Source organism: Vipera ursinii (genome assembly GCF_947247035.1).
Source record: "Vipera ursinii genome assembly, chromosome: 4".
NCBI classification, from domain to species: Eukaryota; Metazoa; Chordata; class Lepidosauria; order Squamata; family Viperidae; genus Vipera; species Vipera ursinii.
Window position 1 is genome coordinate 29,785,779 of NC_139514.1, and position 60,948 is coordinate 29,846,726.

General features: G+C 41.2%; 2 protein-coding genes across 2 annotated transcripts; one reads left to right on the top strand and one right to left on the bottom strand.

Annotated features, from left to right (window-relative positions):
• Positions 1-5,408: 5,408 nt before the first annotated feature.
• LOC310640399 (uncharacterized protein) lies at positions 5,409-23,001 on the top strand (the record flags this gene model as incomplete). The annotated part of the gene is made up of 4 exons (XM_083362608.1): positions 5,409-6,370; positions 18,445-18,538; positions 18,910-19,882; positions 22,745-23,001. 4 exons carry the CDS (start codon positions 5,409-5,411, stop codon positions 22,999-23,001), a joined length of 2,286 nt encoding a protein of 761 aa, XP_083218734.1.
• A 12,642-nt stretch (positions 23,002-35,643) lies between these two features.
• On the bottom strand, positions 35,644-44,289 carry LOC310640400 (olfactory receptor 51G2-like; the record flags this gene model as incomplete). The annotated part of the gene is made up of 2 exons (XM_083362609.1): positions 35,644-36,647; positions 44,214-44,289. The coding sequence occupies 2 exons, from the start codon at positions 44,287-44,289 to the stop codon at positions 35,644-35,646; spliced, it is 1,080 nt and encodes a 359-aa protein (XP_083218735.1).
• Between the last annotated feature and the right edge of the window lie 16,659 nt (positions 44,290-60,948).

Here is a 60,948-nt window from a genome sequence, read left to right on the forward strand (position 1 = left end):
GTAAGAGGCCCCTGATTATGTTTTTATCAAAATTTTTTATGGGGTTGGGGAGGGGGGTGGGAGATAGAGGTTGTCTGGCTTTGGGGGGCAGCCAATCAACCATAGTTCAGGCTAGACTTGGGTCCGACCGCGCGGGGGGAGAACGAGGGGTCGTTGTCTCCGGAGCTCATGAGCGGGTCGTGGGGTTACCAATTCCCACGACGGGGAATGGCAGCAGGCGGATAGACAGGGGGCCATATCGTTACCGGGAGCGCCGTCTCCGCTATTTGCAAGCGGTGGGGCGCTCCGACCCTCTGCTTCTTCCCCGAGGTTCCGGGAGCGATGATGTGCAGCCTCCTGAGCTCCGGCTGGTGTACCTGAATGCCAGGTCCGTGGTTAACAAAGCTCCCCTTGTTAGGGATTTGGTTGAGGGTGAGCATGCGGACCTGGCTTGCATCACGGAGACTTGGTTGGGCCCAGAGGGTGGGGTCCCTTTGGTTGACCTTTGCCCACCAGGCTTCCGGGTGCTGCACCAGCCTCGAGCTCAGGGTAGGGGTGGGGGTGTGGCGGTGATTGTTAGGGAGACCTTATGTCCGCGGGAGACCACCGTTCCTCAGATAGTCGGGTGTGAGTCTCTCTTTATGAGATTTGGCTCTGGGGCGCAGTTGGGCTTGCTGCTCGTGTACATTTCGCCTAGTCGCGTAGCGGCAGCCCTGCCCGAGCTGCTCGATATCCTCTCGGGGTTGGTGGTTGAGTTCCCCAAACTTATAGTTTTGGGAGACGTCAACCTACCATCCCTGGGAGGTTTATCTGAGCTTGCTCGGGAGTTCATGGCTTCCATGACGGCCATGGACCTGACGCAGGTAATTTCTGAGCCAACTCATGAGGGAGGCCACACCCTTGACCTGATTTTTTTATCTGGACGGTGGTTGGATGATCTTGGTGGGGGCTTTCCATTTATTATGCCCCTGTCATGGACCGATCATCACCTCCTGCGGCTGGTCTTCCATTTTGCCACCCCTCGCCGTGGGGGTACGGAGCCAACTAGATGGTACCGCCCCAGACGCCTAATGGATCCTGATAGATTCCAAGCGGCGCTGGGGCCCCCACCTGCCTCCATTGCTCACAGCTCGGCGGATGCCTTAGTGGAAGCCTGGGAAAGGGCAGCCACTGAGGCACTCGACCGGGTTGTACCCTTGCGGCCCCTGACCCGGCGCAGATCCCAGCGAGCTCCATGGTTCTCCGCGGAGCTCCGGGAGATGAAGCGTCGGAAACGGGGTCTAGAGAGCTGCTGGAGGTCCAGCCGATCTGAACCCGACCGATTGCGGTTAAGAACCTATATTAGGTCTTATCTCGCTGCGATGAGGGAGGCGAGGTGTAATTACTTCTCCACCCTCATCGCGCCCGCAGATAATCGCCCGGCCGCCTTGTTTAGGGTGACTCGCTCCCTTCTTAATCAGGAGGTGAGGGAGGATCCCTTGCAGGGTCGTGCCGAGGAGTTTAGTCAACATCTGTCGGATAAAATCGCTCGGATTCGGACCGGTTTGGACTCCAGCTGGGCAGAGTCTTGCGATCAGGACACGGGCGGTCTTGTCAATGTTATCTGGGAGGAGTTTGATTCTGTGACCCCTGATGAAGTGGACAGGATTATGGGGAAGCTGAGTTCCACCACATGTTTATTGGATCCGTGCCCTTCTTGGCTGGTTTATGCAGCTAGGGAGAGGACACGAGGCTGGCTCCAGGCGGTTATATCTGCTTCTTTGAGTGAGGGTTATTTCCCCACCGTCTTGAAGGAGGCGGTGGTGAGACCTCTCCTCAAGAAGCCTGCCTTGGACCCAGCTGTATTGAACAACTTTCGTCCAGTCTCCAACCTTCGCTTTCTTGCGAAGGTTGTTGAGAGTGTGGTGGCGCATCAGCTCCCTCTGGTCCTGGATGAAGCGGATTATCTGGACCCTTACCAATCGGGCTTCAGGCCCGGGCACAGCACGGAGACGGCATTGGTCGCACTGGTGAATGATCTCTGGAGGGCTCGGGATAGGGGATATTCCTCTGTCCTAGTCCTATTAGACCTCTCGGCGGCTTTCGATACCATCGACCATGGTATCCTGCTGCAGCGTCTCAGGGGATTGGGAGTGGGAGGCACGGTTTTTCAGTGGTTCTCCTCCTATCTCCTGGGACGCTCGCAGTCGGTGTTGGCAGGGGGGCAGAGGTCGACCCCTAGGACTCTCGCTTGTGGAGTTCCTCAGGGGTCGGTCCTCTCGCCTCTCCTGTTCAACATCTATATGAAACCGCTGGGTGAGATCATTCGTGGTTTTGGAGTTGGGTATCATCAATACGCTGATGATACCCAACTTTTTATTTCGACCCCAAACCACCCCAGTGATGCCCTCGCTGTGATGTCCCGTTGCCTGGAGGCGGTTCGGGTCTGGATGGGGAGGAACAGACTTCAACTCAACCCTGACAAGACTGAGTGGCTGTGCATTCCGTCTCCCCGGGACACTTGGGATGTTCCATCTCTTTCTATGGGGGGTGAGCTTTTACCCCCTGTGGATAGGGCTCGCAACTTGGGAGTCCTCCTAGATTCACGACTCACTTTGGAGGATCACATAGTGGCCGTGACTAGGGGGGCTTTTGCCCAGGTTCGCCTGGTGCGCCAGTTGCGGCCCTATCTGGACCGGGAGGCCTTATGTACGGTTACTCATGCGCTCGTGACCTCTCGCCTAGACTACTGTAATGCTCTCTACATGGGACTTCCCTTGAAGACTACTCGGAGGCTCCAACTGGTACAGAATGCGGCCGCGAGAGTTGTCTTGGGAGTTTCCCGGTACTCCCATGTTACACCTTTGCTCCGTGAGCTACATTGGTTACCGGTTGTCTTCCGGGTAAGGTTCAAGGTTTTGGTTATGATCTTTAAGTCCCTACATGGCATGGGTCCGCGATACCTCGAGGACCACCTGCTGCCGGCGTCGACTCCCCTCCGCCCTGTGCGCGCCCACAGAGAGGGCCTCCTCAGGGTGCCTCCTGTCAGGGAGTGTCGACTGGTGGCACCCAGGGGGAGGGCCTTCTCTGTGGGTGCCCCGGCTTTGTGGAACCAACTGCCGGTGGAGCTCCGGACGACATCAGACCTCCGATCCTTCCGTCGCGGGTTGAAGACCCATTTATTTGAACTAGCGGGTCTAGCCTGATGGGGGTACATGGGTTTTTATTGGCTTGTTTTATTCTTGTTTTAACTTGGGCACTGATTTAATTGTTTTTTAATGTTTGTAATGTTTATATTGTCATTTATATTTATGCCCTGTAAACCGCCCTGAGTCCCTTTGGGAGAAGGGCGGTATATAAATCTCAATAAATTAAATTAAATTAATTGATGCTTTGAAGTTTTCAAGCCAAACCACCACTTAATTGCCACTGGCCCCTGCTGGCTTGTAAAATCCCTGAAGGTGTGGGAAATAGCAGCATAAGTATTTCGCCTAGAAGTGCCAGCCAACATCTCTGCAGAAGTGACCAACCTGACTTGCCAGTTTAGTAAGTTAAATGTATGATCATCTTTATGAGATGGAATTTTAGCAAACAGAATTCAGATCTCCACAGACTGGAGGGAGGGCTTGGAGGGATGAGTCCCCTTGCAAAAGTGTAGAGATCCTGGCTGGCTTCTGTTTACACAAAGGAGTGCCCCAGCTGGGTCTTGCTGCTATGACGCATTGCCCAGGTTGACAGCCTTGCTTTGTATTCCTTGATCAGAAGCTGATTCCTTCATGTTGCTGGGGAAGGGAAACTGCAAAATGGCTGGGTCTCAAAGGAAGAAGATGGTCTGGGAACCAAACAGCTGGTGCAGCACTTGAGATGCCCATGGACCAAACTCAGCTTGCTTTTCAGAGGGTTGTTCTTTACCTTATTGGGATGGAGCTTGGAACATGCTGGGCAGTTTGTTTTAGCATCATGTGCCTTCTGTTCGTTTCTTCCACTCCTCATGTCCAGATGTCTATCTGGCAGTCCAGAAAATGTATAGAAAGACTTTTTGCGGAGTGTTTGATGAATGACTGAGGGCACAATGGCTGTTAAGAACATGCTGCAGTGCCGATGTGATGATCTAAATACAGAGGTCATGGGCAACTCAGTTGAGAATCAGAACAGGCAGCTTGTAAGAAGATTACCACAGTTGTAGGTGAGACTGGAAAGCCATCTTTATCCACTTTTCCTTTCCTCAAGCAAGATGAATCTAACAGGATTGAGTAGATGGACAGCCCCATTATTGGAAGCATATGGACATACAAGGAACACTATGAAGACCTGGATTTGACCCTAGACAAAATTGGGGTTAATGGAGTTCAGGTATGGTTATGTGTGATAGGTATGCAGCATACGGAGTTTAGTGATCTGACCTAGTTGCTCTTTTGCTGGCATGAATTAGCAAATGGAGAGAGAAAAGTGGAGAAGAAGCTCAGCTGAAGGACAGCTCTGCTGCCACAGGGTTTCATAAGCTAGCTAGAGCTGTTGTGGGGAAATGTTGAGGGAGCAAAACCATTGTTGTGGTATATAGATGTTGGAGCCTGGAGGACGTTCAGCTCTTTAGCTGCTGGGGGATATGGTGCTGATCTGATCCAAAAATGGAGAGAGGGAGAAGGAGAGGAGAAAAAGAAAAGAAAAAAAGACAATACAGAACTGGCTGGAAAGAAAAGATGAAGTTACATGAGTGTGCAGAGCAGTCATCAGTTCTTGACTGGTGAGGAAGAACAAAGGTCCATAGGAGACTTACCTGGAAAAAGGGAAGCAAAGACTCAAAGAGATGAAAATCTTCACCCAGGATGGGAATGAAAGAAGGGTTCATTGGTCATTGTCAAAGTCCTGGTCTCCGGAGAAGGACTGGGCAGAAGACCCTGAAAGAGATTCTTCTCCCCAACAGAGAAGAAGTAGATGAGTGGTTCCAGGAGGAGCCAAGCCACACTGAGCACAAGATAGTAAAATCCCATCCCATTGTTTTATTTTCACTCTTTCTTAATAAGAAAGAAAGAGACAGAGGGAGTAGTCTCTGGGAGAAAGTTAGGATAAAGCCAGACACCAAACCACAGGTCTGTGTTATATATGCCTGTTGTAAATCCTTGTTGTAAATGGTTTTGCGGTAAATTTAAAAAGCATAAACCCCCCCTGTCTTGTTTTCTATGTTAATTGCCACCCTTGCAAAGCAACATATGTTCAAAAATAATCCCATCAAACTGAGACAAGGGGGTTATTTAGACTTGGTTTTCCCCTTTATTTTAACTTGTTTTAAAAATTGTATTATGTTTTTATTATAGTTTGCTGCCCGGAATTTCATTGGTTAGGTAGGTAGTGACATAATTTTTTTAATCAGGTAATCAAATAAATAAAACTTTACATATTCATGTTTCCAACTGCAGGAATGATGGTCTGCCCTGGGATGTGTTGATGATATGACCTCTGCTTTCTACAACGCCTGTCTCAGCCCCTCTAGCTTCTTACTTATGGGCGTTCCTCAACTGGAAGCAGTCCATGCATGGTTGTCCATCCCCTTTGGCTCCATGTACATTATGGCAGTGCTAGGGAACTGCACCATCCTCTTCATCATCAAGGCAGAGCCCAGCCTCCACCAACCTATGTATCTCTTCCTTTCCATGCTGGCTGTCACGGACTTAGTGCTCTCCTCCTCCGCTCTGCCCAAGCTGCTAGCCATCTTCTGGTTCAACAGCAAAGAGATTGGCTTCCACTCATGCCTCCTGCAGATGTTCACCATTCATTCTTTTGCTACTGTTGAATCAGGGATTTTTCTGGCTATGGCTTATGATCGTTATGTGGCAATATGTACCCCGTTGAGACATAAGGCCATTTTAACCCATTCGACTGTTGTTAAGATTGGGGTGGCAGCTGTCCTGAGAGGCTTCCTCTATATCTCACCTCTCCCTTTGCTTGTGAGGAGACTGACTCATTATCATACCAACATCATCGCACACTCTTATTGTGAGCACATGGCTGTGGTGATACTTTCCTGTGAAGACACCTCAATAAGCAACATCTATGGCATGGCGATTGGCTTTCTGGTCCTCATCATTGATTCCCTGGGCATTGGTCTGTCTTATGTCTTCATCCTCCGGGCAGTGATGAATTTAGACACAGCAGAGACCCGGCTCAAATCTTTTAGCACTTGTAGCTCCCACATTTGTGCCATCTTAGCTTTCTACATCCCCATAGCAGTCTCCTCCCTGACCCACAGGTTTGGTCATCAGGTGTCTCCTCCAACTCATATTCTTCTGGCCAACTTCTACCTCATCTTTCCCCCTGTCTTAAATCCCATTATTTATACTGTCCGGTCTCAAGTAATGCAGAGAAAGTTGGTCAAGATGCTATCCTGGGCCCACAGGCTAATCAGAGGCCTTTTGTGAGCTTTTTAGAAAGGATTTTTTTTAAAAAAAATCCAAATCACTTTGTCTATGAATTTGCTTGATCAAAAGTTAGCTAAAAACCTTCTCTGACACTTACCTTAAGAAGCTAAAGAGGCTGACCATAAACACTTCAGTTAAAGGAAGTGTTAGTCTAATTGGCCAACTGTGGACATTTAGCTTAAGCTATGACCAAGAGTATCCAGGCAAAGATCCAGAGGTAAAGAGCTCATCATTAGCATGCTAAAAAGCATATCTAGGGGTGGAGAGCTTATTAATTAAATGCACACACACACTCCTATGCATAGTATGAGATGTCAGCCTAAATTGCGCATGTCTTTAATAAATTAGGAAGTAATGAAGAAATATCAGAAAATTCTGATTTTAATGTGTAGCAATAGAGATTGGACAACCATTTGTCTGAAATGGTATAAGGTTTCCTGCCTAAGCAAGGGGTTGGACTAGATGACCTCCAAGGTCCCTTCCAACTCTGGTATCCTATCCTGTCCTATCCTATCCTATCCTATCCTATCCTATCCTATCCTATCCTATCCTATCCTATCCTATCCTATCCTATCCTATCCTATTCTATTCTATTCTATTCTATTCTATTCTATTCTATTCATAGCACTTAGATTTATATACTGCTTCACAGTGCTTTACACCCCTCTCTAAATGGTTTACAGAGTCAGCACATTGTCCCCAACAATCTGGGGCCTCATTTTATCAACCTCAGAATAATGGAAGGCTGAGTCAGCCTTGAGCCAGTGAGATTTGAACTGCCGAACTGCTGGCAGTCAGCACTCAATAGTATTAGCCTGCAATACTACATTCTAACCACTGTGTCACCATGGTGGTATTAATGCTATATGTGATTTTAATGCTATAAAACAGACTAATGAATACCAGCAGGCATGTTTGATTTGGACTTGAGTTCCAAGTGTACTTATCTTTAATTCTGTACAGAAATAAAGTGTTGAACCTCGATTTCCTCTCTCAGCATGATTATTGGCTCAAATTGTGCCAAATAAAAGGAACCCAGTTTTGGACTGGGCCAATACACACAAGATGATTTCCTTGATTGGTCAGTAAAGCAGGTGCCTGGAGTAGCTTTAAGCCTTTTGAAGAAGCAAGTTGCACAGAAAACCTGATGCTATTTTTAAAATGGGTTAGTTGAAAACCTAGCTCCTTTGAGTTTCTTATTTCCAAGGTCATAATGAACTTCATGTTGGTGCACTGTGGAATTGCAATGCTTAGCAATGCCAATACCATCATTCTGTTCAGGAAGGGCTTTATCTTAGTGTGCTGGGAATTGTAGTCCCATATGGTGCCAAACTGTCTTTGGATCATGAATGCAAAAGACAAAACTGGATTGATGTGAGGCTTCAGAAATAGGACTGTTTTGGATGCCCCATCAAATTCAAAACCACTTAAATCCTTTTGAGGTGGGGCTCAGGGTCAAGTGAGTGGGACTACCACACAGATAGGGAAAGTTGGTTATTTTAGGGTAAAATTTTGACATTTAGCTTTGGTAATTGAACTGGGGTATGCCGGGTTTAGATGTGCTTCTCAATTTTCATAGAGCTCCTCTCTCAGGGTGGCAGAAGATCTCGGTAATTCTGATCCCCCAGTCCCAAATGCAATGGGTTTTGCAAGCAATGGATCAAATTCCTACAGTGATTGATACCAACTGTGTAACAATGCTATCATGCAAAGGTCGGAGAATGATGCCAATGACATTAAATCACATCTGTCTGAGGAAATGGCATGGCTGAATAAATGGATTCTCCCTCCCCTCACTGCCCATCCCCAGAAATGAGCTCAGTGGAGATTTCATTGTTTAATTTTTAGCAATTGCAGAATTCTCCACAGATGGTCAAAAGAGTCAGAATGGTGGGTGCAACCATGCAGTGGAAATCCTGCCTCTTTTTAAATATCCATTGCATGTAAAACGGTCGGGACTTCAATTATGGGCACACTAGCAAAGGGCAGGCAAAGAAACTTCCTTTCCTGTTTTTGTTCCCACTGCACCTGCCTCTGAGCCTGGAGCCACTAACTGGTGTTTTCTCCAACCCCAGGATCTGTAGCCATGGGTTGTCTCTTTGACAACCATAATGTTCCTGCTTTCCCTCAGGATGGACACTGTGCTGCCCAACTGTTGGGCTTGCATTGGGTCCTCCTGCAGCAAGGGGGCACTCTCCTTTAGCTCTCTGTCATTGGGAGGCATAGAAAGAGAGGTGGCAGGAAGGAAGCCCAGTGGGAGAGAGATCTTTATTTTTGGATCACACAGTCTCGCAATGTTCCAAGTGATGAACACCAAACTTGTCCCAGCTGCTTCCAATCCTGGAGCCCCAAAGTGTTCATTAGAAACAAGAATGTTCAGAGTGCTTAGGAGCTGCTACCATCTTGTCTGTCCCTTATCTTTTGTGTCTTCCTGCAAGAAAGGGAATCCATAGTCAGCCTAACCAAGACTGGTCAAAGACAAGAGTGTATGGAACCAAATGGTAATAACCAGATCAATGCTTCAACAGAGCCTCTGCACTTGATTCAGTAATTGTCCTCACTTTCCCTTCCTCAGCTTGTAACAGGCACCCTTCAATTATATTGTAGCAGTAACACTGACATGGGCAAATTAACCAGATGGCACCACCTTGGGAAAGACTAACCCAGACAAGGTTATTAGCATTAACAGAGACTGAGGCAATACCAATTATTTTAGATTTTATTTTTTTATCCTGCCTTTATATATATATATTTACAACTCAAATGACGGACATACTTAATACACCGCCCTTTCCCTATGTTTCCAATAACAACCCTGAGAGTGGGTTGAACTGAAGGAGAGTTACTGCCCCAAAGTCATCCATACAGTTTTCATGCCAAGGCAGGACTAGAACTCACTGTCTCCTGGTTTCTAGGCAGCACTTTCACCTATATGCCAAACTGGCTCTTAATTTTTAATTTAATTTTGCATAATCATTCGGTGAAACAGAGATAATGCAATTTTACAGCTCAGCCCATTCTACACTAGTACACCATCAACATTTGTCCTTTAGGCAGCTTAATTGTTTGCAAATCTTTGATAGAAGGATCTTTTGAGTCCAGCTGGATTGTTGCATCCTCCAGGTTTGTTGGAAGATTTAGTAGCTGAATGTAAAAGCTTTCTGTTAGATCTGAAGTTTCAAAGTTTTCTGAGGACAAGAAAGATCTGAAAGGCAGGTGATTGAAGAGAAGGACCAGTAAATATGCTGAGTTGTAGGCCAAACTTGGAGTTTCTCTAAGGTATTCTTCAGCAAATGATATGAATATTAACATTTAAACATGAACATTTAACACCTGCAAGGTGTCCTTCTCACCTTCTGGCTTCTAACAATTGGAATCAAGGCTCAAATCGTGTTGCAAAGAATGGCTTTAGCATTTGCTGGCGGAGTTGCTTGGTTTTCATGCCATAGATAATGGGATTCAGCATGGGGGGCACCAGAAGATATAGGTCAGCCAACAAGATGTGGATATGTGCAGGAATATTGTGTCCCCAGCGCTGAGAGTAAAAAGAGAAAAGGGCAGGCGTGTAAAAGATCAGGATGACACAGATGTGGGAGCCACAAGTGCTAAAGGATTTCTGCCGGGCTTCTTTGGAGGAGAGTCCCTGGACTGTTCTGAGGATGAGCACATAGGAGACAGCAATGAAGATTGAATCTGAGCCCACCACAAAGGTGGCTGCTGTGATCCCATAGATGTTGTTGGGTGTTGTATTTCCACAGGCCAGCTTTACCACAGCCATGTGCTCACAGTAGGAATGGGCAATGACATTAGGCCCACAATATGGGAGATGGCTCACCATACAGGTCAAGGGGGTCATGAACCCAATGCCCCTCATGAAGGCTGCACATCCAATCTTAGCAATGACAGAACTGGTGAGAATGGTAGTGTAACGCAAGGGGGCACAGATTGCTACAAAGCGATCAAAGGCCATGGCAAGCAGCACACCTGACTCCACAGCTGAGAAGCCATGAATGAAAAACATCTGTATCACACAAGCTTTGAAGCCAATTGTATGGGAGTGGAACCAGAAGATACTCAGAATCTTGGGCACAGTGGAGGTGGTCAGTATCAAGTCAAGGACAGCTAACATGCAAAGGAAATAATACATGGGCAAGTGAAGGCTAGGTTCCCTTCTGACCACAAAGAGGATGGTGATGTTCCCCACCAAAGAGATCAAATACATGGAGCAGAAGGGGAAGGCAATCCAAAACTGGGCACTTTCTAGGCCTGGAATCCCCATTAGGGAAAAAAAGAGACACCTCTTGATTGATTGTAACAGGACATGACATCTAACTGGCTTCAGCAACCATTTCACTACCTGCAACAGAGACAAGATGGTCAGAGAAACGGACGCATTGGTAAAATTGCAAAACCTTTGCAGTTGAAGAAGTCCCTTCCAGGGAGTGCCATCAACTCTTTTCTTTCCCAAAATTCGCAGTCCTTGAAAATTTTATTTTAAAATTCTTCATGACTTATTATAATTGGGATTGGCTTCTACATTATACATGTATTTTGGTGGTTTATTCTGTTGGTTGAACCTTGTCACATAGATTATTAAAATACACAAGATTAAGAAAATTTCAAGGTGCCAAAGCAGCATACTTTTGCTGGGAACATCCAGCTCAGAAAGGGAATGGCACTCTAATCCTGAAGGAGCTGGCCATGCTGGGACCAGTAGGTTGACCCTAATCTCATAAAGTCTCATATACATGTACATGCACATACCCACATGGAATATTTCTGTAGATAGTTGAGATGATTCCGTCACATCCTTAAGGGATTGATGGAAAAACTCTATCCAGCTTAGAAGCTCCTATATCCTGATTGGTAACAAAAGACCTGGTTATGGCCTTCTCTCAAGATGCCTTCTAGAAACATAGAAGGAATACATGCATACAATGGAAAATTGTTGTTTGTGCGTCTCTGTGTTGTATGGCATACAAGGAAAAGAAAATAAGCCTGGCACAACTTCTTCAGGACCTGCAATAGCAAAGAGATTTGTACAAAGTCAGGGAAGCGACAATCCAATGAGTTTAGGGGGACATCATTACTGCAATTCCCTTCCCTTCCCTTCCCTTCCCTTCCCTTCCCTTCCCTTCCCTTCCCTTCCCTTCCCTTCCCTTCCCTTTCCTTTCCTTTCCTCGTCAGGATGATCAGCACTGCTGGAGGAAAGCCAGGTGAAGCTATAGCAGCTCCAACTCAGGAGGAGTCTGGGAGCCCCTTTTCCAACTAACTCATTTTATTAAAAGGTAGAAACTTTCACAAATTGTACCTCACTTCATCAGATATGTGGAGGGACTGAACTGATGTAGGGTTTAAATTGGAATGGAGAAGGGAAGAATAGGAAGATAAGTAGGTTATGGCGATTTACATTCCATGGGAGATAGTTTTCAATACCCTTATTAATTGTACAGACTACAGTTGTAGTACATTAGGAACTTATCGTATCAGTAGTAACTCTTTCTGAATCTCCAAATAGATTTAACCAATGTTTCTCAACACTGGCAACATTTAGATGTGTGAATTTCAGTTCCCAAATTCCCTAGCAATTTAAACCCTAAAATCTTGGCAGCCTCCAAGTGAACCCCTATGCACCAGAATGGCATGCTATCAGCAAAAGCTGTTGTTTTGTCAGTACTCTAGAAATTCTACTTTAAAAACCAACTTCAATTATATGTAATTAAATTGGACACGACTAGCGCTACCACCATCCATAAGCCCTGGACAAATCCTAATCCAGCAAGGGGGCTAGGAGGAGTGGGGCACCTTGGGCTGACTCCATCTAGCACAACTTCTGACCAAAACCCTAGTATAACTGAAGCCGCTCAGGCTGATCCCCTCCGTCCCCCTACAATTACTCACCATCACCCTTCCAAGCCTTAGTTTTTGCACCCCTCTGGTGCCAGATTCAGTGACCACAATGCATTTCTTGCACAACCTAGCTGTCAACTCTGTTATCAGACCCACAGCTACAGTACGTCATGCTTACCTGGAGCTTGTTCCTGGGTCACAGCCAAGGGTCTGTAGACGTACACATTATACCTGACACAAACAGACTGGGAGGAAGAGGGTGCCTTAATAGTGTGGTTCCGATACCTGTGGGATCAGTAGTCTCCACACATTGCAGGAGGGAATACCCTGACTGAAATCAACATGTCTGCTAACTAATGCAGGAAGGAATACAGTACATATGCAGAAGGAAACAATAATGCAGAAGGAAATCCAGAAGGCAATACAAATCCCTGTAGGTTGGTATAAAGCAAATTTTGGGAAAACCCAGAGGATGCAATGGATTTGTTGGAAATCTCCTTGAGAAATGTAAATATGGATTCCTTCAGGCTCTTTGCTTCGCACTAAACTGCATGCTTTATAGTGTTTATTATAACAATAGCGTGATTTGTTTGTATGCCTCTTGCCCCCTCTCTCATCTGTTTTATAAGGTCACTTAGAGTTGACAGCAATTTGATGGCACATAATCATTCAATCAATTTGATCCTGCTCTAAAAAGCAAAGAGGCACCCAAATCACACCAAACAGAAAGTAAGATTTGCTTTCAAGGTACAAGTGTAGAACCAACAATATTATTTTCTCCATTTTTCTTGTCTACAGTGATCTGTTTGTTTTACATAGCTTTCACCTGGGAAAACCCACACTTTCTCAGCCAGAAGAAGGGGTTATCAACCTGGGGTGAGTCAAGATGGCATTTTCAGATGCCTTCTGATGCCTCTGTAGGCATTTCCTCAACATACCTGACCTAGTTACTGAGTTCACCCATTCACTGAGTGTACACAACACATTGAATGAACCAAATAGGCCCACTTTGCAAAAAAAAAAAAACAGTCAGATTGCCAGGGTTAACATCTGCCAAACTAAGAAGTGATGTCTGTGGTCACTGGGCCTGTAATTGGCCTAGTTAAAGAGGTTGTGTGAACTCAGCCATGAAGTCTTGGGTCTAAGATTTCTGGGAGCTGAGCAATATCTCTTTAAAAAGGGGCAGGTCATAGCTCTGAATGTGTTTTCATGAGATCAAGAAGATGGTTGTTGAAAGGCAAAAATAATTTACTGATGGATTTGCAGAACATACAGCATTTATCCATATCAGTTAGAGAAATAGACACAGGCTAACAGCCACCTCAAAATACTTCATTTCTGTCCTTTAGTGGGCAGAAAAATACAATCACAGTGTCATAAATGTCATGTAAAGTTGGAAGGTACATTTTAGTCCAGCACTCAGGAATATGCAGGAAAAACAGCAAGCAAATATTGATATACCCTGATCCACTCTTGTTACAATTTTATTCTGCAAGTTACTCTGGCTCCCAGTATGCTTCTGGGTGCAATTCAAGTGCCACTATTTACTTACAAAGCCCTTCATGGCTTAATGTGTTCAGAAACCACTCAGAATTCAGCTCTCAATTTTCCTTCTGACAAGCTTTTCTGGACTAGAAAAAAACCATTTCTGGATTTCCCTCTCCATCTGCTCCATGTATTTCATTTTTGTAGGCCCTGACTGGGAACTGTATCATCTTCTTTGTCAACAAGATGGACCAAACTCTCCACACCCCTATTCATTATTTCCTTTTTATGCTGGCACTTTTGGACGTGGGCTTATTCTTTGCCTCTTTGCCCACCATCCTGAGGTCCTGTGGTTCAACCTCTGTGTAATCCATTTTGATGCCCGCTTGATCCTGTTATTTCTTCATCCATGCCTTTGCCATTGATAAATCTGGTATTTTACTTTCTATGTCCTTTGATTGCTTGGTAGTTGTCCATAATGTTTTGAGATACAGAAATGTTTTGACCAATAAAACCATTATCAAGTTTGGGATGGGAGCAGATTTATCATTGATCTATCCTATCGTATTAGGATCCATCTTATTAAGGAAGTTAGAATATGGAAGAATAAATGTCCTTTCCTATTCTGGGTTTGTATTCAGATCTCCTAAAAGCGGTTCATTTAGATAGGAGGATTCTTAACTGAAAAAACTATAGTATAAGAGCTTTAGGTCCCATATGAAATGTTCTTCATGTATTCCTATGAGGACTTGCAATTCAAGGTTTATACTTAGCAATTGGGAAAGAGTCTAACCAAAACAGATGGAACTCTTCCTTGCCATGATTTGGAAGCTCTAATTCTGCTGATATAACCTAGAATTGCATTCCCTTTCTTTCATGTATCTTACCCTGTGGAACCATATAGAGGTCGAAATTGTCTTCAAGGGACCTCCTGATTTGCTTAAGCAACGCCCATGCCTTGATGCCAGAATGACTGGCTTTGTCTGGCTGGATCTTCCTTTTCTTATTTCTGAACATAAACACGTACCCTCTTCCAGTCATTAGGCATGTCATCAGTTCTGAGATTCCTCAAATATTTAAAGTTTTGGCCAGATTGAATCAGCCAGAAAATTCCTGCACTATCTTCCTTGAACACTTAGTTTGAAAGTGGTACAAGCACACCATTCAGACATAAGAAGCCCATAAACATGGGTGGAGCAGCCTGCTCAACTCAGCTGGAAAACAACTTCTGTGGCTACCAAAATTGGGTGATGGAGCAACCTGACTGCTCTCATCGAGGAGTTTGAAGTCACAAAGCCATATTAATGTATGGCTTTGCAAAGGTCCAAACTGTTCTGCCTCAACAAAAGCTAGAATTTCAATTTCTTTGGTTGCCCACCATAAAGTTCTGCTAGGATTTCCAATGGCATCAGGTCCATCCACAAAAGTAAAGTGAAAGTAATTATGCAGTTTGTTCCTTTTAGGTAATGCCATTTCATTTGCCTTCTTGAAACCTTCCTCTCCCCTATGAAAGAGCAACTTCACTCTTCCCCAGTCTGCTGCTTCCCAGAATGTTAGTCTGTTGTCATGGCTTGGGAGGCTCAGGGAAGCTATCCTGTTGAGGAAGGCTGTGCCATCAGGCAAGTTTCCTAGATCCAGAAAAAGCACTTCCATATTTGGAGTGGAGGCGGGACCAGCTGAGGTACAGTGGTATACAGTAGAAGAAGGTTCAGAGTGACCTCAAGAAGCCACACACATATAGATCTTTTATAAAATTGGAAGAAATTGTGTAGTTGTACCTAGAGGAAGAAGATGAATTCAAAGAAACAGAAGGGGAAGGAAGGAAGGAAGGAAGGAAGGAAGGAAGGAAGGAAGGAAGGAAGGAAGGAAGGAAGGAAGGAAGGAAGGAAGGAAGGAAGGAAGTCCTTGAATAAAGAAAAGAGTTCCTGCCATAGGTATTCATTCTGGATGGTTCTGTTCCAAACCCCCATGGTGTCTGTGAAGAAGGACTTAAGGCCATGTAACTTTTATTTGGGATCCCTGGCACGTTTCTTAAAGCCCACTCTATTCTTCTCATGCTTGCACACAGATGCAAACAATTGCAAGACAGGAGGAAGAACTTTGGGGCTATCCTAGGCTTACCAACAATAAAACAAAAGCTCTGAAAACTTATATAGCTGCCCATCCGTTAACCAATTCTGGGTGGCTTCCAATCAAAAGTTAAAACAGCACATATGAAATTATATTAAAAGTATAAAATTCAACAGATTGAAACATTAAAAACAACAGAGACCAAAATTCTATTGTACAATTATCTAGTCTTCTCTCAGTACTTGGAGGAAGACCCAGATCTTTGATGCTTTAGGGAAGCATGTCATGTCACGTCATGTCATGACATGCAGGGCTTTAAAGGTGATGACCGACACCTTGAATTGTACCCAGAAAGAAACTGGAAGCCAGTGCAGCTCTTGCAACTGAGGTGTTATATGGGCAAACCGAGGAGCCCATTACTGTGTATACGGCTACATTCTGGACCAGTTGAAGTCTGTGATGCACAGAAATATAACAGTCCAGGCATGCGCATCTCTCTGTGGGATTCTTTTTTCCTTTTGAAGAACTTTACACCCACTTGACCTCAGTTTCATTTTTTCCGTTTTCAGCCCTTTATCTAGTCTAGTAAGATCATTTTGAAGTTTACTTCTGTCCTTTCCTACCCAACTTTGCATGGTTTCATCCATACCCCTAAAAATCCAGTGTATTTTTCTTAGAAAGGTAGACTTCACTACCTGAGGCACTAAAACATTTTGGAGCACAAAGTCCATCAGCTGCAACCAGCTCACAAACAATCAAAGCACTTTATCCAGAAAGACGCAGTGTATAGGAAAACCAGTTAAACCATTCTTGAGAGATGGCTTACTTGTCTTTTTCTTCAAAACCTTTGGAGGTGGAGAATCCACAACCTCCAGACTTTCCCTGTTCCTGTATTGTACAGTACCGATCTTTCCATCAGTAAGTTTTTATATCTGTTTAAACTAACTCTGCAGTCACTATTTATATCCATTTGCTTCTCATCCTTATTTCTATGCTAATGGGACTTTGTTTATTTTAAAAGACTCCACATGACCTGAAGAAGGAGATCAAGAGCCCAGTATTCTCTTCAAGTCAAAGAAAGTTTGTTGGTATTTCAGCCATGCAGCTACTGTACTACTGAATGAATGTGATTAGGTATATTGGTTTAAAGGACTTATAAAGGTGCAATGCATGACTCCCTTTAGCAGGAAATATTTACACAACAACTACCCCATAAATGGTTAAATTCACAAAACAAAGAGAACAGGCCTTTGGAAGAAGAAGAACTAATTGATTGTCTACTAGCCCAAGATGGGTACTTGTAAAATGTTAAGCTCATTTAGAATGACTGACGGTTGCAGAATAGATGAAGAGATATTGGAGAAGGAGGAGTTTCAGAAAGAGTAGCTTGCTTTGGATGTGGGGTGGGGGCGGGGGGGGGAGAGAAGACTGCTGGTTGCAATCAATGAGAACAGAGAAATGAACTACTGAAGTTGGATGTGGAGATCCATTCTGAAGTGGTGGAAGAATCAGTCAGTTCATATTTTCCGTGATGGATAAAGGCTTCTATATCAGAATTAGGGAGTCAGTTCTTTAAGTCAGGGGTCAGCTCAGCCTTGAAGCACACTAGGCAGGGGCGGAATAACAGGGAAATTCCCACAAGAAACTTCCTGCTGTCCAGCTTCGGTCTCTGAATGCTCTCTATAGACTCACATGCAGCTGATTCCAGGAGACTCCCAAAGGGACACTGTATCTTGAAGGTCTATAAACCCTCTTCCGTTTGTCAGACAAAGGCAAAGACTGGCTGGCATGGATTTGGCTGATCATGAACAGGTGTTTTCTGAGCTCCAACACATCAGTTTGCTCCTTTAACGAGGGGCACCTGCCACTAAGGTGCTGCAAAAGAGGAAGCTCTGTGTGATGTGTGACAGTTGAGTTCTGAAGTGCAAACAGATCCAGACAAAATTTGATTCCTGCAGTTTTGTTCTCCAAAGGCTGCATTACAAATTGGGTCTGGATACATGAAGGAGCTGCAGCTGAAAATGCAAAAGTATTACATGAGAATGTTTTTAGGGATGCAGCGGTCTGTTTTGATCCTTCAGCTTGTCAGCTGCGTAAACTTTGAGCATTCCAGCTAATTCTAGGGAAGTGTGGATCTTTCCTCAGATGATTTCTCTCCTAACATTTGGGTCTAGTGAGTCACATTTGGGGTGCTTCTGGGAATAGGCAAAATTACATCATTTTAAACATTACTTCATTTGTGTCTCTTATGCTCTAGTATTTTTAAAAGAGATCCCTTTGGTTGGCTTTCCATAATTTTGCTAATTTGTATTTGTTGGTCCATGTCCCCAGGAAGAGATAGTAAAGTATATACGAAACTATTGTATACTATGTTTGCTTTCATTATAAATCCTGAAGCTAGATGTGTAAAAATGTGCATTAAATGGGACAGAAGTTCAAGACTGCATCAGACAAATGAATGAATGAATAAAGACATTTTACAAATTGTGAAGGCTATTAGAACAGCCTATATAGTCCACTTCCCCTTAATCTTTCAGGGCACAGATGTTAGATTATGTCATATCTGCATGTACAGGACTTTATATGACTTTCATCAATCCTCTTGGAGAAGAGGGTGGAAACCTCTTTATTTTTGCACAGTGTATATCCTGTCTGTTATTTTTAGTTATATGACTACCACAGTTACCAGTTTAAGCCTTACTAAAAATCATCAGACTTGGAAATCTCTCTTTATCTCTGTACTACAAAAGTCTTGGGAGGTGAACTGAAAAGACCCTTCTGATAGCTTCTAAACATCTTTTCCTGCAAGCTACTCAGTACCAGGATCTAGATAGCTCCTATAGCTAATACTCTATTTATTGTTATTCAAGTGCAAAGGTCTGCGAGTTTAATTCTCAGAAGAAGGTTTGAAAACCATAGAATAATGTCAGGGTGATGGCTCCCAATAAAGATGAGACTGGTGACATGGAGTGTCATGATGGACAGTGGAAGTGCCACATTAATATGTTTGAGAAAGTGAGAAAAATTGTTTAGAAAAAATATTATTTTATTAAAGTGTTTGGAATGAAGCCTAACATTGGTTTGATGGATTCCTTCTTCTGTTTCTTTTCTCAGACTTTTTAAATTCTAGGTTGAGTCATGTACCCTTTCTCTTCCTATGATGACCATAGTGAATGAAACTGACTACAGCCTCATGCAGTTTTTCTTGAAAGGAGTCCCAGGACTGGAACATGCCCATCTCTGGATCTCCTTTCCATTTTTCTCTATGTATCTCATTGGCATGTTGGGGAACTGTGGACTTCTCTACATCATCTGGGCTGAGGAAGCCCTTCACAGGCCCATGTACTACTTCCTCTGCATGTTGTCTGTCACAGACATAGTTATGGGAACCTCTACGATGCCAAAAGCATTCTGCATTTTTTGGCTAAACCTGGAGAAGATCAGCTTCAGAGACTGCCTGATCCAGATGTACATTGTTCACACTTTCACAGGGATGGAATCTGGAGTCCTCATGCTCATGGCTTTGGACCGCTTTGTAGCTATCTGTTATCCATTAAGATATGCTACTATCTTGACCCACCCAGTCATTCTTAAGGTAGGGATCCTCACCTTCCTCAGAGGAGCAATTCTCATCCTCCCCTTTCCTTTTCTGGTCAGGAAAATGATATATTGCAACAGCAGAGCTATTGCTCACACCTATTGTGACCACATGGCAGTGGTAAAGCTGGCTTGCAGCAATATCCGAGTTGATGCTATATATGGCCTGACAGTTGCCATGTTGATTGGGGGCTTTGATATCTCCTGCATTACAATGTCTTACTTCATGATCCTGAAGGCAGTTGTGGGCCTTTCCTCTTCAGAACAAAGGAGCAAGGCATTTGGCACCTGCACTGCTCATCTCTGTGCCATTGCTATCTCTTATACACCAGCCTTCTTCACCTTCTTTGCACACCGTTTTGGTGGTCATCACATCGCTCCTCATGTTCACATCATTATGGCTAATCTTTACATTCTTCTGCCTCCCATGATGAACCCCATTGTTTATGGAGTGAAGACAAAAGAGATCCGTGAGAGTGTCCTGAGGTTGTTCCATAAGGAAAAAAGTATGACAACACCTAACCATTGATGGGGAAAATTGATCCATAAGTATGCCATCAGCAGAATAAATAATCCTGTGTTATGGGTAAGACTTGCACTTAAATTAACATCTACTTCTGGTGAAGTAGCAAAGCTTACATCACTAGCTGGCAAGGAGGAAAATCCAACCATCAATCAAGATGATCACAAGACCCAACCCTTCCATCTTCTCAAATAATTTTAGAAATATCCAGAGAAGATTGTACTAATTCCCAATGATTTTATAAACTTCCTAGAAGAATTGGCATAAATAACCATGCTTAAGAAGGACCTTTGCTGAGAAGTTTGGGGCATGATTATTCTCGCTGAAAGTAAAGTTTTCTATTCTCAGGGATAGGTCTTTGTCTTATATTTTATTCCAAAAACATGCAAGGAGAAGGTGGGAAATGGATCCCATAGGATGAGGCCTGAACCAGAGTGGAAACCCAAAGGGATCTCTTGGGATGCTTTTCTCTCAGAAATCTCCCTTACCAAATATCCATGTACAGAGAAAAGAGTTAAGAGTTTTCTCTTCTGCTCTGGCTTATTTATTGGATGATGCTTAAGCTTAGTAAGCCACTCTAGCATGTTTTCAGGCAGTTGGAGAGTAAGTCATGCAGGTCATTAAGTGGGTCACCATGTGACTGACCCATGTTTACATTTTAAACAAATGTGTCAGTTGTAAAAGAAAACACTACAACTGAAACTATTGCTCTCAGTGGGCATTTTTGCCAGAAACCAGAAGTGAATAGTGGTTTCCAGCAAAAAATAAAAACTTCAGTTGTGGTCACATGACCATGGATTTGTCCACAGGAAATGTTTTATCACTTTTTTTTACTATATCATAGGGATATATAAAAGAGCCTTGGTGGAGCAGTGGGCTGATGCCTCCTTAAGTAATACCAGCTGCCTGCAATTAGTGCAGGTTCGCATCCCACCAGGCTCAAGGTTGACTCAGCCTTCCATCCTTCCCAGGTAGGTAAAATGAGGACCCAGATTGTTGGGGGCAATAAGCTGACTTTGTAATAATGCCGCTTGGTGTGTGTGTGAAAGCCCTAACAAGCAGGCATATACATAGAATGAAGGCTACTGCTAAGCTTGTAAGCCGCCCTGAGTCTTCGGAGAAGGGCGGGATATAAATGTAATAAAAATAAAAAAATAAATAAAATTTTTGACGCATTTTAAGTTAACCCATTTGATTCAAATATTATTGCCTTATGACATACCCTTTTTGGTGACACACAAACCGGAAACTTTTAGTAGTACATTGTGATGGTATATACAGCTGGTGTTCAATTTATAGCCACAATTGAACCCAAAATTTCTGTTGTTAAGCAAGACATTTATTAAGTGCCCCATTTTATGACCTTTCTTGTCACAGTTGTTAAATGAATCACTGCAGTTGATAAGTTAATAACCTGGTTGTTAAGTGAATCTGGCTTCCCATTGACTTTGCTTGTGGAAAGGTCGCAAAAAGTGATCGTATGACTTTGGGACACAGCAACGGTCATAAATATGAAACAGTTGCCAAGCATCTGAATTTTGATCATGGAGATGCTGCCAAGGTTGTAACTGTGAAAAACTGTCATACGTCACTTTGAATGGTCACTAAATGAACTGTTGTAAGTTAAGAACTACCTATAGTAAGAAGGTAGATTCCCAGGAGAGAGGGAGTACATTCCAAAGGAGTAAGAGGCAGCTCATTTCAGATACTTTGTGTGAGAAAAAAAAAGGGTGAAGGAAGCTCCTTCCTAATAATTCCTAGACATAGGATTCATGTGGGCAGTAGTTTGTTTTTATTTGGCAAAATTCTGTCAATAAGTATGGTACAATAAAGAAATCTACCTGAAAGAGTCATTTAATGTCTTCCTTGTGTTTTTTTGTTGTTGTGGGTGGGGGTGGTGTATATATAGACAAGATTGAAAGTTGCAAACTTATAATAAATTATAGTAAGACTTTGCAATAAATAGGTAGGAAAATGGAACCAAGCAAAGAATTAGCATTAGGTTTAGATATAAGGAATAATAATTAATTGTTCTACATTTAAACAGGGGTGGTTTTTGGGGGGAAACAACAAATTCAGTCTTTGTGTCTGTGACCTGTATGAGATTAACAAAAACCCTAATAATCATTATGTGTCATGAGAAAAAGAGCTGCAGCCAAAGGAAAACATCTCTATGGCATTCAGGAAGATCAAACCCCAGAATTTTCTCGAGTGCATTATAACCTTGAATCCTGGAAGGTCCTTCTCAAGCAATTCTGTGGAATCACCAGGTGACTCTGCATTGGATCTCGTTGGTCTTCATTTTATATATGAGATGGCTCAATACTGGAGGTACCAGAAGGTATAGGTTGGCCAGGACAGTATAGCTATTGGAGTCATGGATCTCCTGAAAGCTGTGCTCCATTGACAATCCAATGAAGGGATAGAGGAAAGAAAGACAGCAGAGAAGTGAGAGAAAAAGATTCCCAGGGCCTTCAGTTGTGTCCCTTGAGATAGACTGAGGGCAGTCTTCAGGATGAAGATGTAAAAAGAGAAATGAGTGAATGGCAAAAATGTTGACCACCAGTCCATAGATAGCATTGAGTTTAATACTGGCACGAACCAGCTTCACAACCTCTTGATGTAGGCAGTAAGAATATGAGAGAATATTTGTTTGGCAAAAGGGCAGTCTCTTAATGTAAATTGGCAAGGGTACCATGAAGGCTGCTTCATGGATTACTGCCACCAGGCCTATCTTATCTATCCTGTGGCCAGTGAGGATAAAAGAATGATTCAGTGGATAGTAATGGCAATGTGGTGGTCCAAAGCCATAATTAACAACATGGCTGGCTCCATTCCCAATAAGCTTTGGATGCAGAACTCCTGGAACAAGGAAGTATCAAAGGCAATGCTATAGAATTGAACCCAGTTATGGCCATCATCTTGAGCATAGTAGATAAGGAGAGCATGATGTCAGTGGATGCCAGCATGCAGAGGAAAAAGATACATAGGTTGGTAGAGGCAATGATCTACACTGACAGTGTAAATAACAGTACTGTTCCCAAGGAGAATCAGGGCAAACAAGAAACTGAAAAGGAAAGCCAACCAGAAGTGAACTTCTAAACTGGGGAAGCCAATAAAATAAAGACCAAAGCAGAAAGTTTGCCTTGATGAAGAGACAGCATGCATCTTGTGCCTCCAAGTGCCTTTTCAGGAAAAACTGGAACCAAAAGAATTGTAATCATTTTCATCTTCACATAGCATTTTCTATAGTGTCACGGTGCCTGAGCTGCCTATCTTGCCCAAATTGGGCCCTCTAGATAAGGCAGGGTCTGTTTCCAACTCTTTTTACATGCACTGCAATGAACAACATAAAAGAGAAAGGAAAGGAAGGAGTGTTGGGATCCTCGGCAAGGCCTAACTCCTAAGGTAGGCAGACCTTTCTCACGCCATGACTATTGCCGTGGAACGATCAGCAAGCAAGGAAGACATGAGGGTTTGGCTCCCTGACCCCAGAGCAAATCTGACACAGATATTGTCAGTCAAAATGATTAGAAGCTTGCCCATTACAGACAATAGATTTGTTGCAGACCTCACTTTAATATACATTCCATTGTGTCTAGACCTGGAGTGATTTTCATTAGAGAGCTCCCTTAAGTGAGAAAAGAAATATACAGGGAGGACAATTTTATGGAAATAATATAAGCATGTACAGCATCATCAAGCACTGTCTGATTTAATTTAACTTTCTTGCTTTATATTTTTATTGCAATGTTATGTTTGATATTATAATTATGAATTATATTTTGTGACAGTTGCATTGTAAACTGTGATGGGTTGGTTAGAGGATGTGTTCTGGTACTTTTGTTAGTGTGTAAATGTACTTTTCATGAGAAAGGCAGGGCTAGATGAATCAAAAGTTGGAATTAAGATTGCTGTGAGAAATATCAACAACCTAAGATATGCAGATGATACCACTCTAATGGCAGAAAGTGAAGAAGAACTAAAGAGCCTCTTGTTACGGGTGAAGAAGGAGAGTGCAAAACTTGGGTTGAAACTAAACATTAAGAAAACCAAGATCATGGCATCTGGCCCTCTCAATTCCTGGCAAATAGATGGGGAAGAAATGGAGGTAGTGACAGATTTTATTTTATTTTATTTTATTTTATTTTATTATTTTATTTTATTTTATTTTATTTTATTTTATTTTATTTTATTTTATTTTATTTTATTTTATTTTATTTTATTTTATTTTATTTTATTTTATTTTATTTTATTTTATTATTTTATTTTATTTTATTTTATTTTATTTTATTTTATTTATTATTTTATTTTATTATTTTATTTTATTTTATTTTATTTTTTATTTTATTTATATTTTTATTGCAATGTTATGTTTGATCTTATAATTATGAATTATATTTTGTGACAGTTGCATTGTAAACTGTGATGGGTTGGTTAGAGGATGTGTTCTGGTACTTTTGTTAGTGTGTAAATGTACTTTAGGTTACAGACAATATATAGATAAATCAGCTATCAATAGACACAATAGACATTAAAGAGGGCCACTATGGCCCAGCGGTTGAAGACAGTGAGCTTGTCAGTTGAAAGCTGACAGCCAGGTTCGAGACCCAAGCACTGCGCAGTGGTGTAAATTCCTGTTACTTGCCCCAGCACCTGCCCACCTAGCAGTTCGAAAGCATGCAAATGCAAGTAGATAAATAAGTACCACTTTGGTGGGAAGGTAACATTATTCCGTGTGCCTTTTTTATATAGTCACATGAGCCACATGAGCACAGAAATGTCTTCAGACAATGCTGGCTTCCTCAACTAAGAAATTGAAATGAGAACTGCCTCCCAGAGTCGGACATAACTGAAAAGGGGAAACCTTTACCTGGATGTTCCTCCTTAAAATTCTCAAAAAGAAACTGAAATTTTGAAAATTATTATCCCATAACTGGTTCATCAGCATTTTCCAGATGAAACAGATCTAATCTTTTTCATCTTTCCTCACAGAACTTTGCCTCTGGGCCCATCATTGTTTCTATGCTCCTCCAGACATCTCTTAGTTTGCCAATACTCTTCTGAAACAGGGATCATATGCTTCAAAATGTACCCCTTGACATTCTTGTTGACAAGGGGAGACATGAAACCTGTTTTTATCATATTCATCCCTCTTCTCTATCTTCTACCTTACTTTTAGGGCCATCTACCTTACCTCTTTTCTACACTGTCCCCAATGAGTGAGGCTTATTTTTCTAATTAGAAATAAATCTGGTCTGGAACTCACTAATCTAATTTGGAATACCAAAATTTTATTTGTTTCCAGCATCTGCAAACAAGATATAGGAGAATTTAAGCTACATGCAGTTTGTCCAATTGCAAAAGCTCTTTCCCTTCTCTCCCCTTCCCTCCCCTCCCCTTCCCTCCCCTCCCCTCCCCTCCCCTCCCCTTTACAGCACAGCACAGCAAGGATGTAGCTCAGGAATGAATTGTGGAATCCTTGGTGCTCTCTGAGCTTGGTTGTTTGCTTGCAGATGTTTCATTATTCAACTAGGCAGCTTTGTTGGTGCTATGAGTATGGGGTTTAGTACCTGTTTATATTCAGTAGTTTGCCTTGCCAGTGTTGAAAGGAGTATGATTTTCTCCTTGGCAGTTTCTTTTATTAAGGTATAGTTTTCTACTTCATTGTTTTTCTAGTGCTAATCCCTGCTTCTCTGGGTAGATTGCTGGAGATGATGTGTTCTGGTCCTTTTTGTTCCTTCTTAGATCTTCTATTATCTCTTTTGTATAATGTTTTAAATATGATTTATCTCTATTTATCTAAGACACAACAAGCCAAGCCACAGAAAACTTTATCAAGATTTAGCGCTCACTAAACCATGCAGTGAATACAGTTACTAGACTATGGACTGATCTGATCATTAAGGGTGTAGTGTATGCGACTAAAGCATACACAGGCTGTCAGCACAGCAGGAGGCGTGGGGCTGGACAGCTCCAGGCTATAACCGCATTTGGCGGGAAAGCCTGGTTTAAATGAGTTTGACAGCCCCGGGTTATGGCCAGCTCTGGCGGGAAGCCAGGGTTTAAATCTATTGGCCACCTGCACTGGCGGGAAGCCCAGGTTTGAATCCATTGGTTGGTATTCACCTGGGCAGGTATAAAGGTATGCCAGGTAACCCCTTTTTCCCCAGCTTCATTCCTGACCAACAATAAAGAAGTCTCTTCACCCAGCCGAATGTCTGTCTCTTTGTGCGACCACGCTACGTTACAAAGGGGATACAAAACGTACCTTATCCTCAGATGACTGATGCCAGCAGGGAAGCAGATGTGGTGAGACAAGTCTCTGAAACACTTCCATGAAAACATCCTTCGTTAAGATTTGTTGTTGTTAGCTGCGAAGTCGTGTCCGACCCATCACGACCCCATGGATAACATTCCTCCAGGCCTTCCTGTTCTCTACCATCTTCTGGAGTCCATTTAAGCTCATGCCTACTGCTTCAGTGACTCCATCCAGCCACCTCATTCTCTGACATCACCTTCTTCTCTTGCCCTCAATCTTTCCCAGCATTAGGCTCTTCTCCAGTGAGTCCTTCCTTCTCATTAGGTGGCCAAAGTATTTGAGTTTCAACTTCAGGATCTGGCTTTCTAAAGAGCAGTCAGGGTTGATCTCCTCTAGGACTGACCAATTTGATCGCCTTACAGTCCAAGGGACTCACAGGAGTCTTCTCCAGCACCAGAGTTCAAAGGCCTCAATTCTTTGGTGCTCAGCCTTTCTTATGGTCCAACTTTCACATCCATACACTGCAACTGGGAAGACCATAGCCTTGACTATACACACTTTTGTTGGCAGGGTGATGTCTCTGCTTTTTAGTGTGCTGTCTAGATTTGCCATAGCTTTCCTCCCTAGGAGCAAGCATCTTTTAATTTCTTGGCTGCAGTCTCCATCTGTGGTGATCTTGGAACCCAGGAAAATAAAATCTGTCACTACCTCAATTTCTTCCCCATCTATTTGCCAGGAATTGAGAGGGCCGGATGCCATGATCTTGGTTTTCTTAATGTTTAGTTTCAATTCGTTAAGATGGACAATATCAAACACATACTCCATTGTTGTCAATCTTACCAGGTAGACCAGATAGGAAATAGGAACAAATGAGCTAATTCTATTTTATTGTAAGGTTACATTGACATAATCTCACCAGTCTGAAAGTACAATCTGTCCTGTCTCCTTTACACCCTGGAAAGTATGGGAAGGGGGGAGAGCTTCTGAGTTGCTTGCCTCACCCACTACAGGTAGTCCTTAACTTACGATTGTAATGGTGTCTGCCCATTATGGTTGTAAATTGTGACAGTCATAATGCAAAGCAGTCACACGACCAACCTGATTTTACAACTTTATTTGCAACAATTGTTAAGTGAACATCATAGTCATAAAGTAAACCTCATATTTGTTAAGTAAACTCATAGCCCACTACAGGCTGATTTTGCTAAAAACTGGAATTAAATGCCAGTTTTTGGCAAAACTGTTGTAAAATCTGGTCATGTGACCAGGGTATGCTGCAAATGGCTATAAATATGGCCTGGTTGCCAAGTGCTCAAAAATGGTCACCTGCCATGGGAGGGCATCTATCAGAACTTCAAATCTGGGTCATAAGTACCACCCAGGTAGGTCCATCATAACTTTGAACAGTCACTAAGTATATTAAGTGAAGGACTACCTGTATATATTTGACTATTCCCTTGGCAGCATCTCCCAAACTCATTCTCACATATCATTACAGTTATTTGGCAAGCTTGGCCATTGGGCCAGTGCAGATTAGGCTATCAGGGCAGCAGGAGATGAACAGTGATGAAACATTGTCCCACTAGGTGTCAACTTCAGATGGGATCTGGCACGAGCCATCTTTTATAGCATGATTCACTTGAATGAACATGAATGGGGTCCACATTCTTTCAAAACATGAATGATTCACTCAGTGAGGAGTCACAGTTAAGATTTTTGTAGGGTGGTGGGGAAAAAGACATGGACATTTCTTTTATTTTGGCAGGAGTTAAATGTTTGGACTACAGGATATAGTTTTTGTTTTGGAAGTTTCATTTAGTTAAACATTTGAAAAAGTTTGCCTGAAGGAACTTGTCAGCACACTTTGTCCATATGTCTTTTGGTCTCTAAGTGTTGGCAGCATGCTTATCCGGTTCCAGTGGTCAACCATATTCTAGCCTCTTTGCAAGGGGGAACCATTTTTGCTAAACTTGATTTAGCATAGGCCTATCAGCAATTGCCGGTTGATGAGGCCACAGCCCCGGCTCAAATGATCGTGACTCACAGAGGGGCATTCAAAGTCAAACACTTACAGTTTGGAGTCAATGTTGCACCAGGTATTTTCCAAGGGATTATGGAACGTACTCTTAAGGGTATCCAGGGCGTCTGCCCTTATTTTGATGATGTTCTTATTGCTGGGGAATCCCCAGAAGTGTTGGCCAGAAGGCTCAGGGCTGTTTTGCAGAAGCTTTGCACAGCAGGCCTCAAATTAAAGAAAAACAAGTGCAGTATTGGGGTCTCATCAACAGAATTCTTGGGTTTTGGCATTGATGCTAATGGTATTCACCCCACTGATTCTAAAGTGAAGGGCATTAAAATGGCTCCAAGGCCCAAATCAAAAGGAGAGCTGCAAGCATTTTGGGGTCTCCTAAATTTTTATCACACATTCCTACCTCATAAGGCAGCAATAGCGAGAGCCCCTCCACAGGCTGCTTGACAAAAAGCCCCTTGGAATTGGACTAACTTACACGAAAAAAGTTTCCAGAATTTAATAGCACTTCTATCAGAAAAGTCCGCTGTAACTCATTACATAGTCTAAACCTGTATGTCTTGCATGTGATACATCTTCCTATGGGGTGGGGGCAGTCTTAAGCCACATAGAGAAAAATGGGAAACAGGTCCCTATCACATTTTACTCAAGGACCTTGTCCTCTGCTGAGTGCAACTATGCCCAGATTGACAAAGAGGCCCTGGCCATAGTTGCTGGAGTTAAAAAATTTCATGATTATTTACATGGCAGGGATTTCACTGTCTACACTGACCACAAACCTCTGTTGGGACTGTTCACAACAGACAAACAAACTCCCCCACATACTATCTCCAAGAATGTTGAGATGGTCTATTTTTTGTCTGCATACAATTTCAAATTAATTCATAAACCAGGAAAGGAAATGGGCCACACTGATGGCCTCAGTAGGCTACCACTGCCACTAATGGATCCAGATCCAGATCCTGCTGCTAGAATACTGTCCATACAGGACATACCTGAGTTTCCCCTCCAGGCAGGGGATATTGCTGCTGAAACTGCCATAGATAAAATACTGAATAGAGTGATGTCATGGGTATATATTCTGGAAGCCATAAGGAATAAAAATGATATTGAAAGGAACCTAAGTCTACCCTTTCCAAACCCAATGGTCTTTTTGTGAAATCATTTTTAGGAAATGACAGAAAGGAGCTTTGACAAGTCTATTAAATTCTATCCATTTATTTGGTGGTGGAAAAAAGCCCAGGCTCTGAATTTCAAAGTTATTTTGTCAGGAGGCATGAGTTGTCTGCACATAAAGGGTGTATTTTATGAGGGAACAGAGTCATAATTCCCACTTCCCTAAGAGACAGGATCTTACACTCCTTACATGAAGGACATCCAGGCATTGTCAGAATGAAAGCCTTAGCTAGAAGCTACCTTTGGTGGCCTGGCCTTGATAAGGCCATCGAGGGTCAGGTCCATGGTTGTTATACATGCCAGCAATCTAGGCCTGAAATGCCTAAGGCCCCAGTTCACAGGTGGGAGGAAATGCACACTCCCTGGTCTAGGATTCACATAGACCATGCTGGGCCATTTCAGGGGCAGCTTTTTCTGATAGTAGTGGATAGCCCCTCAAAATGGCTGGAAGTAATTCCAGTTCCTAACATGACTACTGCTAGGACCATCCAGATGCTGAGAAAACTCTTTGCAACACATGGGTTGCCTGATGTCTTAGTTTCTGATAATGGGGCCCAATTCACTGCTGATGAATTTCAGGTTTTTCTTAGAGCTAATCTCATCAGACATGCAACCTCTGCACTATTTCATCCATCTTCTAATGGACAATCCAAACGCATGGTGAGGACAACAAAGGAGGCACTCAAGCGCATTGTCACAGGTGACTGGCACCACAGATTGGCAGATTTTTTACTCTACCAGCATTCTACACCCTGCACTGCTACAGGTAAAAGTCCTGCTGAACTACGTTGGGGGAGGCATTTGATTTTTTTTCAATCCCATTTATATCCTGCCCTTCTCTGAAGACTCAGGGCGACTTACAATCTAAAGCACAAATCAATGTGCTTAGCAATAGCCTTCATTCTATGTATATGCCTGCTTATTAGGGCTTTCGTCCCCCCCCAAGCGGCATTATTACAAAGTCAGCTTATTGCCCCCAACAATCTGGGTCCTCATTTTACCTACCTCAGAAGGATGGAAGGCTGAGTCAACCTTGAGCCTGGTGGGACTCGAACCTGCACTAATTGCAGGCAGCTGGTGTTACTTAAGGAGGCATTAGCCCACTGCTCCACCAAGGCTCTTTGATTTGATTACTAAACTGGACAGATTGCATCCAGATAGAGTGGCAGCATAAGCCTCTCGACCAAAACCTCCAAGGGAGCTGCACACGGGCCCATTGGGTTTGGGCCAGGAACTATGGTCAAGGAAATGTATGGGTTCCTGGTCAAATAACCAAGACGACCCCTATCTTATGAGGTGGGGTTGGAGGGAGGGCAAGTTGTCAGAAGACACATTGATCAACTGAGGAAAAGGTTTCCAGAACGGCCACTAAGTGAGGACTGCATCATACGTCCCTCCCAAGGTCCTCAAACTTGTGGCCAAGCCAGCCCTCACTTGGACCACCAGGGTTTTTCCTTTTCAGAGGAGATGGATTCTGAGGAAGAACCGGGTAGCACGGAAGTGCAACATGTACCCCCTGGCTAAGCGAGCCAACCGAATCTCAGCAACCGCTGTGCCTACTCTGCTGAACAGACTGACTCTGGGGTGGGCCAACTGGTGAGGCCAGCCAGAGCATTCTGAATCCCCTTGACAATGGAGCACAAAGGGACATGGGTCTACCCAGCCCACTGGGTAAGCTGGTAGACCACAAAGTGATGGGAACTCTAAGACATTCCTCTAGGCCACACAAGCCTTCTGCATACCTCACAGATTACATTGTAAAATAAAGTGATGCATATTGTTGTAAAACTTATTACCACTAACTACAGAAGTTAGTGCATTGTGAAACTGCTTTTCTTGCATTGGAAGCTTGTTCATTAGACGTTGTTTAATCTCATTGTAGCCACAGTGATTTTATTATTTTTATTATTTTTTATTACAATTCTGTGAGAGTTGATTAATAAGTCTTGACAATTGTCAAGACTAATCATGGTTGTCATGGTTCGATCAAGGAGGGGAGGGGTGTTATGTACTGGGCTTGTGGTGATACACCACGTGCATTGCTGGAGCAGCCAACGGCTCTCCAGCATCCCAGACTGGCTGTCTCCGGTCCTGCAATTGGCTAGCCCCAGGCGGCAAGAGTGGGTTCAAACCCAGTCATATATTGTGGCTGGTTGCAGCCCAAGTTTCAGTACAGTTCTAGCAAGAATAAAGTATGAGTTATCCTGTACTCAGCCTTGTGTCATCATTCCTGCAACCAAGAGCCCATGACTTAACACATGGGTTCATGAAGACTTTGGTCAGTCTTAATGACAAAAAGAATGAGGCTGTTTCCAAGCAGTATGAAGACACAGAGAACAAACAGAAGGAAGGACATCAAAGCATTCTTCTCTTCCATCCCAGGAATCCCAGTCAGGACAAAGGTTCTCAGGTTCAGGCTGCTGTTATTGAACGTCTTGACAGCTGACATGCTTCCCACAGGAACATCTGATACAGTCATAGTGGGGAGACATAGAGAAGAATAAAGAGAATTCTTGCTTGACACTTATGCTGTTATGTATTTTGGAAACTATAGTCATTCTAAGCTGGTGTGTGTTTCAGTTTACTCAGATAAGCTAGGTTGTGAGAGATAACAAACAAATTTAGAAAATGGGGCTCAGCCTCATAATTTGTTCAGCTTTCATCCTCCCAAATCATTAGTATTCTTTCCTCTTTCTAAAACGTAATCATTTTATCAATTCTTGGCATTATATGCAGTCTAGAAATTTCAATATTTTGAAATTCCTGGTGGCTTTGAGTTTGAACTCTGAATTTAAAGACTTCTTTTTTTGGCTAGGTATCAATCATATATCTGAAGACTGCTATCACATCTCCCCTCAGTCATTTTTTCTGTAAATTAAATGTACCAGATACATTAGTTACTTTTCATGGTTTGCAGACCCTCATTTATCTTGCTGGCCCTGCTCTGAACGTGATCTATCACTGTCGTGGACACCACATTTCAAAAAGGGCAGTGAAACAGGACTCCAAGTGTGAACTGATCAGCACATAGTAAAGAGCAACAATGATTTCCTATGGTCTGAAATCTATGTTCATTAGACTTTTTAGTAGCTGTATCATACTATTTGATTGTGATTAACTTTGGTGGACCAGTGGGCTAATGCCTCCTTAAGTAACACCAGCTGCCTGCAATTAGTGCAGGTTCGAGTCCCACCAGGCTCAAGGTTGACTCAGCCTTCCATCCTTCCGAGGTAGGTAAAATGAGGACCCAGATTGTTGGGGGCAATAAGCTGACTTTGTAATAATGCCGCTTGGGGGGGGGGGGCGAAAGCCCTAATAAGCAGGCATATACAGTACATAGAATGAAGGCTATTGCTAAGCACATTGATTTGTGCTTCTTAGATTGTAAGCCGCCCTGAGTCTTCGGAGAAGGGCGGGATATAAATGGGATTTAAAAAAAAAACCTTGGCTAAATAAGGACACAGAACTCCTTCACATGGGCTAGTGCCAAGACAGGGACTCACTTCCTAAACATTTTCTTCCATTTTTCCTACCCAGATGTAAAATTCCATATTCTACATTGGGCTGCCCATTAAAAACATTTGGAAGAACCCATGTTAAAACACTGATATGTGACCTGCACGGGCTCCCAATGTTTGTTTGTGGTTTCTGCCTATCCCAATCAATATGTAGGTAGAGGTAGATTCTTCTTGAGAAGCAATGAGTGGGACCTAGGAAGTGGGTCTTCTCTTTTGTGGCACCTGCCAGAGGGAACAACTTCACCTTTGACAGCCAGACAGCTTTGACTTTATGGCCTTCTGGAGGGTCTGGAAGACTTTATTTCCTTCACGGTGCTGGGATATTAGTGGAGCCAGCATGTGTGTCTTTTTTTTTCTTTTAAAGAAATGTTTAAGGGGACATTAATTAGGATTTTATAATTGATTCCATTACGTTTTTATTGTTTTGTTTGTCATGCAGGATCCCATTGATTACAATGGACAGCCATATAAGTTTCTTATAATAAATGAATACAACTTGATATTCAGTTCCATCTTGTACATTTCAGCCCCACAGCCTTAGCTAGTCTAGGTATTTTTACATGCAGCCTCAATCTAACAGACTGATATAATACATGCCAATAATTCCCACTAGAGAAAAAAGAGTTAAACATTAAAACCTTAAAAACTGCTAACATAAACCCTCAAGTACTTGATACAGAATGACGAGCAGCTCCATATGTAGCACTCTATACCCCACAAGCTCAGCAGAGAAGGATCCTAGATGTTAACAGAAAGGGAGCTGAAAATCTCACAGCCGTTGAAATAGTAAGTGATGAGTACGCCCTATCTTTGCCAAGGCAGCAGGATCCTTCTACTTTTCAGCCCCTCCACTCCAAAATGGTCAGGAAAAAGTCCCAGCATCTGCTGCCAAACATGCTTTTAAATAAGTATGTCCTTTGAAAGAAATTCTCACTGGACATCTTGTGACCAAACTCTGTTCTTCCCCTGATAAATATAGAGGGTCACCTCACCAGCCAAATTCCAAGTCCTGTTTCAAGGGATGCAGGATTAATCCCTGCAGGGAATGCCAAAAAAGTAGAGACAGCTCACCTTCCAGAGTATAGACTCCCCCTGGGTGTTCAGGTCCCTTGGAATTCTGGCAGGGGTGATTTGCTAAGCATTGGAGTTTCATAATTTATTCTAACCATACTACTTGAATACTTTTTTATTTATATTTTTAATTAACAATATTTATAATTCACCACACTCCAAAAGAACTCTATCTAGGTAACTGCAAAACACAAAGTCTACTAAAGCCATAGGATAAAGGTAAAGGTAAAGGTTCCCCCGCACATGCGTGCTAGTCGTTTCCGACTCTAGGGGCCGATGCTCATCTCCGTTTCAAAGCCGAAGAGCCAGCGCTTGTCTGAGAACATCTCCGTGGTCATCTGGCTGGCATGACTAGACACCAAAGGCGCACGGAATGCTGTTACCTTCCCACCGTAGTGGTCCCTATTTTTCTACTTGCTTTTTTAACGTGCTTTTGAACTGCTAGGTTGGCAGAAGCTGGGACAAGTAACAGGCGCTCACTCTGCTACACGGGCACTCAGGATTCGACCCGCCAAACTGCCGACCATCTAATCGACAAGCTCAGCATCCTAACCCACTGAGCCACCGTGTCCCTTAAAGCCATAGGATAGAAACAGTATAAATACGATAAAGCAAAAATACTTTGCTAAATTCTTTCTATAATGGTACCCACAATTATTTAGATCCAAAAGCATGCTGAAATTGTACTGTTTTTATTGGGATATGGAATAAACATTGGGACAGCACAACCCTCAGGAGAGAGGGGAGGAGCCCATCATTTGAACAGAACATAATAACAGAGTTGGAAGGGACCTTGGAGATCTTCTAGTCCAACCCCCTGCTCAAGCAGGAGATTCCAGACAACTGGCTGTGCAGTCTCTTTTTAAAGCTTCCAGTGTTGGAGTACCCCCAACTTCTGAAGATGTTCCACTGGCTAATTATTCTCACTGTTAGAAAATTTCTCCTTAGTTCTAGGTTGGTTTTATTTTTTATTAGTTTCCATCCATTGCTTCTTATCTTGCCTTCTGATGCTTTGGGAAATAGATTGACCCACTCTTCTTTATGTCAGCCCCTCAAGTATTGTAACACTGCTATCATGTCACCCCCAGTCCATCTTTTCATTAAACTAGACAACCCAATTCCTGAAACCGTTCTTCATATGTTTTAGCCTCCAGTCCCCTAATCATCTTTGTTCCTCTTTTCAACACTCTTTCTACAGTCTCTACATCTTTTTTATATTGTGATATCCAAAACTGGATGCAATATTGCAAGTGTGGTCTTCCCATGGCATTATAAAGGATAATAACACTTCACAATATCTTGATTCTATCCTCTGTTAATGGCTGCTTCAATCAAGATCTACCCTTTGTTAATGTAGCCTAGGACTGCCTTGGCTTTTTTGGTAGCTGCCGCACACTGCTGGCTCATATTTAACTGATTGTCCACTAGGACTCCAAGATCCCTCTCATAGTTACTACTATTGACCCAGGTACCACCTATTCACAGTTACTACTATTGATCCAGGTATCACTCTCAGGTATAGCGTGTATGATGATAAATGGCTGGGAAATCAGGTAGTGAAGGAGATTTCATGGGAATTAAATCAAAATATCCAGATCATGGTGGGCAAAGAAGTTCCTTGCTAGGTTAACTCTCTATTTAAATATGTCTTACCATATTCTCACGATCTCTGACACAAGAAGCTATTTCTAAGAGGTCATAGCTGACTCTTTACTTTTCAGTAGATTTTTAAAGATTCTGATCCGAATTTGTTTGGTTTTTATACTGTATACAATGGGGTTCATAAGGGGTGGTACTAAAAGATAGACATTGGCCATGAGGATGTGAACAACCAGGGAAGCATTTTTCCCATATCGATGAATCATGGATAGTCCAGTCATTGGAGTATAGAATGTTAGGACAGCACAGATATGGGAGATGCAGGTATTCAAGGCCCGGAGGCGCTCTACCCTAGAGGCAATACTTAACACGGTTTTGAGGATCATAACATATGACAAAACAAGCAATACAGAGTCAATAACCATAGAAGACACCACTACCATCAAGCCATAGATGCTGCTGATTCTTCTGTCTGAGAGCACCACCTTCAGAATATCCTGGTGCAAGCAGAAGGAATAGGAGAGGACATTCATCCTCCCATACTCCAGATGCTTCAGGTGAAAGGAAGTTGGGAACACAAGTAAAGCAGCTCGAAGGGTCACTCCCACCCCAATCTTGATGACCATCTCATAGGTCAAAAGATTAGTGTATCTCAGAGGGTTCCAGATGGCCACCAAGCGATCAAAGGCAATAGAGAGTAGAATACCAGACTCAACAATGGAGAAAGTGTGGATGAAGTACATCTGGACCAAGCAGGCATCAAAATAGATCACACGGTGATTGAACCACAGGACACTGAGCATGGTGGGCAAAGAAGCAAAGGATAAGCCCAGGTCTGAGAGAGCCAGCAAAGAAAGGAAATAATACATGGGCTCATGAAGGGTTTGATCTGTCTTGAGGACAAAGAGGATGGCGCAGTTCCCTGTGATGGCCATAAGGTACATGGAGCAGATAGGGAGGGAAATCCATAAGTGGTGTTTTTCTAGTCCAGGAAAGCATGTCAGGAGGAAAATTGGGGGGCCTCCAGGAGTCTTTGATGTATGCTGTAAAATAAAAAATAAAACAGAAGAAAAGAAAGAAAATAAGCCATGTACTAAATGAGCAACTCAAAGTCCCTTACTTCTTTAGCAGCCCAGCTGAGCTGCTTACTGCAATGTTCTTTGTCCATGTCATCTCTAAAGAAGTCTGGGGACCAACAGTGAGGAAATATGTAGTTTGGGTTGAACTGTAGATCCCTTGGTGCTCTTGAGCTTACTTGTTTTCCTGAAGAGGTTTCATTATCCAACTAGGTAATATCTTCAGTGGTAGCTAGAATTCTAGGGAACCCAGCTAATTATCAGGCTTCTGCCCAGCAGACTGAAGAGGAAACACTGAAGCCAGCTCACTGTCCAGAGCAATTCTGGGTGGCATACCATACAATAAAAATAGAAGTATAAAAACAATTATAAATATAGGACAATCAAAATAAAAAATAAGTAAATAAATTTCTTGGCGGTAATGCTGAAGTGGCTCCTTGTCATTCTTTTCTTTAAGAATGAAGGTCTAGCCTATATCCTGGGCTTCCTGGGGGGTGGGGTGTCTCCTATCCAAGAATTTAGCAAGCCAGGAAAACTGTTTTCAAGGTCAGATAAAGTTGGCAGGATGACTCCTCCAAACCCTCCCTCTTCATTGGAATATGTTCTTCTCCAAACACAAATACTAACAAGCAATGGAGAATGAAGACATATCATTTCAACTTAGTAATTGATGGAAAGATGCAATTCTTTGGCAGAGTATCTCTCCCAACTTGGGAAATGAAAATGCAGGACAAAGTGAGGCAACCATAAATGAGGCAGGTGTCACATTGACAGATTAATCTGAATATCTTTTCCCATGCCTTTGTTGTTACTCTATGAAGTGCAAGTTTGTACTGTAGTGTATTTCTTAATTGCTAGTTCCATTAGTGTTGATAGTTGATTCTAAAAGGTAGAAGTTATCCACCACTTAAATGTCTTCATTGTCAATTCTGAAATTGATTACTACAGTTTACTGATGACCATCTTTCCGTTTAATTACGGTCCCATTTTCCCTATGCTCTTGACTTTTATTACAGGTATAGCTTGCAGGTCATTTGTATTTTCAGATCATCGGCATGGTACATGTTATTGATTTTTTTCCCCTCCAATTTTAAACTACACTTATCTTCCAGTCCAACCTCTTTCGATATATATTCTGCATATAGTTTGAATTAATAAAGGGAGAGTATTTAGCCTCCAACACTTCTTGACAGATCTTTCTGTCCTGCTATGTTCCATCTGGACTACGGTTTCTTGTCCTGTGTGTAGGATTTATATGAGAACAATGATTTGTTCTGGGATTTTCATTTTTCTAACAACATTCCAGAGCTCAATATGGTTGACACTATCTGCCACGCTATAGTCAATAAAATAGATATTGACTTCTTTATAGTATTCTTTCTGTTATCCAGCATGCATTTACATTAACTGTATCCCATCCCCAGAGAAGTAGCAGGATCAAATTATGAAAAGAAAACTGTGAAAATGCTTAGGAAACATGTTTCACTGCAATATTTTCAAGTTACTGGTTTAATCTGCAGGCTGATGATCTGTACTGACTTGCTTAAAGAAAGTTCCAAAATCCTTCTCATTTAGTGCCTTACCATAGACTCCATATATGGCCTACAACTTGGTTATGGCCAAAACATACTTGATTTACAAAGTGATGTCTTTACAAGTAGCAGCTATTTGTTTATATAAGCTGATCTAAAAAAAATAGCTAAGTCATTGGAGTCAATGAGTATTTTGGTAACCAATTAAATTTATACAAATTGTATTTTGGCAGTGTCCATTATTCCCTGGCAATGCATAACGTCATAATTGAAGCTTGGTAAATTAATTACAAAACATGAAACTATTGTAGCCATTTCAGGAACATTAATTCAATCATCTAAATGCTTCCACCAATGCAGAGTGAAAAGAAATTAACTCTTCTGACAAGCTTTTAAGAAAAAAAGTATAATGAGGAAAAATAATACCTGTTAATCAATCAAACTGGATTAGGATTTCTTGAGATTAGAGCTGAAATCAAGATTTTTGTAAGCAATCATCTTAATATATTTACAGAGGGCAAAGGAACACCAATTGTTCAGGAAAAAATCAGTAGCAAGCAACTCAGCTACTTTTGTGAATCAAATAATTCAGAATGACACAAAGGATATGGTTGTCACAGAGTCACAAGTTCACATTCAACTAGAAAGGACCTAACACAAAATATTCATTTTACCCATTTAAATCCATAACCAACTTTCTTTCTATTAAATTTAGTGAATTTATCAGCATATGGCAGTACCAGTACTTTGTTTCAGCACACAAGGTTAATAGGATGAATCTGCTTAATACTTGGGTGTTGAAAACTATGGACTAGCAAGATCATATGCTAAACTAAGAAGTCTTTAAAAATCCACTTTCACATTGTTGCCAAGGTGACTAATGGATATGTCCATGAACTTCTTACACATCAAGATCCAGAGTCGTTTAGGGCTTTATAAGTATAATAAGTACCAGCCACTTCCATAGTGCCCAGTATAACATTGAGAAACAGGATAATGTGCACATAACTTCCAAGCCCAAACACTACGGTGGCTACAGTTTTCTGCACCAATTGTAATCTTTGTATCTTTAAGTGCATCCCTTATAATAATCCAATGGTGATGTTTTGATGTCTACAATAAAAACATGACTTTTCCATTAATTTTCCTTTGGTTTCTGCCCTAACATATTCATCTCAACATTGCAAAGCACTTATTTCAATACTGTTTGAATGAATGGAATCCTAATTCCCAACATAGTGGTAAATAAAGGCATTATCTTTTTTGTCATTTCTGTGCCTTTGATGAAGAAACTATGAAGGGATTTCTTAGGAACGAACAAATATTGACCAGTAAGTGAATAGGAGAATTGAAAAATAAATATGAAAGATGCTCAAGAATCAGAGAAAGTGGCTGTCATTGAGATGGATCAAATTAAATGAATAAAATAAATAATACAACATTGCATATCACAGTGTTTAGTAAATATACTCTAAAGACAGTAAAAGCAAATATTGCATTTACAATAAAGGTGCAAAGCCAACTATAATTTAATCATACAGCTGTTTTAGTAGGCAAGAAGGCAGAGTGCTTGAAAAATAACCTGCCTTAGTCTTTGGCTATTCTCCTTATAGTATGAGTTGAATCCTTTTCTTAATTCTGGAACAGACTTTTTGCTTCACCAAAGACAAATCACTAAATCACTTTTTATCTCAACTGCTCCATCTGTTACTGAAATAGAATAGCACCATCAAGAATCCCAATTTTGAAATTTCTGATTTTTATTACAATGCTAGATCTGCATTATTATTTCTGCAATTATAGACGTTAAATATTTTCAGTGGAACAGTTTTTCACTATTGCAGTAATCATCCCATATTTACAAAATTCTTCCCTTTTTTTGCTTTAAATTGCATGCAGTCTAATAGAATAAAGCACACACTATAGGTAATACAGATAGTCCTCATTTAGCCACTGCCTCATTTAGTGTCTGTTTGCCGTTATGATGGTAATTAAAAAATAACTTTTGACCAATCCTTATGCTTACAACCTGTAAAGCAAAAGAAAACTAAAGTAAAATTGTAAGCATAATCGCAATTTCATTTTATTATTTATTTGTAATTTTGAAAGGGTAATAGCACATCTGTCATCACAAAAAGCTAACTAAAAATCCTTAAACTTTTGATCACATCTTGAACCACTTTTTTACATGCTGGAGATTATCCAGGACCTGCTTCCCAGATCTTAATCAAGACAAATCATTAAAAAAAAGTTGCTGCAAAAAACCCAGAATGAAATATTCAGCATTTTCTTTCTTTCTATGGCATGAAGAAATATGTGGCGTGGGAGGATTGGACTACAGACTCAGCTCCAAGCAACTCATATTAAGAATTAAATTGTCTGCTCCATTTTTGTTATTTAAGCTAAGGGAAACGGAGTGACAACATAGACAGCTAAAGTTCCTATTAACTAACAGAGCAGATACAATGCAGGCAATTAAAAACTTTAGCCATGCTGTTCACTTTTGTTCATTATCCTTGAGGGGACAACTCTAAAGAGAGAAGAAGTCTGGCCTTTACTTCTCTTTCTGCCATTTATTTTTATGTGAATGTGGATTACAAATATTACCACCAAATTATGTCTTTTTACTGTTGTGTTTTTCTATGTTCCCTATTTATCATACTTCTGATGGGAATAGTTCTAGGTAGGACTGGCTTTCAGTTTACAAGCATACAAGATCCACAAAAATATAATAAAAATAAATAAAAAGTAAATGGCACTGTGCAACATAACTATCAGTTCAGTGTAGTTATTAAACAGCAAAGGAGAAAGACCTAACTTTGGACCTCTACAAGAGAGTACCTACTAAACCAGCTTCTCATCCCCCTAATCACCAATTGTGCATTTAGGATTGAGTAGACCAATATGCCTGTTCCTCACAGGCAATCAAAAAGGCTACTGTGGACAATGGTATAAAACACCACTAAGATAGTGGTCCCCCACCTTTCCAGTTCTGCATACAGGCACCAGACTGGTGATGGGGGAGAGTGGATAGTTTCATGCGCGCGCCTGCAAGCTTGCACAAATGGAGCTTTGTGCTCTTGCATGCTCATCTGCCACTTGTGTGGCCCAGTTCCCAATGGGTTGTGGCCCAGTATCAGACCATGGACCAAGGGTTAGGAACCCTTGGACTAAGAGATCCAGAAGGGAGAAATCGCCCCCCCATCTGTATCCCAGAGAAGGCAATCAACCAATGCTGTTTGCCTCTCATACCTATCCATGAATCTTGATTGAAAGGAGTATAGATAACCTACTTCCTCGAAAGCCCATTGTGACAGAAGCAGTATATGTACACACATTTTCCTTATAGCTAGCCCACTCAGTGCAATTCCAATGAAGAAGAAGAAAAACTAAGATTTGTCAGCTAGACACATTATCAATTAACAATTTTATAAGCACTTGGATATTCTATGATTAACAGGAGCCAGCATGTGTTTGTTGAAAATAAATTGTCCCAACTAACCTTATCTCCTTCTTTGATAGAAATAATAACATAATAAATTAGGGGAATGTCATATACATAATGTACCTGGACTTTTGCAAAATCTTTGAAAATCTCTTATGATGTTCTAAAATGGTAAAATATGGGCTAGAATGATAATGTTGTTAGATGGATTTATAGTTGATGGATTAACTAAACCTGAAGTGTGTTACAGTTTATCTAGAGAAAGTTCCACAAGACCTGTCCTTTGACCATTGCTGTTCAATTTTCTTATTAAATATTTTATGGAAATTATTAGGAGAAAGTTGTGGAAAGCCTGAGCAATGGACTGAAATGAACAGGATGGAATTTAAAGGAAGAAATGTAATATGAAATGTAATATTTTGCATCTGAGTAGGAAAAATGTAAGTTAAATATCATAGTGCCGTGGTGGCGAAACTGTGGCATGCATTCCAAACTGGGCATGCAGAGTCCTTTCTCTCAACACATGAGCCAAAGGGATGCTCCCCTCCGCCTCTCCACGTGTGCCTGACTAGTGGGAACTAGAGAGGGCAGGGAAACCAAATCCAGTAGCGCTCTCATGGGAACAGCTGCAAGAGCTGGGTGGGGAGAGGGGAGCAGGTTTTGGCAGGAGTGCATCAAGAGAGTGAGTGAGCAAGCAGATGGCCTTTGGAAGTGTGGCAGGTGTGAGTTTGGAGAAGACAAATAGGACCTGGCGTCCATCTGTGCTTTGCAGAAGGCTAGCGGGGGAAGGAGGACATGTAGGTTTGGACTTTGGAGAAAGGGAGAGAGAGAGAGAGAGAGAGGAAGGAAGGAGGGGAGGGAGAAGGAAGGAAGGAAGGAAGGAAGGAAGGAAGGAAGGAAGGAAGGAAGGAAGGAAGGAAGGAAGGCTGGGCCCACCAGCACCGCTGGGCATATGTGTGGCCAGGCATACCAGGTGACACTGAAGCCAGCCAACCCTTCTGCGGGAGCACGGGGAGAAGGTGGGAGAACAGCTACCCCCGAGCACCACACCTGCCTCCCTTCGGGCTCCCTCGGCCTCTCCCCCATCCAGGCTGGGGTTGGTCAAATTCCCCCTGTGGCAGTGCTGCACCCATCCCTGGCTAGCCCTCCTCCTACATCTTCTTCCTTCTTCTGCAGCAGCCCCATGTGCGTCCCCATGTGCAAGCATGCCCCCACCATGCCAGGCAAGCAGAGCCGCGGCATCTGTGGCAGAAGAGTGAAGGCAGGCAGCTTCTGTTCTCACTCCCCTCTGGCCTCCATCCTCCTGAGGCCCGAGCTTGGTGTGTCCAAATGGCCGGCGATGGGCTGGAGAGTGCTGAATGGTGGCAGCTGCCCTGGGATGAGCAGTAGGCGGGGTGGGCACTCCCAATGTCCATGGAGGAAGAAGCAATGAGTAGGCTCTGTGCCCAGCCCAATCCAGCCCTGGCATGGCACAGCAAGTGAGGCAGCAGCCCCATGTGTATCCCCATGTGTGAACGCATCCCTGCCCTGCCAGGCAAGCAGAGTTGTGGCATCTACAGCAGAAGAGTGCAGGTGGGCAGTGGAAGGCACGAGGAGCCCTGATCCCAGCAGAGCCCCTCCCCACTCTCCTCCTCCCCCCTTCAGAAGAGCTGCAGGGCTCAAGAGCCTCCCCACACACCCACGCCCACACCCCCAGTCCCCAGGCCATGCTGGCCACCTTTCTCCCCAAAGGAAGGAGATGAGCCACCTTGGCAGCAGCTGCTGGGCATTGGATGGGCATTTTTCTAGTCCAGCTTCCCACACACACACAGACACACCACTCAAGCACCATATCTGACAGATGGCAGGCCAGGGAGAGCAAGATGCTGGTGACCCGAGGAGGGGTGGCCTTAGGGGATGCCGCTCACCTTGCAGCCAAGGCTGGGTTGGAAGACACACACACACACACACACTGACATGAGGGTGAGACAGACCATGCCAATCTGCCTTGGTGCTGCTGAGCTGGCACCCCTGACTCAAGAGAGGGGACCCCCCCTGCCCAACAGGGGATTTTTATTTTTTGTCTCGTTTTCCTCTTTTAAAAAGAATGCACCCCCAAATCTCATCTGCACTTTAAACTGTGTCTGTGAAAAGCAAAGCAAATATTTTGTTCACAGGTCTAGCCTTTTTTATTATTATTATTGAAGTTTTTCCTGAAGAAAACATGTTATTGTGAATTTGTTTTCAGTAGACATCCCAGCTAATGAATTTTAAAGACAACTGCTTTATGCATGTGTTAACAAAGATACTAGACATTCAGCTTCAAAAATATACAAGGAGGGGAAAGTGGTTGAGAAGGCAAGTAATATGTAAGACCAGAATCACATGGGACTTGCTTGGAGAGGGGGCAACTTTCCGTATGCTATCAGCACCAAGGACAGAGGTATGAGCGGCTTCGTTTATGGTGGTTTACAGAGATCCTCACAACGCTGCTGAATAAAACCCTACTGTAAATACTATCTATAAAATTATAAAATAGCTTGGAGGCAACATGGGGAATTCCTGTTTTCTTACACACTTGCTATGTTTCTGGAGGAAGGGCAAAGTTTCACACCCCTGTGACTTACGGTTCCAGAGCTGCGTGAGTCTACCATATTCTCTGAATTCTTTCACAGCATAATCAGACCAAGAAAGGTAAGACATGGTTTTCCTGTTTTGCATTTTAATGCTAAGTTATTATGTTTTAGAATGCTGCCTATAGACATTTTCAAATATTAAGAAGCTTGGGACGGAAAGATGATTAAAAGATATAAAGCCAATAAGAATCTGCCTAGAAAGCAGAATTTTTTAAAAAAATATTCAGTGGATGCAAACATAAAGAATATAGGAATAAGAACAGATTTATTTTTTCTCAATGATCTGCCTTTCTTAATTGAGAAAGATGCGTGTGTTTTACTTAAATAGTGGCAAAGGGATACCGATAATGCTGAGATAGTTTTATCCTGAAACTATATTTTTCAATGCAACCAAAAAATAGATTGTCTGCTTGAAAGAATCATGCACTGGAAAGTGAATATCCTAAGTAGAAACGTCCACTTCCTCATTTCAAGGAAGAACTATGAAAAGGAAGGACTGATGGTGAAAAAAAGTGAGTATAAGAATCTGGAGAGGAAATAAACAGGCAGAGAATGAAGTAAAGGATAAAATGAGAGTGAAAGATGAAGAAATTAAGAAAATATAGAGAAAGTCTGGGAAAATTAGTGAGCTTTTAATTGCAAATTTCAGCTAAGGGGTGTGTGTCAATCGCTCCCTATTGTCACAATTATTCAAGAAAGAGGTTCTAAAAATCACAAAGGTTTTATCTGAAACCAGCAAAAGTGTGTGTGTGTGTGTGTGTGTGTGTGTGTGTGTGTGTGTGTGTATACAGTGCTTTTTTTGTAAAAGAAAAAGGTGCCGGAACTCACACATGTCATAAAACCCACCTTGCCTACCCTACAAGGTTCCATCCAAAAAAGGTGCCGGAACTCCGTTCTGAGCGTTCTGTGAGAAAAAAAGCCCTGTATGTATATGTATATATATGTATATATATTTGTGTAAATTACTAACAAAGAATTAAGAGAGACTGAAATGCATTTCTAACTCATTAGTTTTCATCAGTCAGCCATATCCTTCTGAGATTCGAACCTGGGCTGATTGCATATTAGGCAGTGTATTTACCTCTTGAGCCACAGGATCTCTCTCGCTCTGTTAGCTTTCTGCAAGGGGAGATATGTGTCAAATGTTAACTATTTAGATTACCTTGCTAGGCCCCAAACATGGGGCAAATCTTTATTTCCTGTTTTCAGCCTATCTTGAAGGCCATCGAACAGGCTGTAGTCACACCAGACAGTTCATATATTTGTGTAAATTACTAACAAAGAATTAAGGGAGACTGAAATGCATTTCTAACTCATTAGTTTTCATCAGTCAGCCATACCCTTCTGAGATTCGAACCTGGGCTGATTGCATATTAGGCAGTGTATTTACCTCTATATATGGATGTTTGGTCATTTGGGTTTTTTCCCGTGTAGAATTGAAGGTGTAGGAGCAATGTTTCGACGGAATCCCATCCGTCATCCTCAGGCTGGTGGCTTCAGCTTCCTTCTTCTGGGAGAAGCATGTGGTAGTGGCTGTTTGTTCCTCTTTTTTAAACTGCCAGAGGGGGTGTGTTCTGTGGGTGGAGGTGTGCTCTGATTGGGTGGGGGATTAGGTGTGTTCTGATTGGGTGGGGGGGTGTTTTGAATGGTGGGTGTGTTCTGATTGGGTGGGGGTGTGTTTTGAGTGGATGGGCTGGTCTCAGCTGCCAGCCTTAGACCTGAGCTGGTGAGTTGTGCTGCTTTTGTTCGGCTTCGTGTTTGTGGTGGTGCCATGTTTTTATAGTGGGTGTCAGTTTGCTTATTGTGTGGTTTGGAGGGGTTTAAAGTGGCTGGTGTTGCAGCTGTAGTTAGGTTTCTGTTTTGTGGTTGTGCGTCATTATCATTGTGGGTTCGGATTTGCTTTTAGAATGGTTGTGTGGTGGTGATGTCATGTGATGTTATCATGAGTTTGGGTCTGGTATCATTCTTGGTGGTTGGGACTCATCTGTCAATCAAGGCGGGTTTCCAAATGGCTGGTAGGCGAGAGGTATCATCTTGTTTGTTCATGCTGTGGGGGCGTTTTTCTATCTCAATGGCTTCTCTGATTATTCTGTTGTTAAAATGTTCAATTTTGGCGATAGTTTTGGTTTTTTTAAAATCAATTTCATGTCCCGTGGCTTCAAAGTGTTGGACCAGGGATGAAGTTTGTTCTCCCTTTCTGAGTGAGTTTTTGTGCTCTTCAATGCGTGCACTTATTCTTCTGTTGGTCTGTCCGATGTATGTGCTGGGGCAGGTGGTGCATGGGATTTCATATACTCCTTGGTTTTCTAACCCAATTATGTCTTTGGGGTTTCTTAGGATGGTGGATACTTTTCTGTCTGTGTAGAATGCTGTTTTGATGTTGTGTTTTTGGAGGATCTTGCTGATTCTGTCTGTGGTCCCTTTTAAGTATGGGAGGAGGGCTTTGCCATTTTCTTGTTCTCTGTCTTGGGTTTTTGTGGGTGTCTCTCTTCGGATTAAGTTGGTAATCGTGTTTCTTTGGAATCCATTGGCTGTTAGTACATTAGTGAGAGTGTGTAGTTTGGTTTTTAGGTGTTGTTCGTCAGCTAGGTGTTTTTTTCTGAAGATGAGTGTCTTGGCTACGGAGTTGATCTGTGCTGGGTGGTGGTGTGAGAGTGCGTTCAGATAGCGGTTTGTGTGTGTTTTTTTTATGGTAGATAGTGTGTCCTAGGGAGCCGTTGGATTTCTTGTAGACTAAGACATCAAGGAAGGGAAGTTGATTGTTAGCTTCTGTTTCCATGGTGAATTGTATTTTGGGGTGTAGGCTATTGAGGTGTGTGTGGAAGTCATCCAGTTTTTCTTTGCCGTGTGGCCAGATTACGAAGGTGCCATCTACGTATCTGAGCCAGAGTTTGGGTTTGTGGTTGGATTTTTCTAGAGCGAGGGTTTCAAAGTGTTCCATGTAGAGGTTTGCAATGACAGGTGAAAGGGGTGATCCCATGGGTGCTCCTTCCGTTTGTTTGTATCTTTGTCCATTGTAGATGAAGTATGTGTTAGATAGGCAGTGGTTGGTCAGATCTAGGATGTGTTTTGGGAGGGTTGTATTTATTTAGGATAGCTGTCAAGGCTTCTTTGATTGGCACTTGGGTGAAGAGGGATACAACATCGAAGCTCACAAGTAGGTCACAGGTCTGTAAGTTTAGTTTACTTATGATCTCTATGAATTGGAATGAGTTTTGTACGTGTGAGGTGATGGAATTTGTGTAAGGCTGTAGTTGTTTGGCAAGAAATTTGGCTAGATTTTGTAGAGGTGAGCCTATGGAGCTGACTATGGGTCTGAGTGGGGTTCCTTCTTTGTGTATCTTGGGCAGACCATAGAGCTTGGGACATCTGGATGATTTTTCTCTGGGAATGATTGTTTGCTGGATCTCTTCACTGATGGGGGTGGCTTTTATTTTGGATTTTGTGGTTTTTTTCCAGGTAAGTGGTGGGATCTGTCTTGAGGAGTTTGTATGTGGAGTCTCGGAGTAGGTTGGATAATTTGGTATGGTAGTCAGATGAGTTCATTACCACCGTGGCGTTGCCTTTGTCTGCTGGCAGAATGATTATGCTGGTGTCTTTTTTTAGGTTAAGTAGTGCTGGTGCAGAGAATGTTGGTAACTTCGAGTCTGATTTTGTTGGCGTCGTCAGGGTTAATTTTGGTCAGGCTGGATTCGACTCCGCATATAATGGTTTCCGTGGGAATGTGTTTGGGACAAATATATATATATATATATATATATATATATATATATATATATATATATATATATGCAAATTATTCAAATTGCTAATAAAGAATTTGGGAGGCTAAGATGATCATTTCGAACTCTTTATGTTCTCATCAGTTAGTCATACCCTTTATCTGAGATTCGAACCTGGGCTGATTATATATCAGGCAGTGTTTTAACTTCCTGAGCCACGGGTTCTTTCTCTCTTTTATTAGCTGGAAGGCAAGGCAAATGTATGTTTAAGTATTTGTCAAGGCTTTTTGAATGGACCTTGCTAATTAACTCTTTCATTCCTGTTTTGGCCCGACTCAGATAGAGTATATATATATATACTCTATCTATCTATCTATCTATCTATCTATCTATCTATCTATCTATCTATCTATCTATCTATCTATCTATCTATCTGAAAACATGGTCACAAACAGTGTTATCCATTAGTTATTCTTGTACTAAAGACAGTTTCTTTGAGGTTTTTCAGGCAGACTGATATTCTGCTATCAGGAAAAGCTAAGAGTTAAAAAGTTGAAAATTGCAAACAAAAACTGTAAATAGGAATCTGATTTGGAGTTCATATAGAATGATGAAGAAAATAATGTTGTTGATATGGTTGCATTGTTTCTAGTTTTTTGAAGACTGCAGTTTTGATAAGCCATTTTAGATCTGTATAGTCATACACAGATGTCTACTGTATAGGATAATAGATTGTAGCAATTTCTAGAGATTGGAGTACATGTAAAATAGCTTTCAGAAGAATACTATATGCAAAATGTACCAATGTCCAGATGTTTAAAGGTATTTCTGCAGTTCTGGAAGTTTTTATCTTTGCTTTTGGAGCACAGTGCAGTCTGGGTCCATTAATAATATTAAATGAAGTTATAGTTAGAAATAATCCCTAACTCCATGGAGCTCTTGGACAAAAAAACCACAACAACTCATAATTTTCACTTATAAAAAGCTACAATGATGTTGTCACAAAGGACTTTTTAATAGAATAATTCCTGTTGCCTATCTGGCAAAAATCCACCAATTTCGAGAAATGTTATTTAATCTCTTTAGCGATGGCCCCATGGTCAGCTTGGTTTTCAAACCTCAATCTTTCATTCTAAAGAACTGCATGTGTACGTATCCTGTCAATTCTATGAAATCTGATCCCAAAAATTCAATGGAATTTTGTGCTAGGTAGAGTAAGTCAGGGCTCTGCCAAACACATCAGCCTGCAAATTCAAAAGACAAGAGTAAAATACAGAAGAGAATAATAAGGAATATACTTATTATATAACTTATACAACTCTTGGCCAGGGTTACCCTTTCTGAATCATGGAAATAATGAGGAAACAGAAGGCAAATAGTCTTTTTGATCAAATACTTTTCTTATCCAGAGAGAGAGAGAAAGAGAGAGAGAGAGAGAGAGAGAGAGAGAGAGAGAGAGAGAGAGAGAGAGAGAGAGAGAGAGAGAGAGTTCAGACTCTTTAATGCCTTCTTCATGTCTTAACAAGATCAACTTTTCCTACTTTCACAGAAAGCAGCCATAGCTTGCAGATGCTAATTTGGAGGAGGTAATCTTACCAATCTCTTCATTATTGCAGCTAAATCATTAAGAATAGCAACTAAATTCATTTTGAAGATGATTAAAGCTAAATTGAATATTTTCAGAAAATAATCATTAATTGATTGGGAACAAGAACTTTTGGATGTCCTGCTGTTCACCCCCTGCTGAATGCTGCCTTGAACTTACGGTTTATAGTATATAAAAGATGTCTGATTTCTTTGAAACTTTTAATAACTTTATTGAGATGATTAGGGATCTGAGGAAGGAAGAAATTGTTCCTAGCACCGTATTTTGCCTTTTGCAGAGCTTCTGTATTCAGACCCCTTCATGGATTACTGCCTTGTCATGGCGAAGGGGCTTGCGTAATTCAATGAAGCTATGAGCTATGCCGTGCAGGGCCACCCAAGATGGACAGGTCATAGTAGAGAGTTCTGACAAAATGTGATCCACTGGAAAAGGAAATGGCAACCCACTCCAGTATCTTTGCCATGAAAACCCCATGGACAGTACCAAGAGGCAAAAAGATATGATGCTGGAAGGTGAGCCCGTCAGGTCAAAAGGCTTCCAATATGCTACTGGAGAAGAGCAGAGGGCTAGTACTAGTAGTATCAGAAAGAATGAAGTGATTGAGCCAAAGCCAAAAGGACACTCAGCTGTGGAAATGTCTGGTGGTGAAAGGAAAGTCTGATGCTATAAAGATTTTTTCTCCATAGAAACCTGGAATGTAAGATCCATAAATCAAGGAAAGCTGGATGTGGTCAAATAAGAGATGACAAGACTGAATATCGACATCTTAGGTATCGGCGAACTAAAATGGACAGGAATGGGTGCCCATCAGGTATACTACTGCAGGCAAGAATCCCTCAGAAGAAATGGAGTAGCCTTCATAGTCAATAAAAGAGTAGGAAAAGCAATACTGGGATACAATCCCCAAAATGACAGAATGATCTCAGTTCGAATCCAAGGCAAACCATTCAATATCACAGTAGTCCAGGTCTATGCCCAACCACCGGTGCTGAAGAGGATGAAATTGACCGGTTCTATTAAGCCCTACAGCACCTTATAGAACTAACACCAAAAATTGATGTCCTTATCATCATGGGGAATTGGAATGCTAAAGTAGGAAGCCAAAAGATAACCAGAATAACAGGGAAGCTTGGCCTTGGAGTACAAAATGAAGCAGGGCACAGGATGATAGAATTTTGTCAAGAGAATATGATGGTGATAGCACTCTTTTCCAACATCTCAAGAGACGGCTCTACACATGAACATCACCAGACAGTCAACACAGAAATCAGATTGACTATGTGCTCTGCAGCCAAAGATGGAGAAGCTCTATTCACTCAGTAAAAACAAGACCAGGAGCTGACTGTGGCTCAGACCATGAGCTTCTCGTTGCAAAGTTTAGGCTTAAACTGAAGAAAGTAGAGAAAAGCACTAGGCCACTCAGGTATGAATTAAATCATATCCCTGTTGAATATACAGTAGAGGTGACAAATAGATTTAAGGAATTAGATTTGATAGACAGAGTGCCTGAAGAACTATGTACAGAGGTTCCCAACATTGTACAACAGGTAGCAACCAAAACCATCCCAAAGAAAAAGAAATGCAAAAAAGCAAAATGGCTGTCTGAGGAAGCTTTGCAAATAGCTGAGGAAAGGAGGGAAGCGAAAGGCAAGGGAGAAAAAGAAAGATATGCCCAATTGAATGCAGAATTCCAGAGACTAGCTAGAAGAGATAAGAATGCCTTCTTAAATAAACAGTGCAAAGAAATAGAAGAAAGCAATAGAATAGGGAGGACCAGAGATCTCTTTAAGAAAATTGGAGAGATGAAGGGAATGTTTCATGCAAAATGGCAGGGAGCTAACAGAGGCAGAAGAGATTAAAAAGAGGTGGCAAAATTACACAGAAGAACTATACAAGAATGAGTTTAACATCCCTGATAACCGTGATGAGGTGGTCACTGATCTCGAGCCAGACATCCTAGAATGTGAAGTGAAGTGGGCCTTAGGAAAGCTGAGCAACAACAAAGCTAGTGGAGGTGACAGTATTCCAGCTGAGCTATTCAAAATCTTAAAAGACGATGCAGTAAAAGTGCTACACTCAATTTGCCAGCAAATTTGGAAAACTCAACAGTGGCCACAGGATTGGAAAAGATCAGTTTACATTCCAATTCCAAAGAAAGGCAGTGCCAAAGAATGTTCAAACTATCGCACCATTGCACTCATTTCTCATGCTAGTAAAATCATGCTTAAAATCCTACAAGCTAGACTTCAGCAGTATGTGGATCGAGAACTACCAGAAGTACAGGCAGGATTTCGAAGAGGCAGAGGAACTAGAAATCAAATTGCCAACATACGCTGGATCATGGAGAAAGCTAGGGAGTTCCAGAAAAACATCTACTTCTGCTTCATTGACTATGCTAAAGCCTTTGATTGTGTGGATCATAACAAACTCTGGCAAGTTCTTAAAGAGATGGGAGTACCAGACCATCTTATTTGTCTCTTGAGAAACCTATATGCGGGTCAAGAAGCAACAGTGAGAACTGGACACGGAACCACTGATTGGTTCAAAATTGGGAAAGGAGTCCGGCAAGGCTGTATACTGTTGCCCTGCCTATTTAACTTATATGCAGAGCACATCATGAGAAAGGCAGGGCTAGATGAATCAAAAGTTGGAATTAAGATTGCCGGAAGAAATATCAACAACCTAAGATACGCAGATGATACCACTCTAATGGCAGAAAGTGAAGAAGAACTAAAGAGCCTCTTGTTGCGGGTGAAGAAGGAGAGTGCAAAACTTGGGTTGAAACTTAACATTAAGAAAACCAAGATCATGGCATCTGGCCCTCTCAATTCTTGGCAAATAGATGGGGAAGAAATGGAGGTAGTGACATATTTTGTTTTCCTGGGCTCCAAGATCACTGCAGATGGGGACTGTAGCCAAGAAATTAAAAGACGCTTGCTCCTGGGGAGGAAAGCCATGGCAAATCTAGACAGCACACTAAAAAGCAGAGAGATCACCCTGCCAACAAAAAGTGTGTATAGTCAAGGCTATGGTCTTCCCATTTGCAATGTATGGCTGTGAAAGCTGGACCATAAGAAAGGCTGAGCACCAAAGAATTGAGGCCTTTGAACTCTGTTGCTGGAGAAGACACCTGCGAGTCCCTTGGACTGCAAGGCGATCAAACCGGTCAGTCCTAGAGGAGATCAACCCTGACTGCTCTTAAGAAGCAGTGATTTGCTTAAAAATCTAATTGCCAAATATGCCTATAAGAGGAGACCCCTGTTTGCTGCTTTTATAGACCTTACAGCAGCATTTGATATGGTAAATAGAGACGTACTGTGGAGTAAATTGACATCTCTTAAAATAGAACCCAGACTTCTGGCTTTGATTAAAGCCCTTTACACAAGTACCTGTTTGAGGGTGCGGTATGGGGTTAATGGGGCCCTGACTAATAGGATTCACACAAATAAAGGGATAAGGCAAGGGTGTATCCTGGCCCCATTATTATTTAATTTATACATCAATGATTTGCCAGGGTTAATGAAGGATACCATGGTACACATGCCGATGATCCTAAATACTTACTGTAACAGCTTGCTTTATGCTGATGATATGATTTTATTATCATACTCACAAGTAGGATTACGTAGGCTATTAAGAAGATTCAGCTCTTATTGCCAGGATAACTCCCTAATTATTAGCAAATCCAAATCGAAAATAATGGTGTTTGGAAGAAACCATCAGAGACATAAGTGGCAATTAGACGGTGAACCAATTGAACAGGTTAATACCTTTGTATATTTGGGAGTAACTTTTTCCAAGACTGGATCTTGGGCCTGCCATCATCAACGAAGTACATTTAGAGCAAAAGCCCGTTTGAATTTATTGCTCAAACTAAAGAATCATAGTTACCCAGGGTCCCTAGCTCCACTACTCAAAGTTTATAAGGCTAAGGTTACGACAATGCTCTTGTATGGAGCAGAAATTTGGGGTCTTTATTCAACCACAGCTTTAGAACGAACACAGTCCCAGCATCTGAGATGCATTTTGAGTGTAGATCCAAGAACATCTGCTGCAGCAGTTAGAGCTGAATTGGGAATTCATACAATTCAGGCATTATCTAAAATTAGAGCTTATAACTACTGGTGCAAAGTTAATGAAATGGAGACTGATAGACTCCCCAAATTATGCCTACTAGAGCAAATAAAACTACAATCACAAATCTCCTGGATCACCAAACTAACAAATTTTGTAAGAAGCTGTGGCCTTCCTGTTTCTTGCGTAACAGGAGAACAATCTAAAAAAGGAGTTGCCCAAAGAATTAAGGATATAGAAGCACAAACTGATATAGCTATCCTTAGTAAGGTGGGTAACTTGAAATGGCTGAGTAAATACAAATGTACTTTTCAAGTGGACAGTTATTTGAAGTCACAACTCCCAAAACATCTTAGGGAGATATTTACGAGAGCAAGATTTGAACAGCTTGACACAATGGTCAGATATGGGAGATTTCATGCTATACCGTACAATGAGCGTCTCTGCATTTGCGGAGCGGCAGAGGTAGAGGACCTGGCTCACATCCTATTTGACTGTTGTTTGTATAAGAGGGTGAGAGACAGGTATCTTGGTCTATATACCAAACGAATGACCCATTGGGATCCCCATATCAAAATAACTTACCTTATGTCCGGCCAGAACTTGAAAATAACATCCAATGTAGCACAGTATTTGAACAAAATGATCCAGTTAAGATCTGCATATGTGGGACTGATTGGGGTAGATTGTAAGGGCGACTCCGAAATATAATGTTTCCATATTTTATCTATATCTTAAATTTGCATTTTATTACTATTTTAACTTAAATTGTATTTTAATTTCATTTTAAATTGTATTTTATCAAATTCCATTTCGGATTGCTTTTATCTAGTTTTGGTGACGGTTTGTTGCTGGAACTTTGTACTTTGATATGGCCCAAGGGCTAATCAATAAAAGTTGTTAAAACTGCTGTTTTGTAGATCTCCTTCATCATAATGGGATCCCTCAGCTCTCCAAATTTTATCATATCAGTCATAAATTGGCAGAATAACTTCAATTATCACAGCTTCATGCCTACTCTGCCCTCTTTTCCTCCATCTTGATTTTGGTCATTGTTTTGGGGAATGTTCTAGTCTGCCCAGCAGTTCTGAGGGAACGGAACTTGCAGACTACTACCTACTACCTTGTGGTAAGCCTAGCAATAGCAGACCTGCTGGTTGCCATTTTAGTGATGCCATGGGTGGTATATCTTGAGGTGAGTAAAACTTTGGCTGCTGGTATATGGGCATCACTTGATTTATTTCAACCCATTTAAACCGAATAGTGAATACTGTAATCCAAATTGTTTCTTTTTCTTCAAATTCAGTAATTATGAGATTACTGGCAAAAATATTACTTGCAGGTCATATGGTTAAATTGATCTATCAGAGAAATATTGGGATATAACTTCCTAATATATAAAATTGATGAGTTATGTGAAAATACATGATAAAGAAACAATAATAAATATGCTGGGTGATTACATACTAATTATCCCATCAAACTGTTAGAACTTCACAGTCCAGTTCACTAAATAGTAAGAACTCTAAGAGCAGAAGGAATATCAAAGGCATATTAGCAAAGGTTTAGAATGAAGTCACTGGAATTCTGTACTAATTTCTCAAATATGTAACTTGTGATGGGGATTCAGACCATTATAATTCTAGCTAGCACTATTTACCCATTAGATTTCTGGAAGGAGTTATACTCAAATGATGTCTAGAGTTCCAACTAAGTTTTCTAACATCCAGCCTAATCATGTCTACATCTCTCCTGAATAACTGCAGCTTGCCACAGGAAACACCAGCAATCAGTACTAACTGAGCAAGCTCAATCTTCAATAGGTTTGCTTTGCAAATTTCACCTTACAGAGGTTATTTGCCCTTAGAATACTTTTTCTTTTTTTGCAATATTTGGTTTCCCTATCTTGACAGTAGTTCTTATCATGTGTGTGCAGTAACATTGACTGTAATAGGATTTTTAAAATGTTTTTTGTAATGAACAGGATTCAGCATATGAATTTGCATAAAGAAACAACTAATGTTTAATTTTTGAAGTATATTGATAGAAGGCATGAGACTGTCAGCAAAAAGCGTTCCCTCCTGGTTTCACATTATCTCTATAGTCCATGCCCTGTTTGAAGGCTTTAGCTATAAGTTAGAAGGCTCTTAGGTCCCAATTGTGTTGAATATATACCTTTCTTATGTTCCAATATGATTGCTACAGTATTAGGGAATATCCATATGAGAAACTGCCACCATTGAATATTCTTAATTCCCATGTAATTCAATGATTTTAAAGTGACAAGCTGTATTAAGATGATACACTGTAGTCATACACTTGCTCATATGAGTTGGCAGCACATAAATTCAATAAATCAGTTAAATGGCATTTTTAATTTCTTCATCAGTCATTCCCTACTTTATGCTTTTCATATATGCTGGGTCCACTAATTAAGAGTTCTGTGATTTGAACATCCAACATAGCTGGAGAGTTGGGGGAAGATAATTGATAATGAAATTGTGGCAAATAAGATTTCAGAGAGTTAGAATTTATTAATTAAATTTACATGCTACCCATCTCTCTCTAATAAGGCAACTCTGGGCAGCTTGTATTGTATGCAAAGAACTGTAAGCAAAATGTGGGGGGTTTTTTGGGCTCAATAGAGCAAATCACTTCTAGCACCTTTTCAACTTGCATAGATGCCATATTTTTGGAATTTGGTTGCCCTTAACCTTAGCTAGTATGGCCTTTAAGAATTCTGAGAGTTAAGGATTTCTGGAAAAGATATAGCAAACTGAGCAGAAGCAGGGCCAATAACCACAGCAAAGAACCAGGAACCGCTGAGCAGAATGGTTTCTTACAATCTATCTGGATTAGGAGAGGATAGAAGATAACCCACATGTGCTCTGGAAAGCTGCCCCTTTCAGAATGATGGCTTTCTGCAGATTTAAGTGCTGGGAGATGATGAGATTAATCATTTTACTTAAATGAGTAAATGAGACTAAATTCACAAACCTCACTCCCTGATCATTTTTGGAAAATGTTCATTAACTATTTCTAAGCGCTTAGAAATCTTCAGAATGACAAGTCTGAAAATCCAGTTCAATCCTGAAAAGAAAATTTTAATTATAAGCTTAAGAATTTAAAGTATCTGAAATAAGCAGCAAAAAGCTAAATAAAAATTTGATCTTGGAAAGTTGTAAGTGGACTAAGTTTCTAGGTAAATTTGGAATATTGAAACATTTAGTATAAGATTTTGAAATTAGGGTTATAAAGACAAACAACTTATCATGGGAAATAGATACTAGATATAACAAAGATAAGCAAGATATAACAAAGATAAACAATTCCATATTTCAGAAACTGAACAGTACAGGGGACTAAAGATTTTAGGTACAGGAAAGATGTACAAGCCTATAAGATGGTGCAGAACATTATAACAATGAAAATATTGAAGAAGACTTTTGAAGAACAGAGCTATTGGTAGCCACAATATCTAGTGTCAGAAGTGATGTCTGCTTCTATGGATATTCCATGTCCCAAAGTTATTACTGAAGAAATGACAGATGTAGAACAAATTTTATCTGATAAGATAGAGATGGTTTTGAACGTGGATTTATAGCTCATAGGCCAAGAGAATGACTTAGAAAAGGATATTTCATTGGATTTACAAAAGAATCTGGCTGAGGTTTTAAAATGTAAATGGGAAATTCAAAAGATAAACCAAGAGGGTGACATGAATAATTTTTTCCTCTTCGATTTATAAAAGAGATTTGTTAAAGCCTTGAGGAACTCTATATGATGGGACAAAAAAATGAAGACAAATTGAATCTTATGATAGTATTTAAATTAAGACTGTTACAAGTAAAAGAAATAGATATAAAGTTGGTTTATTTCATCACAATTAAAACAAGATATGTTATTACTTCTGGAAACACTTTTGTGCACATTCTTCTCACACTAGGACTGAAAATATTATCTTTTATGGAATTGTTTATAGATAGGTCATAGGATATGAGCTAAATGTTTGTAACCTCAAAGGGGGAGGGTAAAACATTGCTAATTTTTTCAATTTGTGGTGAAGTTTGGAAGTCATTTCTTTATATATTTCTTTTCTCCTTTTTTATCTTTATTTGCTTTTTCATTTGATTTTTTTACTGCTTTCTACTATTTTCTTCAAGTTTAGTTTGGATTAGATTTTATTATTATAATCAAAACCTGTAATAAAAGTATATATAAGAATTCTGGGAGCTGATATGTATTGAGGTCATCAGACCCGGAACATCTATATTTTAGTAAGAATGCCACACTTCCCCCCAAAAAAAACAGTAATTAAAAGATAACTTAAAGGCTTATATTGCTGATAGGCAACCTAATACAAATGCTAGTAGTTAATTATTCATATCATGTCACACTAGCTCAAAATAAAAAATTGAAATAATATAATACAAATCCAATTATGTTCACACAATGAAATGTGTACCAATATACTAAACTGTTCTGAAAAAGAAATTGTCTCTGTAAAATTGCTGGAAAAACCATAAAGTGGAAAGACAAAAAGAAAAGGACTTTTGTGAATATAAGTGGGGATATTAACAGAGAATAAGATCTGATTTAAAGGCTGTAATCTTTTGTAGCCCAGAAAATCTTTCATCTCAAGAATTCAAAGCACTGCGTTGTTATCAGGTCCTTTCTACTTACCTCTGAAGAGAGGAGGGGTGTTAAGCTTTTATCATTCAATAATTGGTAAGAGAAGATTATGCTTTAGCTAATCTCTTATTCAAAGGAAGTAAATGAACCTTTTTTTTAAAAAAATGAGAATTTGGAAAGAATCAGCAAAGAAATGCTCAGTAGATTATTTAGAGGAGCTTACATACCCTTATAAAATCTTATAACAGAATTCATAGTTGAGGTAGTCACATTCATTCACAACTGTCAATACTGGCACAGGCCCTACCACATTTCTGGGTCCCCATGTCTGATAATACTAATACTAATACTAATAATAATGTTCAATTATTAGTAAGCTTCATAAATCCCACAAAATAAAGCTCAGTGGCTTGGAACCAGAAAACTTTTTTTCTGTTGTAGTTCTTATATGAAGAATAGGCAATAATAATAATAATAATAATAATAATAATAATAATAATAATAATAATAATAATAATAATAATAATAATAGATTGGAAGGGACTTTGGAGGTCGTCTAGTCCAACCCCCTGCTCAGGAAGGAAACCCTATACCATTTCAGACAAATGGCTGTCCAGTCTCTTCTTAAAAACTTCCAGTGTTGGAGCATTCACAGCTTCTAGAGTCAGGTTGTCCACTGATTAAATGTTCTAACTGTCAGGAAATTTCTCCTTAGTTCTAGGTTGCTTCTCTCTTTGATTAGTTTTCCTCCGTTGCTTCTTGTCCTGCTTTCAGGTGCTTTGGAGAATAACTTGACTCCCTCTTCTTTGTGGCAGCCCCTGTTGACAAAACCATGTTCTCAGGTCCTTGGGAAAAGCCAGAAGGATCCTCTCTTTATTCTATCTATATCCCTACCTTTTCTATCTGTATGGAGGTGGGGCAGAAGGTAGATGCTTTAGTCAAACAGCTTTCCACATTTTTTTAAAGAAACACTATACAGTGATCTTCTGCGAAATGTATTATGGAAAGAAGCATCAGGAGAGAAAAAATGAACAAGGATGGACCTATTGTTTACAAATAACCTCCCTCATTTCCTACCTCCCCCACCACTCCTTGTCAGTTGTGACGTGCTGCTAGTGTTATTACTATTGATAATACTTGTATAGATATCAATAGTTCTTGGAAGAACTACCCCATGTTCAAGTGTGTTTATATCCAATTTTTACCCTACACTCTAAAAATTCCAGACAATAACACCTATCAGTTCCAGTCATCTGGCTGGGAATGATGGCAACTGTGTGTTCCCTCCTCCGCTAGAAACAAGAACATTAAGAAGAAAGCTGCTGCTGAAATCTTGCCCTTAGGAAGACCAGTTGGCGACATGAAGGTACTTCTGAGAAATGGTGTGTTTTGCCCAGCTGGGTGGTAGCAGCTGCCTTGACAATAACAGTAGAAAAGTCTGAGAGTTTTTGCATGTTTTTAACCAGTGAATCTCCAAAGTGGTAAGCTTGGTGTTATGTTCAAAGGAGTCACCCATGTCTGGATTGGGGTCTGGTCACTGCTCTCTGCTTGCGTATTATAAAAACTGACAATGACCACCTAATTTGCACACAACTCAGGGTGGCTTAGCAATGTGACTCAGCCTCCTTCCTACCTGCTGCTCCCAAGGCTTTCTGCTTATGCTTCTAGCCTTTTAACCCTTCTGGCATTTACATATTTGAGACCTGTCCTCAGATTTGCATACAACATCCACAGGACCCCAGATCCCAATTTAAGAGCTCCATCTGATCGGAATGATTCCTTCAGCAGTGTGAAACACTGTCAAGTAAACGATGCTGCTTTTAACATTCTAGTCTTATTTCTCATTTTGTGAGGGAAACATTCTATTTACTGTTTTAGATTTATAATCCTAAATGACATTATTGCAATACTAGAAATCTCAGTTGGAAACACAGAATGTCATTGGCAATAATCTCAGTCAGTCTGCCTCAGGCAATATAATGAAGAAGAGATGGTGGATATTTTTGACTGCAGCTGTTTAGTTATATTATGAACTTTATAATTGGCAATTACACTAGAAACACAAATTGTTCAAAATACTAGCATTTTGTGCATCAGCTTAATATTGGCCTTATACTAACTGATTGCCAAGAATAGTTATCGAGGTAAGAGCTGAAGCAGATAATATATTTGAATTGGGAGATGCTTTCGAAAAAAAACATTTCAGATCCAAGGGCTGTAGTGGCTGTGATGGTAACTGAGTGATATCTTACAGAAAAAGATTAAATTTAAAAAAAGCCAAAACCTTTGGTTATGGGAAATGGATTATCAAAGGTTAAAGTTTATTTTACATGATTTCTTTTAAAAATGTATATTAAACAGAAAGCTATGCAATTATTCAGTATTGTCTTAAATTGCTGCAAGAGGTCACCAAAAAGAGTTACAAAGTCTATGTTGGCCCCTAAGTCCAAGGCTATATATGACTAAATCTCTGTCACTTTCTGTTTAACAAAAGAAAATTTGCTTTTTCTGACTGGGGAAAAATATGTACTGTGCACCACTTTTGCTCTTAGCAAGAGCAACAAGGCAAGGTCTGTAGTGAAGTTCGTTTTCTATTGGTGGCATTTGTTAGGCAACAAGAAAGACACTTTTGTTAAGTCCAATAGGAGAAAATTATCCAGGATGTTCTCTTGATTTATCATTAGCATTTCCC